Source organism: Juglans microcarpa x Juglans regia, chromosome 2S, assembly GCF_004785595.1.
Source record: "Juglans microcarpa x Juglans regia isolate MS1-56 chromosome 2S, Jm3101_v1.0, whole genome shotgun sequence".
NCBI classification, from domain to species: domain Eukaryota; kingdom Viridiplantae; phylum Streptophyta; class Magnoliopsida; order Fagales; family Juglandaceae; genus Juglans; species Juglans microcarpa x Juglans regia.
This window is the reverse complement of record NC_054597.1, coordinates 28,315,775-28,387,606: the sequence shown is the minus strand read 5'-3', so window position 1 is coordinate 28,387,606 and position 71,832 is coordinate 28,315,775. Positions and strand designations below refer to the sequence as shown.

Here is a 71,832-nt window from a genome sequence, read left to right as displayed (position 1 = left end):
CTGCCACCTTCCAAGAAGAACCGACATTTTCTATCGTTGTTGCTTCCTCCAATCTTTTTGCCAATTCCTCCCTCAAAGACCTACTGCCTCCTATCTCCAACCTCTTCGCGGATTCCTCCCAAGAAGTACGACTTGTCTTTGAAGATGTTCCTTTCTCCAACGCTTTTGCTTCTTTATCTCTTTTTGAAGCTAACCAAGGAAGAGCTTTTCCAGTTCTTCCCGCAGAGTTCTTTTCACCGCTTCTTCGAGCATACGAACTTGAAGAACTTGTAGCTCTAGTCGAAAGGCAATACTGTATGGCACTTTTATGCCGGAACCGACTCGCAACACTTCTGGGTTTTGATATATTGCCAATTTTCAAGCTCTTCCAATGAGAACATTTTGAGAAATTTATGGGTTCCATGAAATGGCAATTTTCAAGGGTTATGCCTCTACTGGAGTTCAAATGGGGTTTTGGACGAGACCAGTTGGGTAAAGATTGCTGCTTTGCGGAGTGGAGTAATTTGGGGCATCTGGGTTGTGAATAAATCCTTAAAGCCAAGGGAAATGCTTGACTTTTCGTCAAACTGGTATACATTGCAAACACTTCAGAAAATACGACCAAACTTGAGTGTAAAGGCCTTGCTATTAACCGAAGTAAGATAAAGAAGAAGAAATACCTGGACCAAAAAAAACTACCAGTATAAATCTAATGAACAAGCAGACTTTTAGGTTGAAAATACAGCAGTGAGTTCCTTATCCGCATTCCATTCATGTATCGCTTTCTATCGAGCGAGGGTTTTTTTCACAAGAGAAGCGAAGGAAGCTAGATCTCATTTGGATACGAGTCGGCATTTCAGGTCGGGGATAACACGGTAAACGACACGACGTTTGCATTGATAAAAACGACATGCACTTTAAAAATACAACGCACATATATACACACCGACCGCCATACCTCCTCTCAAAATTCAACAGAAGAAACCCTAAAGAAACTTCGACATCATGGGGACGCCGGAGACGTCTAGGGAGCCGTGCCCGGACCGCATCCTCGACGACGTAGGCGGCGCGTTCGCCATGGGAGCCGTGGGTGGCTCGGCCTTCCACTTCCTCAAGGGCATCTACAACTCTCCCATCGGGGCGCGAGTCGTAGGTGGCTCCCAGGCCGTGCGTCTCAACGCACCCCGCGTCGGAGGCAGCTTCGCCGTTTGGGGCGGCCTCTTCTCCGCCTTCGACTGCACCATGGTCTACGTCCGCCAGAAGGAGGACCCCTGGAACTCCATAGTGGCCGGCGCAGCCACCGGTGGCTTCCTCTCCATGCGCCAGGGTCTCGCCGCCTCAGCTCGATCGGCTGCTTTCGGTGGTGTCCTCTTGGCTCTCATCGAAGGAGCTGGGATCATGCTGAACCGGATGTTCAGTGCACAACAACAGATGCCCATGATCATCGAAGAGCCCCCACCTAATATGCCCGCTCTTCCTGGATTCATGGGCCAGTCACCGGGCCTTCCCCATGTCCAGCCCCCGTTAGAGCCGGCGTCGGGAAGTGGATCTTCTTCGGATTCGAGTTCAGGTTGGCTCGGAGGTTGGTTCGGCGGACGAAAGAAGAAAGATTCGGCGGCAACGAGTAGCGGAAGCGAGACGAAGATCTTGGAGAGTTTCGATGCACCACCGGTGCCGACTTTTGAGTACAAGTGAAAACATAATAAAAAAATAAAAAAAACAGAAAAAAATGAAGATAAAAGAGGCAAAGAAACTTCAATCGAAAGTTGTTCATTTTTTTTTGTTTTTGTTTTTATTTTTGTTTTTGTTTTTGTTGTGACGATGATTTCAGAACAAGAGAATCTGGGGGTTTGTGTTAGGTATTGTGTCGGACCCGAGTTTTGTGACACAATTGTTCTTCTTTAATGGTGAGATAGTGGCACTGTAAAATAATGCTTTTTCCAAATGGTACTTATCAAAATTAATGCTTCTTTCAATGTTGTATTTTGGATTTTGATTGGGAGCTAAATTATTTATTGATGGGTTTAATTAGATGTGTTGTTGGGAGCTGGCGGTGTTCTTGAATTTGGGCTATGAAATTTGGCTGTTGTGTCTATATTAGTGGTTCTTGAATTCTAGATTGTGCTTGGCAGAAGAGGCTGCATCTTTTGGGTATCTTTGCTAGTGTAATTTCGTATTGGTCTATTCGCACTGCTGTATGTTGGACCCTCGATGCCACATTTATGCGGAGTAACGAAGTTGTGAATGCTTTGGTTGTTATTCACTTTGATGTTGCTTGTTAATCATATCTATGTGTTAAGTTCATAATCATTTGGAAAATGCTACACCATTATCTCACTTCCATCGTACTTTCTTGATACGTATTACCCATCAACATTGAGTTTATTTTTTTTGATTTTGTATTTATTGACATTTTACATTTGTGTTAATTGGATATGTTCCTTTGTGGTTGTTTCTTTTCTTCATTGATTGCAATTCCCTTGTCATGCTTCCTCCACAATTCATCATGTTCTTTTTTACGGTTATATCATTAAATAATGTCTTCTTTTGAGAAGAATACTCCAGCTATGCACTACTTTTAACGAACTAGTTCGCAATGACTTCTACCATGGTGGAGTTGGTGGAGGGGATGGGGATGGGGATGGGGATGGTGTATGCTCATAAGGCGGGGCTCAACTCAGCTCTGTTACTGGACATGATATGGACCAGTGTAGCGTCCAAGTCGCTGGATTTGTACAGAACTAGGGTTTTGAAGAGGGACTATTACAGTGGGGATTTTGTGTGAACCACTTCGTGAAGGGCTTGGGGATTTGCTTGGAGTGTCAGAACATGGATCTAGCTTTTGCTTTGCCTGAGTTGGTTCTGGCTGAGCTGCTCTATCTGTCATCAAGGCTCATGGGGAGGGTAAGGCTACGTTTGGGTACCAAGAGTACCTCAAGTACTCTCACTACTATTATTTATTTTATTATTACTTTTCACCTACTTTTTTACTATTAATTACTTTTTACCTACTATTCATTATTCTATTATTACTTTTTCATTACTTTTTCACTACTATTCACAAATATTCTCAACACTTCTCAAGTATTCTCACTATCCAAACGTAGCCTAAATTGACCCGAGTGCTTATCTGGAGCCGTCTTAATAATGTTTCCCTTTCAACCACTAGCCGCTCTCTCATCTTAGAAATGGTACACCTTTTTTATCTTTTAGGGGCAATGTAGAATATAAATTGTTGCTCAATAACAAGTGGACATAGTGATATACTACATTTGCGCACAAGTTTTGGAGGGAGACTTATATTGTGTCCTTTGTTATTTCTACTTTTTTGTGTGATATTGTTGGATGTTTTAGCAATGATTTTTTGTGCTATCATTCATTTTGTGTAATGATAAAGTTTTGGGGAATGGGGATATGGCATTATTTGCTTTAGGATGCTCAACTGTATTAAGCTCGTGCTACACAAATTGTTAGGCAAGCGATCTCATAAGCTTTCTGTGAACCTTCCCTTTGCTTCACCAGTGACCTAGACATGATACCCAATTATGCAATTTTAGTTTACCCAAGTTCTGAAATTCCTACATATATAGCGACTTTAAATTAGTTGGTGTAGAAATTGATTCCCTAGCAATGCATGGGGAAAGCAGATGCAGGGACAACTTCTGTACAAGTTATGTTTCATGTGTTGAGAAGTGTCATCTTGTCACTTTATTGTATGTGGGTGGGTATATATCCCTTTTAGGTCAAATGTTCAGATATGATTCTTGAGCTGCACAGATTCACTGTCTTTTTAAGTTTGTTCTTCATTTATCTTCTATCCGATTCACTGTCTTTTTAAGTTTGTTCATTTTTACTTAAAAATGTTGGATGACAGATTTCTTTGTTATATCCTATAAGAAATGTTCAGGGTTTCTTGCTAGTTTGATATGCTAGTTTGCATTATCTTTAGTGGCTTAAGGAAAAATAAATGAAGCACAAATTGGGCCATTATGGGGTTGGCCTGATCTGGCTATCTATGATGGCTAGGTAGGCCACTACAGGGTTGGCCCAGATTGGGCCAGCACTGTGGTGGTTGAATGGGGTGATCTAACCATTCGTTTAGGAACTTGTAGCTAAAGTAAGTAATATTTTATAAATAATTAAACAAAGTTAGTAATATTTTATAAATAATTAAACATTTTGTTAAAAGAAAGGCAACAAGTGTTACTAGACCAAGTATACAGATTAGTCAGAACAAGCTTTTGAATAGAAATAAAAATTTTATTTGCAAGTCCATGTGAATGACATTCCACACTCCTAATATGATAGAATTTCATTTGTTGAAAATATTTAAAAATTTGAATTTTACAAATTAAATCATACCATGAGAGCATAATGGATGGTGTATCCTCCACACTAACTTGTAAGTTGAAGGATTTGAACAAAATCTTTCAGTATAAATTCCAACTCTATGATGTCACTGTTATGCGATATCAAACACTTTTGATGTCATTCATTGCTTGAGTCTTATACTTTGTAAATGAATATAAACAAAATCTCACATATTTTCCTTGGAGAAAATCTACTCAGCCTCCCTTTATCTCTTCAACACCGCACGAATACACGTGTCATTTGTTTTAATTTTTTTTAGACTTCCGTGCGGTCTCCCTCCTATCTCTCTTTCAATCTGCTTTTCTCACCCACTCTTTGGATCTGCTCACCCCCCCCCCAATCGCCCTTTCGATCTACTCTTCTCACTCCCGTTCGATCTGCTATCTCCCCATCTCCTCACTCACCCATCCCATTTTTCGTACACCCATAGAACTTTTGGATCTCCTCTCCCCTGTGGGTCGCTCCTCCTCTATGGGAATCTCCTCCTATCTGTGTGCCGCTCCCCTACTGTGCAAATATGTCCCACAAGATGGCAAACCTATGCGAATCTGGTCCTTTCCCTACCCATGATTCTTCCTTCAAAGTCGGTAAGTATGCTTCCATTTGGTATCTTATTTTAACTCTTATTTTTATTTTACTATTTTTTTAGGCAGTGGTAGCATGATTTGTCTGGGGTTATTTCTGATTTTTGTGTGTTATTTGAACATTGATTTTCTGATTTGATATGGAAATTAGTGTCTGACAACGCATTATTTTTGGATGTTTTTCTAATATTATGATCAGTAAAATTTATGTGGTTTGTGATTTATTGGGACAAATAAACAACTAGGATTTTTTCTTGAGTTCAGGGCAGTAAATGGTAAACCCGACTAGTTTCTTTTGTAAAAACTCTTTAAGTAATCTTGGATGATGGATGAATTGATGCTCATTTTAACACAAAATGTCATAACATATGTCTAACAAAGTGCTATAATTCGTGCTTGTTACTTGCCATCTAACGAAGTGCTATAATTTTTCATGTTAAAACAAATGAGTTCACTTTAAGCAGGAAAAATATTTTTTGGGCAAGTGAGCAATTGAACCCATTATTTAACTGAGTTCTAATATAAAAAAACTTATTTATATAGTTGATCCCAGTTTCAGTTGTTTTAACCTTATCAACTTCTGCCTAAGGATTATTTGGGTCCATGCTTTTGCACCAGTGGCACGATACATTAGGCTATTAGGGTGTTTTGAAAGAGCATGGCAATGGAATACGAAATTTTGATTTCCCTGCTGTGTTCAAATGACCATTAAAATTCTTTGCAAAATTCAGAAAAAGCTAGGGGAGTTGCATGGGTCCTTATCTCTTTTAACTAAATTGCCTCAGTTTGCTGTGATCTTTTGACATGTAACTAGGCCAAATCAGTTTGCAATGCTAATCACAACCTTCAATATTTGCCATAGATATTGTAGTGCTGGAATTTAACCATTACACCCCTGGTTCGTGGTGGAGACCTACAATTATCAACAGGAAAGAGGGGAATGGGGCATATGGGTTTTATGGAGGAATCAAAAAGCTTAAGAGTGAGAATGAGATTTCCACATGGAAGCAACTTTGGCTAGCTGAAGTCCTGGAATAGCATACGTTGTATGAAAAAAGGGGCTTCGTAAACATCACCATGCTATGAACATAGAAGACTATTCTTTGAGATCAAGTGAAGTAATGAATTTTGAAATTTTAAAATCAGATTTTTCTTGGGGATCAGACTATTCTTTGGGACCATGCTACCTTTCATTCCCCCTCTCATTTTTCTTTTCCACAATTTTTTTTTTCCTGGTAGGTTTCATGATTTCATGTAGTGATAGTCCATGAAAATGGTCTCCCATTTATGCCAAATTAATGTACAAAAGTTACCCCAACAATATGTTGTAATCAGTAGAAAATCTCTTCAGGTTTTGGTTGAGATTATGCTAGAAGAATGATAGCTTTGAAGTCATACGACATCCAATCCATTTCTTCATATTTTAGATTATCTATTTTTTGCCTGTCTTATTGACAATCAAATGGACATGAAATTTCAAAGTCAGAGATGCACACCTTTCAGACAAGTTTCTTCTACATAGATGAATTTAATTTAAGTATCTTTTGAAAGAGAGATAAGAGAATACCAAAATATCACAAACAAGTGATAGAACTTGAAAACTGGTGACATCCAAATATGCCTAATTTCAACGCCCACAATCAGAACATTGGTATTGGCTTCATCAAAGTTATCTTTAAAATTTGATAAAAGTACATGATTTCTATAAATCCAAAACTTCCCTAGCCATAACTCTATATTGAATTAGCCATTGAATTAATCAAAATAATAATATAATATTATTTTTTTAATAAAAATATTTTTATTTTTTTTCATATTTTACAATCACACTAATCATATGTTGATTAATAATTTAATTTGATTCTTACATTATTATTACAAGACGGTGGAAGATTAAACGAGAATAAAAAAGACCTTAGGAGATTAAAAGTGAATAAAAAATAGATTTGATGAATAAATAGTAGATCTTCAAATTTGAAGAAACCTATAAATTTACTGTAACTCAAAGTTTCACATTTATCTATTTGACTAATCCAATGTAGCCCTATTTTGATGAAATTCATCAAATTTTGCATTTGGCTAGGCTTTTGATGAAGCCAATGCCAATGCTCTCAGCTAAGCATAATTTGAAAGCCATCAAATCTGAAAAGGAATTAAAAGGAGGACATAAACTATACACTAAAAAATTATACAAAGTTCATCCCTTTCCATTCACAACAAACAATCTCTACACAATATGGAGTTTGAGACTTTTTTCTCCCATGACACTCCAAATATTCACAACCAACCAATCATCTATACTATGGTACCAACTCCTCTAGAACTGCACAACCAAAACATTGGTACAAACTCCCCAACAAAAAACTACTCCAGAACTAGTACTGCCACACATCCTCTATGTAATGACACATCAAGCTTGCATTCATGTCTTCAGTTATACATGATCAGTACTAGCACATCTTTGTAAACAACACAATATAATCATAAATTAATAACACAATATAATAGCACCCCAAGAGGTTTAATATTATAACTAGATCTTTATATCCAAGGGGATTAATATTACAACCAGATTGTTAGATTTATGTATTATTTCAATGTCATGTTATTCTAATTTTTAAGAATATTTAAACAGTTTTTTTATTTTAGATTTTTCTTGAAAGATGACTAGAATTCCAATCTAATCAAGTCCAAATTAAGTAATTATATTTCTTCCTTTGTGAATCATATGTATATGCTCCATCATCAAGAGCATATATGTACTGGACGTTGGCCCTTATCTTTATCACTCTACACAAGTCACTTCTACCTAAAAGGTAGATTTTACATCATCAAATTATGGGCTAGTGAATTGTTTAGTGTTGTTATTGCCTTTTAGATATATAGCAAAGCTTCAAACATGTGATTCAACCATAATGAATTTGATAGGGATGAGAACGCGTTCTATATAGGAGATTGCAGTCACCAGACATATTAGTACTCAAAAACTCTTGTTTCCTGTGGTTGGTGTCTTGTATGCACATCATCACATTTTCAAGCTTAAAAGGTTTCTATTAGGATTTTTTTGACAAATGTGGGCAGGGAACAAAATACTACTTTTTAATTAGAACTGAACAAAGAGTTGTAAAAAATTACTACTTAATTGCAAAGCCACTGAAGCTTCTTCTACTTTGTTTTTTTATTCTTGCAAAAAATCTTCTTTCCCTTTTCCTTTAGAAGATATGAAATAAATTAAAGAAAAAAAAAAAAAGAGAAGCTTAGAAAGAAAGAAAGTTGAAGCTTAGAAGCCAATAACCGGAAAGACAAAAACTTGTAATGGCTTGTAATTTATAATTTTATGGAGTTTTGCTTGGGAAACAGAGAATGGAAACTATTGATTAAAGAAAGACCAAGAAGACTAAGGTGGTCTGTGATAGAGAAAATGCCAAATAACCATGTGTGCGAAGTGCAATGTATTTGAATTTTTTTTGTTCTTTACTATTGTTCGCATACATTAGATCATAGATTATTCAATTGAGGCAACTTCTAGCAAACGATTGAAGAACCTTCAAATAACTAAAATTCACTAACCTCAATTCCCCAGAAAACTAATGGCTTCTGATCTCAACCAAAGTAGAGTTCTTAACTTTTCTTCATCCAATAGGTTTTTCAATTGATGAGAAAATAAAAATTACGGCCTTAGGTATATTGTTAATGCCAGATAGAACGTTCTGAGGGACTTTTTGTTGACCTTTTTCACTTTTAAAAAATCTTCTTTCCCTTTTCCTTTAGAAGATATGAAATAAATTAAAGAAAAAAAAAGGAGAAGCTTAGGAGCCAATAATTGGAAAGGCAAAAACTTGTCGAGCCATAAATTCAAACATGCACAAAAAATGTGTTTTTAAATGAAGCACAACACAACAAACTTACCGGTCGGGGGAGGAGCTCACACGGACTGGTGCAAGTAGGGGGCTTTTGACCGAATGCAGGGGAGGGGGAAAAATGAGAGGAAGAAGGTAGGGGGCTTCCGTTTGACACAGGGGATGGGGGCTTCTGTACGACGCAGGGGAGGGAGGAAATGCTGGGGTGGGATGGTGGGGTGGGGACGTGGGGGGTTGGGAGAGAAATGCAGGGGTGAGAACGAGGGGAGAGAGAAAATGCGTGGGGTGGGAAATGAAGGGAGTTCAAATAGGAATAAGAGATTAAAAAATAAAATGTTAGAAATTCGTGCGGTGTAGATAAAATGGGGAGGCTGTATACTACTCTTTCCTTGGTGGAGAAGGCAGGAGGTCCACGAATTGGTCTAATTTCATACCTGATATGGAGTAGTGAACTTCTATAATCAAAATTTTAAAACAAAGGGTAGGAGTGAATGTAGGTCTTGCTTTAAAGTTTTATCATATTTAGGACCTATTCAAACATGATGTAGGATTTGAAGTTGATTTCGTTTGGAATTGCTCTTTTTCCCCTCCTTTTCATTTAGGGTTGTTGATAAAGTTTGGTATCGTCATTGATGAGGTGCATATGGGATGTAACTGCTGCTAGAAGCTTTGACAACAAGGAAATTGGCATTGGTTTATCTATATGCAAATGCAAATATATATTTGCATAACTAGACCATTAAATTGACTACATTGGATTATGTATATGTAAATATTTCCATAGCTGTGAACTGTGCAAATACATTTTTACAAATGCACTGTTCACTCTACAAATGCTATTTTATTAATTTTTTTCTCTCTCCCCCACTCTACCTTCAACATCTTTGTAGTGGGTGCTAATACAAAATATATAAAAATAATTAATTTTAGGAAAAAAAATTAATAATAATAATATATTATTTTGGCTCAAAGATGGATAATCTAATATGAGAGTTTTTCTTGAATAGCAAAGACAATCTCCAAAACATGTGATTTTGCATTTGCTTATAGATAAACCAATGCCACTAGGAGAACTAGGAATCTACATGGCATGAGATGGGTTATAAAACTAGGAAAATCCTACTCCCATAGAGAGAAGCCAACGATTTTTTTATTGATTGTTTTTATTTATTTTTAACTTAATGGTTAAGAAAGTGTTTTTTTTTTTTATGAGTTTGTGCTTTTTTAATAAATGTTTAAGGGATTTAGAAAAATGTTAAAAAAAAGGAAAAACAAATTTACATAGTCGAATTCAATGGGTGTAGCATCACCCTAAGTTTTGCTATGGAACGGTCTGTATTAGTTGGAAAATGATGGATACATGCTTTTTGCGCACCCCTTGCACATGAAATGTGACCTGACAAAAATTAAAACACTGCATTTTGGAATGGGAAGAGAGAACAAAAAAGAAAACATCCTCGAAGGTTTGTCCATTCCCCACAGCATCCCTCCTCTTCTCTTCTTCTCCAAACTCTACAACCATGCCTTCTTCTTCTTCTCTCCCCTCTCTTCTCTTCTCAATCTCCGCAAATCACCATCTTTCAAATTGAAAATACAGCCTAGCCTAAGACAATGAAGTAATGATGCATTACTGAGACAAAGAAAATCTTGAATTAAGTTGCGAGAATCCTAAAGAAACGAGAACACGACAAAATGGAATCAGTCAAAAACCAATATATGATGGATTAGATGCTAAAACCCTAGTAAAAGACCAAGAAGTTAAAAAAAAAAAAGTGGATACAATGAATGAGACATTAAAATTGCATAACATCCTGGGAAGAACGAATTGGCAGTAGAATTTTTTAAGAGTTGTATGCCATGACGTATATGGCTATAAAGGAGAAAAGGATTGTGAGAATCACTACGAAATCTTTGCTACTGCCGCCTTGAGGCTGAGCTAGAGGTGTCTACAGCTAAGGCTGTGGAGCTCTCTGCTGCTGCGAATCCATGGCCGCTTTTGCACTCCAAGTCACCAAGAGGAACCCCTCAGTTTCTTTTTGGTTGTCCTTGGAGTGGAAAATGAAAAAGGAGACATGGAATTTGGGAGAGACGTTTTTGTAATGTTGGAACTGTTGATTCCCTTTTCTCTTCGTCGACAAGTTTTCATCAATTTTTTTTAATTTTTTTATAAAACAAGGGCTGATGTGGCAAAATGCCATGTCAACAGTGTGCACAATTTGCACACAAAGTTGACTGAGTGTAGCGGAACTCAGTAAGTTAGCCCTGCGATGCACATGTGAGTTGACATCTTTTTTTCTTCCTCTGTCTTAGAGTATTCGGTATGCCAATATTTTTTTTTTCTTTTTGGATTTTTTAAATAAAAAATAAAATGATTTTAAAATAAAACTAACCCAGTATATTGTACAAAAATTAGGAAAATATCTCTTGTTTTCTTTCTTGCAGTCTAAAAGGAAAGGAAAACTCATGCCACTCCTTGAAGATCTTCTGCCATTGTGATTATTGTCCACCCTGAAAAGTAACATAGCAAATGCTCAAGTTCCAATATAACAAAATTTAAAAATATCTAATAAATCACTTGGAATAGAAAGCTTTTGGACACAAAGTAAAGTATAGAACGAGAAAGAAAATGAGTTCCGATAGGTAGCATCACATTTTCGGCAAAATTTTATGAATTGTCTGTAAGAGGGAGAAAACGGAAAGCATATGGCATTTAAAGGTATTTTTGTTTGAAAAGTACGCGAGCCCGTAAGATCTCCCTGAAAATAAAAACGGGAAAACCATCCCTAACCGGATTGGACCAATGTGTTCAGTCCGATGCAAAACCGATTCGATCGGATACCAGTTTCATTTTTTCAAAATCGATTCCAAATCGGTCTAGTTTTGCTTTTGGGTTATGTTTTGTTTTTTTTGTGTTTTTTTAACACCAGACTGGTTCAAATATACATATAAATAATTATTAATATGATTTTTTTTATATTATATATATTATATGCTAAATTTTTAATTAATATAATATGAAATTTTAAAATCTTAAAATTCATATATAATAATCTAATAACATAAAATTAATATAACATTTGCTATAACATGAAATAAAATTTAATCTTATAAATCTTATTATAACATTTGATATAATATATAAATTTTAATTTTATAACATAAAATTAATATAACATAAAATCTTAATCTTAATCTTAAACATGAACATTAATATTAAGTTATTAATATAAACCTATTTTTGATATATATATATATATATATATTATATTAAGGATAAATACATTTTATGGCATAATAAATTGTAGTATATATTCTTTTTGATAAATACATTTCTACACATTTGATCATATACACTCATATAAAAGTTGTATAGTGTAACTTATATAGACTATAATAGTATAGTTAAAGTTAATACTATACTAGTATGTGTTAATTAATATAATTATTATAAAATAATGTACGTATACTACAATATAAATAGACTAATAGTTTTAGTATATGTAACCATCATATTATCACTAACGTATATAATCAAATATATAAATATGTTAGACACCAACCTATAGTATTTGCTAAGCATAATAAGTTTATCTCACTAATTAGTAATTATACTATATTATTACTAGCACATAGTATTAGTAGATAACTATATACATATTTTTATATCAAAATATCACAATATATATAGTATTAGTCTACTATTAGTAATGTACTATATATAAATAACTATATATATAAATCACTATAGTATTAGTAGTTAAACTAATACTATATCACTATAGGATACTATTATATATATATATATATAATAATAATACTAAGTAAGTATACTAATACCAATAGTGATAGTTTAGTTATATTATACTATAGTTATAATATTATAATATCATACTATATATATCATATACTAATACTAATAAGTTAATACTAATGACTAATAAGTTAATCTCACTAACAAGTTAGATACTAGTATAATTCACTACAAGAAAAACAGATTTTTATGACCAATTTATTATAATTAAAAGACTTTTTGCAACCAATTTTAATTGCAAATAGTCATTTCGCTGGAATTAACTGGTTGCAAATAAGCAATTTTCTTGTAGTGATTAGATAATAATGAATTATTATTATATATTAATAATAAATAATAAAGTCTAATAATTGAAATTAGTGTTGAAAAAATTATAAAAATAATAAATCAAAACAGGAAAAATTTGCTTTAGGCCATGCTTGTTGGGAATTGTTTCTTTCTTGCGATGGTTTCGGCCATGTTTGAGGATAAACAAACACATTGCAGATTAGGTGCTTAATACTCAACTAGATCAAGCAATTGTAGTTTGTGTTTTTTTTTTTGAACAAGATTGGTGGAAAGAAAATATTGAGAAAATAATATAGTCTCCTCTAGCCGTTTTCTCTCTCGTAGTCTTCTCGGAGACGATTAGGGCGATAATGGCCTAGTTGGTGAGGGTCGGATTTACTCACTTTGGTGAGGGATCGGGTGCGAGTCATTGTTTACTTGGGTAAACATAGAGTGTTTCTCAGAGAGGGAGCTTCAGAAAATAGGGAGTTTCCTCGTTTGAGTGTGTGCGAGATAGGGAGGGAAACAGAGCTAGGTTTAGGACTAGGAAGGGTTTTTCCATGGAAGATCTAGAGGACTCTTGGAGGCAGATGAAGCTTTCAGAGGAAGAATTGGGGACTATCGAACTAAATGTTGAGGAATCGGAGGCTGTTTCAAAGAAGGGGCAGTTGTGCTTGATTTGGAAAATATGTACAGAGAGGATTATCAGGAGGAACGTCATCTCGGCAACCATGGCTAAAGTATGGAAGCTGGGTAGACCTGCTATGTTCCAGGAAGTGGGGGCTAACTTGTTCGTGATTATTTTCAACACACATGAAGACAAACAGAGGGTTGAAGAGGGGAAACCGTGGTTGTTCGATAACTGTTTGTTCATCTTGAAGAAATTCTCAGGGGATATCCAGCCAGGTAAAATGCTCTTCACTCATTAGGTTATGTGGGTTCAATTACATGATTTGCCTTTTGCAATGATGAATAAGGATATGGGGTTGAGGATAGGGAACTCGATTGGGTAGGTGGAGGAAGTTGAGGTAGATGAAGGGGGGATAGGTTGGGGAAGATATTTCAGATTGAAAGTAGAGGTCAATCTAACGAAGGCACTTGCAAGAGGTAGGACAATCATGTCTAATGGATCGAAGATTTGGATCCCGATTAGATATGTGAAACTGCCTTGGATTTGTTTTACATGTGGAAGGGTTTTGCATGATGATCAGTTATGCAAAATTTAGAAAGAAAAAGGGGATGAGAATGTTAACCAATATGGAGCATGGATTAGGGCAGAGTCTGGGGGTAGGATACATTTTTCTAGTAACTATGAAGGGGTGGGGGAGAACAAAAAAGGGTGGGAGGAGCTTGGGAGATGGACCAAAGAGGTGACTGCCACAAGGGAGAAAGGAGGAGGTCAATGGGAAGGGCAATTTGGGAAAGATAGAGGAGGTTTTTCAAAAGTAAGGGATGAGGGAGTTAAAATAGGTGTTAAGGTGGTGGAGGAGATTTATGAGAAAAATTCTGATGTGGGCAGGGAAGAACTCGTGGGTGGGAAAGAAAAAGAAAAGGGCCCCACCTCGTGTGAAGTAGGGGCCAATACTACAAGTAGCTCTTTTGTGTGGGCTGATCAGAAAAAGGTGCAAGGTGGTTTAGATGGGAGCTTTGGTACAATGGTGCAGAAGGGAGGGAATTGGAAAAGAATGGCTCGTGCTAGTGGGAAGTCTTCCAAAGTAAATGTGAGGGTGGGGGAGAAGAGGATGAGCAGGGATTTTGATGAATGTGACTCAGGGAAAAAACAAAAAAAAAAGGAGTTTGGACAAGGGAGAGGAGGGGGCTTTGGAACAAGATGTGTCATTGGCGGAGGTTGCTAGACAACCCCGCCAACAACAATGAAAACCTTAAGCTGGAACTGTCGGGGGCTTGGGAACCCCCGGACAGTTCAAGACCTTATCAATTTGGTAAGGAACAAGAAGCCCATTTTAGTTTTCTTAATGGAAACTAAACTGAAAAATGTTAAAGTAGAATATGTGAGGAAGAAGTTAGGCTTTGAGGGTTGCTTGCAGTGAGTGCAAATGGAAAAAGTGGGGGTCTTATGATGCTTTGGAAAGACGAGATGCATTTTGAGCTTATTAACTACTCAAATCACCACATTAGTGGTTGGGTAATAGATAAGCAAGAAAATTGCAAGTGGGTAATAACTGGTTTTTATGGTCATCCTGAGGTTAGTAGAAGACATGAGAGCTGGAATTTATTAGAATCCCTAAAACCACTTGATCATTTATGGTGTGTATTAGGTGATTTTAATGAAATCTTAGTACAAAAGGAGAAATATGGGGGAAAGGCAAGGAGTGAATGCCAAATGGAGGGTTTTAGGAACGTGCTGAATTGTTGCAACCTCTTCGATATGGGATGGTCAGATTGCAGATTCACTTGGAGTAACAATCACCGTGATGAGTCTTTTACGAAGGAGAGATTAGATCGTGTGGTAGCAAATGAAAGGTGGGCTCAATTTTACAGAAGTGTTAAGGTTGAGACTTTAGCTTCATGTACATAAGATCATAAGCCCATTTTGCTTCATGCCAGTAAGGGGCAGAGAACTCTTTTTCAGAAGAAGAGGAATTTCAAGTTTGAATTAAGCTGGTCCCTTGAGGCAAATTGTGAAAAGGTTGTGGAAGAGGGGTGGAAAAAAAAGGTGCCTTCTGAAGACCTTGTGGAAGGGTTACATAGAAGATTACATGTATGTAGTAGAGCTCTAAGTGACTGGAGCTATAACATTTTCCAGAAAAGAGAGAAGGAAATAAAAGAGAAAAATGAGTTGTTAAGGCAAATGCAGTTAAATGAAGGTGCAGAAAAAGTTGGGGATATAAAAAAATTAAAAGAAGAGATAGGGAGAATGCTTAATCAGGAGGATCTAAGATGGAGGCAAAGAGCAAAAACTCATTGGTATCAAATGAGAGATAGGAACACTAAATTCTTTCATGCATGTGCAAATGAAAGAAAGAGGAGGAGCAGAATTTTCCAGATTAAAGATGGTAATGAGGTGTTGCAAACAAAAGTGGAAGGAATTGAGAAAACTTTTAAAGAGTATTTTGAAGGGGTTTATTCTACTACAACACCATCGGATGGGAATGTAGAGGCTGTTCTGAATTGTGTGGAAGGGAGAGTTACTGAACAAATGAGAGAGGAGCTGGGGAAGGCTTTTACTAATGAAGATATTGAAGAGGCTCTAGCACAAATCTCTCCTTACAAAGCTCTTGGACCCGATGGGTACGATGCTGGTTTCTATCAAAAGCATTGGAAAACAGTGAATGATGAGGTATGTAAATCAGCTCTTAATGTTCTTAACAATGGTGGTAGTCCAAAATCTGTAAATCACACACTTATTGCTTTAATACCTAAGGTGAAAAATCTTGAGAATGTTCAGGAGTTTAGACCTATTAGCTTATGTTCTGTTTTTTACAAAATGATATCAAAGGCCATAGTAAATAGACTAAAGAAGATGCTACCATTAATAATATCACAGTCCCAAAGTGCTTTCATTCCTGGAAGATTAATTTCTGATAATGTTATGGTAGCATATGAGGTGCTCCATACTATGAAAACAAAACAGAAAGGTAAGAATGGGAGCATGGCTTTGAAGTTTGATATGTCAAAGGCGTACGATAGGGTGGAGTGGAACTGCCTTGAAGCTGTCTTAGGGAAGTTGGGGTTCGATGTGAGGTGGGTGGACTTGATCATGAGATGTGTTAGGATTGTGAGCTATTCAGTTTTGGTGAATGGAAGTGCAGGAGACATTATTAAACTAAATCATGGACTTAGACAAGGGGATCCTCTCTCCCCTTGTTTATTCATTTTATGTGTTGAAGGTTTAAGCTCATTGCTTAATAAAGTTGAATTGGTTAAGCAGATAAGGGGTGTTAAAGTGGCAAGAGGGGGTCCTAGAATCAATCATCTGCTCTTTGCAGATGACTGCGTGATTTTCTATAGAAGCCTTATTTTCGAATGGCACAATGTTAAGTCTTTATTGGATAAGTATGAAAATGCTTCTGCGCAGAAACTTAATAGACATAAAACACAAGTCGTGGATGCAAGGAATTGATTGGGAGTGATGCAGGTACTGTGGCATATGGTAGTTTTGAAAAATATTTGGGATTGCCTTCCCTAGTGGGTAAGTCCAAATATAATACTTTTAGAAGTTTAAAAGAAAGGATTTGGAAAAAGATAAGCAGTTGGCAGAATACCTTCTTGTCCAAAGCAGGAAAAGAGATTATGATCAAAGTTGTCTTACAAGTTGTGCCCACATATACTATGAATGTTTTTAAACTTCCTAGAAGATTGTGCAAAGAAATTTCAGCTTTGTTGGGAAACTTTTGGTGGGGGAAAAATAAAGACAGAAAAGGGATCCATTGGAAAAGCTGGGACTGTTTGGCAGGGGCAAAAAACAGTGGAGGATTGGGTTTTAGAAACTTGGAGGACTTCAATGTGGCCTTATTAGGTAAACATGTTTGGAGGTTTTTAAATGACCCCACATCATTAGTGGCACAGGTATACAACAGTAAATACCATAGAAATAGTTGTATTTTGGATGCAAAGGTTGGCAATGCGCCATCTTTTATATGGAGAAGTGTGTGGGCAGCAAAAGAGGTTACTAAAGAAGGGCTAATATGGCAGGTGGGTAATGGAAGAAGTATTAAGATCTGGAAACACAGGTGGTTACCTAAACCTTCATCTTATTGTGTTAAATCTTTGGTCTCCTCACTAGGGATTGAGGCAAGGGTTTCAGATTTAATTATCCCAGAATTGAAGGTGTGGAATGAGAAGCTTATTAGAGACCATTTTGGTGTTGAGGAGGCTGAACTGATTTGTAGTATGCCTATTAGCAAAAGAGAAGGGGAAGATAAGAGGATATGGATTCATTGTACTGATGGGAAGTTTAATGTTAAAAGTGCATATCACATGGCAAGAGACATAAGGAGAAGGGAAGAAGGAGAGGTTTTGGGAGGGGGAAAAGAAGCTGATAGGTGGAGAAAACTATGGAGTTTAAACATTCTAGGGGCCACAAAAAATTTTGTATGGAGGGCATGTACCAACTCTCTTCCCTCGAAAGCTTTGCTTCTCAAGAAAAGTGTTGGGGTAACTGATAAGTGCCCAATTTGTAAAACTGAAAATGAGACAATTTTACATGCTTTATGGCAGTGCACAGCCGTGAATGATGTGTGGGCCTGTAAGGGGAGTGGTGTGCTGAAATGGAGTGCTATGGCAGAGGATTTTAGGGATCTATGGGATAGACTTTGTTTGAAACTAAACTCTAGTTTATTAGAGGAAGTGATAGTTATTCTCAGGGGTATTTGGCATAGACGAAATAAATTTGTTTTTGAAAATATTTTTTCTGGTCCTGCACAGGTTATTGAAGGGGCCATTCAATCCTTAGATGGTTTTAGAGAAGCTTTGAGGAATAATGAAACTAACTCGAAAGGTGGGAGCCCTGTGTCTACCATCAAACAGTGGTAGAAACCTGAAGATGGGTGGTTGAAAGCAAATTTTGATGCGGCAATAGATGAGCAAAAGGGTGTTGTGGGACTGGGAATTATCATCAGAAACAGTAAAGGGGAGGTCATGGCTGCATTTAGTGAACCACAGAAAATGAAAGCCAAAGCAGTGATAGTTGAAGCCATTGCCTTGATAAGAACTATAGAAGTATGTAGAGAGATGGGATTCAACAAAGTGGTCTTTGAAGGTGATGCACTTATAGTAATCAATGCTGTGAAAGAAGATGTAGCTTGCTGGGCTTGGTATGGGCAGGTTGTGGAAGATGTGAAGAGTAGCTTGAAAGAGTTGCTGCACTGGGAGATACAATTCGTTCGAAGAGAAGGCAATATGATTGCTCATAGTTTGGCAAAGTTTGCCTTAAACATAGAAACCTTTACATGTTGGATTGAAGAGTATCCTGTTTTTATCTCAAGTTTGATTACTTCTGATATGGCTTCTAATGACTGATTTGAATGAATGAAAATGAGGTTTATTCAAAAAAAAAAAAAAAAAAAAAAAAAGATCAAGCAATTGTATGGTCCTCCTGCACTTTTTCATACATAATACTACATTTTCCTCATTGGTTTGGAAGGGTTTTGTCACGTTTGGTTTACTTGATTTTGAGAAAGGAAAAGTAGAGAATATTTGAGAAATTTCTTAGATATAATATTAATAAGTTTTGTGAAAGGAGAAAGAATTTTGAATAATTTATTTTTAAATCAATTTTGTATTTAGATTTGTAAAAATAGATAATAAAACTGAAAAGTTGTTTGAATATATATTTTGTTTGAATAATTTTTATTTTGGTTTTTATATTTGGTTAATAATGGATTATATAGTTAGAGAAAATTAATATCATTTTGAATAATGTTTAAGAAAAAAACTAAAAAAATAAGAAAAACTAAACATGGTGAATCAGCGATCTTATCCTGAGTCTTTACTGATGGGCTCCTGCCGAGGACAAACGTCATATTTTTATAATGCCATGTTAGCATCACGAAAGAGGCAAATACATTATTGATGTACTTCTTCTTATTGGTGGAAACTGTAATTTTACACTTATTGGTAACTTTACAAAATAATGTACAAAAAAGAAGAAGTCATTTTATACTTATCTTGGGAATTGTCAGGACCCACTCTCTGGCCCTAGCGGTTCCATACATTATTGTATTTTTTTTTTTTTTTAATCTTTGTGTAATAATCATATCTTGATTTTTCTGATTCCAACCCATTTTAGGGGGTTTCTGGAAAGCATTGACCCTTGACTAAAGAGATCAGATGAGCAGCACATGTAGTCAGTCATGCTCGCTTGCTTGCATGAGTGGTAGTGGAAGAAAGTGCGTATACAACCAACAAACTCAACATCATCCAAAGCAAGTCAAAGTCTACCACCATCTTCCACGAGTGGGGTTTGGTTGCTTTATTGAAAAATCAAAACTTCCTAGTGACTAGAAGAACAAAAATACCACAAAATCGATTTTTTTGGTGAAAACAAAATACTTGAACAAAATATTTTAAAAATTGAACAAAATACTTGACATTTACCCAATCAATTGTGTTTGGCACATTGAGCTCCCTTCTCTTCCAACTGACTCCATCAAAGCATACCTCATGCCCATATCTTCGACCTCCATCATCTCAAATGATGTTTGGTACTTCTGCGCAACATTCAACATCATGTATGCAGAGTTCCATCGAGTCAGAATATCCAATTGCAATATACTTAAAGATGGGATCTCAAGTTCGGCTATTGCCTTAAACTGGTGGAGTCTTTGGCAGAAAGCCCTTACATATCTCACAAGATTCCAGACTGTAATAATGGAATCATCAACCTCTATGAACCCCACAGAAACTATGAGGTTGATGACATGGGCACAACATTGAACATGGATAAATTGGTTCCCATAAATGATATCCTCATTTACCGTCGTATTCCCCCTGAACTAATCAATGATAGTTTCATTCACATTGGCATTGTCAACTGTGATACAAAACACTTTTCTAATCCCCCATTCCTTTATACAATCATCAATCTCCTTGCCAATGGATGACCCATTGTGATCAACAATTTCTTTGAAGCCATTAAACCACTTCTGCAATGTCCACTCACTATCAATAAAGTGGTTTGTGATACACATGTAGCCTCCATTTTTTTGAGGTCCATGTATAAGTTGTAAATGACACTCTTTGGCCTGTGACGACAAATATTTCCTTCATCGCTGCCTTCTCCTTGTCATGCATCTTCAAACAATCGCGTATCACAATATACCATGAAGACATGGGAAATCGTGGTTCTAAAGTGTGACAACCCACCCATTTTTCTCTCGATTGGTCATGAGTCTTGTCTATGCATTTTAAATATTGAAGTTATGTTTTTAAATATAGTGGGTGATTTTTAAAGCGAGCCTAGTATTTTAAAGCCCTGGAAATATTTTAAATGTCTAAAAAATATTTTAAATGAGATATTTTCAGTATTATTGAACTAACCTCGATTTTAAGGTAGGCCTCTTATATTTTGAAAGCTCCAAAAATATTATAAGTGTAGAAAAATCATATTAATTTAATTAATGATGAAAGAATAGTATTTTATAATATAAAGTTAATATTAATTTATGATATTGTATTCATATTTTATCTGGATATTTTAGTTAGTTTATTTCAGTGTTTAATCTTCATCATTGTATCTAGATTAAGAATCTTAGATGAAAGACCTAGATTAAATACTTAGGAGGAAACCTAGATCCCTCATTTTCCCTTTTCCCTCTCTCTTCCCTTCCTCTCACGCCGCACGTCTTCCCCTCCCTCACCTGATCTTTTCCTCTTAGCCCAGCAGCACTGTCGGCTGTCGTTGTCGCGCCGCACCACCACCACCTCACCGGCCTCCTCCTTCTCTGTTGGACCTAGCCTCCCTTACGCCTCCCTCTCTCTCCTCCTCATTGAATCAAGCCCCGAAACAACCTCTCTCTCTCTCTCTCTCTCTCTCTCTCTCTCTCTCTCTCGATTTTCTTTGTCGCCGGAACACCCTTCTCCTCCCCTTGCCCTTACGACCTGTTCTCCACGATGCACCTCCCCGATCTGTCCCCATTTCACACAGACTCTCTCTATCTCACGAGTTCTTGCTGTCGCACGGCCTTCCAATATATTGCACAAAAATTAGGAAAACATCTCCTGTTTTCTCTCTTCAGTCTAGAAGGAAGGGAAAACTCATGCCACTCAGTGAAGATCTTTCGCTATTGCAATTTTCGTCCACTCTGAAAAGCAGCACAACAAATGCTCAAGTTCCAATATCTAATAAAAAAAATTGAAATATCTAATAAATCACCTGGAATAGAAGGCTTTTGGACACAAAGTTAAAGTACACAACGAGAAAGAAAATGAGTTCCGATAGATAGGGTCACATTTCCGGTAAAATTTTATGAATTGTATGTAAGAGGGAGAAAACGGAAAGCATATGGTTCCGGGTGTGTTTTTTTTTTTAAATAAATAATTTTTTATTTATAAGCATATTTTTTATAAATAAATATTATTATTTATTTATTATTTATATATAATTTTTAGAAATAAATAATTTTTATAAACATATTTATCTATAAAAAATTATTTTTGTATATATAATATGCTAAATAATTTCTAATTACTATAACAGGAAACTTTAAAATCTTTAAATTCTAGTATAATAATCTAATAACATAAAATTAATATAACATTTGATATAACATGAAATAAATATTAATCTTATAAATCTTATTATAACATTTTATATAATATATAAGTTCTAATTTCATAACATAAAATTAATATAACATAAAATCTTAATATTAAATTTAAACATGAACATTAATATTAAGTTATTAATATAAACATATTTTTGATATGTATATATATATATATATCATATTTAGGATAAATAAATTTTATGGCATGATAAATTATAATATATATTTTTTTCGATAAATACATTTCTAAACATTTGATCATATACACTAATATAAAAGTTGAATAGTGTAACTTATATAGACTATAGTAGTATAGTTAAATTCATTATTATACTTGCACTCATATTTTTATAATGCCATGAAATCAGTAGTATGTGTTAATTAATAAAATTATTATAAAATAACGTACACTCATATTTTTATAATGCCATGTTAGTATCAGGAAAATGGCAAATACATTATTGATATACTTTATCTTATCGGTGGAAACTGTAATTTTACGAATTTTAAGCACATACCAATCATGTTAAACACTCTTATGGGTTACAAAGTCAAAAATGACACAAAACAGGGGGAGATGGATAGTTCTTAGGAAACTAGCCTCTTGGTTCTAAACATATGAGTAAATCTACTAATCTTGTTTTACAAAAGATTTTTATCTTTAAAAATCCCCTGTTTTGGTTCTTATTTACTTGGCAAGGATGGAAAATTCCAGCCCCACGGTTGCTCATTTGTTGTTTGAATTTTCAGATGTGACATTCTTTGAATTTTCCTTGGTTTGATGTTTGAACGTCCCACCATTGGATGTGTATTTTTCTCATCTCTCTCGAGTTTTCATCTATTTCTTAGCTCATTGTTGAGATCAGAGTTCAGACTAGAGCAAAAGCCAGAGCCAAAAGAACTCAACCTCCTATAATGACGAAAGTAGCTAAAATATTCATCCATTTCTCTTTCTACGTCACATTTTTCTTCTTTCTCAGCCATGCAAACTCCCAGACTCAAGAACAAGGAATCCTACTAAACATGAAACAACTATGGGGGAACCCAGAATCTCTCAGACACTAGATTCCAACAAACTCCACCTCCCATTGTTCCTGGCCTGAGATCACTTGCTCCAATGACTCTATCATTGGATTATGCTTCAGAGATTACAACATCAATGGAACAGTCCCACCCTTTATTTGCAACCTCAAGAACCTCACAACATTTGATGTTTATAACAACAGTTTCCACTCAACGGAGTTCCCGAGAGCTCTTTACAACTGTTCGAAGTTGAAAATTCTTGACCTCTCGCAGAACTACTTTTATGGTGCAATCCCCGATGACATTCACCGCATGTCTCTGCTTCGAGAGCTCAACCTCGAAGGCAACAACTTCGACGGTAACATCTTAGCATCTATTGGGTAGTTGACAGAACTGAGGAAACTCATTCTTGTCCAGTGTCCGTTTATCGGTACTTTCCCGCCAGGAATTGGAAACTTGTCCAATCTCGAGGAACTAGAATTGGCCTATAATTCTAAGATGGTGCCAACGATGCATTCGGAGTTCGAAAGTTGAAGAAGTTGAAGTTTTTATGGATGGCTAGGACGAATTTGATCGGGGAAATCCCAAACACAATTGGAGAAATGGCAGCTCTAGAGCATTTGGATTTGTCACAAAATAACTTGACCGGTAAGATCCCTGATAGTTTGTTTATGCCAAAAAATCTAACGATTGTTTACCTTCACAAAAACAAATTGTCCGGAGAGATTCCTCGGGTGGTCGAGGCTTTGAACCTTGATGTCATTGATCTCTCGGAAAATATGTTGATAGGGACAGTTCCCGATGATTTTGGAAAGCTTAGAAATTTGACGGATCTGGCTTTGTTTCTCAATCAGTTATCTGGAAAAATCCCAGATAGCATTGGTCGTCTTTCGATGCTGATACATCTCAAGTTATTTAACGACAATTTTTTAGGGAGTTTGCCTCCAGAACTAGGGAGGTATTCTATGTTGGAAAGGCTTTGGCTTTCAACCAACAGGCTTACAGGCTAGTTGCTAGAACACTTATGTTACAATGGGAAGTTGGTGGAAGTGGTAGCTTATGAAAACCAGCTCATTGGAGAATTGCCCAAGTCACTTGGAACTTGCAGTAGTTTGGAATTAGTCAAGATATACAGAAATAAGTTTTCTGGAAATATTCCAAGTGGTATTTGGACATCATCGAATCTAAAAATGTTGATGCTAAGTGATAATTCTTTTACAGGCGAGCTTCCTGAGAGATTGGCATGGAATCTTTCACGATTAGAGATGAATAACAACAGGTTTTCGGGTAAAATTCCACAAGGACTGTCTTACTGGAGGAATTTATTGGTTCTCATGGCTAGTAATAACCATTTCAACGGCATGATTCCTCGAGGTCTTTCTCGTTTGACAATTCTTTTGCTTGATCGAAACCAACTTTCGGGCTCCCTTTCATCAGATATTAATTCATGGAAATCGCTGACTACTCTAAACCTCAGCCAAAATGCAATCTCTAGACAAATTCCAGAGGAACTTGGTTCCTTACCAGTCCTTACTGAATTAGACTTGTCAGAAAACCAGTTGTCTGGCCTAATTCCATCAAAACTTGGCCTCTTGAAGCTCACTTCACTCAATCTGTCTTCAAATCATCTGATTGGAAGCATCCCAAGTGAATTCAAGAATGATGCATATTCCTACAGCTTCTTGAACAATCCTGGTCTATGTGCTAATAGACCATCTCGATCCCTTAACCTCAAGAACTGCAGTTCCCGCCGCCAAAAGTTGAGCAAAAATTTTGTTTGGATCATATGTTTGGTGTTAGCAATTCTTCTAGGTTTATTTATTTCATTCTTTGTGATCATAAATTATAAAAAGATAAAGCATGCATTGCATTTGACATGGAAGCTCATCTCATTCTAGAAGCTGAATTTCATAGAATCAAACATTTTGTCAGGATTGACAAAAAATAACGTGATTGGTTCTGGTGGATCAGGTCAAGTATATCGTGTTGTTGTTCATCATTTAGGTGATATTGTTGTTGTGAAGAAGATTTGGAATAACAGAAAGCTAGAACAAAAGCTTGAAAAAGAATTTCTGGTAGAAGTCAAAATACTTAGTTCAATTCGACATACTAACATAGCGAAGTTTCCCTGCTGTATCTCCAATGATAATACAAAAATTCTTGTCTACACGTATTTGGATAACCATAGCCTGGATCGCTAGCTGCATAGGAAAAGTAGAGCAACAACCTTTTTAAGTTCAGTCAGTCATGTTGTCTTGGATTGGCCTAAGAGGTTGCATATAGCAGTTGGAGCTGCCCAGGAGCTCTCCTATATGCACCATGACTACTCACTACCCATTGTTCATGGAGATGTGATGTCAAGCAACATCCTTTTATATCTCAATTTTAACGCAAAAATAGCTAATTTTGGTCTAGTTAAGATGTTGGTCAAGGAGGAAGAACTGGCTACAATGTCAGCCGTGGCTGGCTCTTTTGGCTACATAGCTCCAGGTGTGTGACAATATAGATTTCCAAGTTTTCTTTTATTGATTATGGTTTTCCTTTTTTTCCATCACCAGAAGTTTGGCTTAGTTTGTGTTGTTGAATTGAAATGTAAAGTATGCTCGCACAACAAGAATTAATGAGAAGATTGATGTTTACAGCTTCAAGGTTATCCTTTTGGAACTAACAACCGGAAGGAAAGCCAATGATCGCGATGAACATACATCCCTAGCCGAATGGGCATTATGACACATTCAAGATGGAAAACCAATAGTTGATGCCTTGGATGAGGAGGTCAAGGAACCTTGTCACTTGAATGAAATATGTCATGTTTTTAAATTTGGACTCTATTGTATTGGCACACAGCCTTTTACCAGACTATCCATGAAAAAGGTTCTCAAAGTTTTGCTCCAATGCAGCTAGCCAGTCAGAAATGGAGAGAAGAAGGCGGCAACTGAAATGTTTTTCCCATCCTAAGGAATTCAAAGCCAAATGAGGATGTTGAGCACTGTTTAAGGATAATAAAAGACTAGGTCCTCTATGGTTTAGGGCTGAGCACCGACCAAGTCGGAGTCTATATGCCGATTCTTCGACTCTGAGATGTTCATCCTCCGCTCCGACTCTGAATTGTCAGAGTGGAGTCGGATTTTGGGCTTCTCTCTCTTTTTTTTTTTTTTTTTTTTTTTTTTTAATTTTTTTTTATTGTTTTCAACTTCATTTTTGGCACACTTTTTTAAAAAGAATTTTTTGTGTGAGCTTTTCAATTTAATTTTTTTCAAAAATTACAATCTAAAGTAAATAATTCACTTTTGCTTCAATTTTATTAAAAACATAAAAAAATAAAAACAAGTAACATATTAACATGCTTCAAAAAATAAAAATAAAAAATAAAAAAGGACTAATAACTACAATAAACATCCACTCTCATCATCCATCATCCACATCCAACTAATCACTACAATAAACATCCACACCCATCATCCATCAACCACATCTAAAATCATCCAGAAGACCACACCCATCATCCACATCAATCATAATAATATTTTCTTTCAACGACTACAACTGCCATTTTCTAAGTTCCAATTCTGAGAAAAAAAGAAACCCAATATTTTCTAAGTGCCAACAGAATTAAATGTTTCCAACAACAAATATAATTGCCTAACAAGGCAAGAAATGAACCAAAATACTTTAAATGTTCCAAGTGCCACACTGCCATTCCAACTTTCAAGTTGTGTCTGAAAAAAAATATGAAAAGATTTTAATTAGAAAAATATTTTTGGACCTATATAATATATCAATACAGGAAAATCAAAAGATGATGTATACTAGCTAGCCAAAAGTTTCATGCAATTTTATTTCTCAAAAAATTAAACCAATCTAACTCGTTTGAGGTCTCATGTGTCCTTTGGACCTTTGGCCCTTTGGTCTAAAGCCAATAATAATAGTGCAACACAGTTGTCAACAACATATCTAACATGAGCAATATATAACTAAACAACAGGTTAAGAACATCACAACCTCAATCATAGTGCTATTGCCATGTAAGTAACTCAAACCTCAATCATCTTCATGAAGTAAGCTCGCCATGATGGCTAATTTTACATTAAGATGTTAAAGTATAGAAGGTTAGTATCACAAAATGTCAAAATCAACACATATAACAACTAAAAAAATCTCTAAATACTTTACCCGAGTCTAACTTTTAGCTCTCTGCATCATCAATGGTATCTGAATAATTTTGACTCAAGCATATAGGAGTGGATTTCAACCAGTTTTGCGTGCACACAAGAGCCTTTACAGTTCTAGGAGCCGAAGAACTCCTAAACAGATCTAGGACATGGCCTCCTGTGCTAAATGTAAACACAAATGCTACAGTAGTGATCAGAATGACCAAGATATTTCTTGTCATTAGAGCAAGAATCAGATAATTGGTGGAGTTGACCTTCCACCAAAGATGTTGATCAAGGAGGGAGAACTGGCTACAATGTCAATCGTGGCTGGTTCTTTTGGCTCCATAGCTTCAGGTGTGAGACAATATAAATTTTCAAGTTTCCTTTTATTGATGATGTTTCCTCTTTTTCCATCACCAGAAGTTTGGCTTAGTTTGTGTTGTTTAATTGAAATGTAGAGTATGCTCGCATGACAAGAGTTAATGTAAAGATCGATGTTTACGACTTTAGGGTTATCCTTCTGGAACTTACAACTGAAAGGAAAGCCAATGATGGTGATGAACACACATCCCTAGCCGAATGGGGATTGTGACACATTCAAGATGGAAAACCTATAAGTGATGCCTTGGATGGGGAGGTTAAGAAGCCCTCTCACTTGAATGAAATGTGTCATGTTTTTAGACTTGAACTCTATTGTACTAGCACACAGCCTTCTACTAGACCATCCATGAAAAAGGTTCTTAAGGTTTTGCTCCAATGCAGCCAGCCAGTTAGAAATGGAGAGAAGAATGCAGCAACTGAGATGTTTCTTCCTTCTTAAGGAATTCAAAGCCAAATGAAGATGTTGAGCAATGTTCAGGAGATGTGAAGTTGAAGCTGCCCAGGGGCTCTCCTATATGTACCATGTTGCTCACTACCCATTGTTCATCGAGATGTGAATTCAAGCAACATCCTTTTAGATCTCTATTTCAATGCACGAATAGCTGATTTTGGTCTAGCAAAGATATTGGTCAAGGAGGGAGAACTGGCTACAATGTTAGCAGTGGCTGGGTCTTTTAGCTACATAGCTACAGGTGTGTAATTATATAAATTTTCAAGTTTCCTTTTATTGATGATGTTTTCCTCTTTTTCCATCACCAGAAGTTTGGCTTAGCTTTATATTGTTGAATTGGAATGCAAAGTATGCTTGGACGGGCATAATTAATGAGAAGATCATTGTATGCAATTTTTGGATTATCCTTTTGGAACTGACAACCAAGAAGGAAAGTCAATGATGGTGATGAATACACATCCCTAGACAAATGGGCATTGTGACACATTCAAGATGGAAAACCTATAGGTGATGCCTCGGATGAAGAGGTCAAGAAGCCTTGTCACTTAAATGAAATGTGTCATGTTTTCAAACTTGACTCTAATGTACTGGCAGTCAGAAATGGAGAGAATATTGTGGCAAAAGAGATGCATTTTGTAATACCCAGAGCCCAAGCCTACGACCCAAGCTCAGGAAGAGCCCCGCCCAAAAGGCCCACATGATGTCGTTTTCAGGAAAAACTCCTTTTCCTTTCAGTTTCTTCTTCCTCGAACCCATGCTCCATCCGGACGATTTGTTTTCCCCCCGAATTCTTCTCCTCACGTTAGTTGCTCCCCCATTTCTTTTTCCATGAATCCCACTTTTCACCCACGCCCCTTCAATTTAATTTTCTTTTCTTCACCCTCAAATTATCTTCTAACCAACCGCTCTCTCTCTCTCACCTCTATTTCTTCCTCTTGGTCTCTCTCTTAATTTTATTTTCACCTCCTTGTCTACTCTCCTCAATCGACAACCATGAGAACCACCCTGCTTTTGCACGATAGAAGCTACCGGGCCAAATGACTTAAGCCTCTGCCTTACACCACCGTAGACCCACTCTACCCCAATACCGCTTAACACCAACCCGCAAGCCTCCACCCACAACACTACCCCTGCATGCACCAACAACCCTCTAGTCCACACTAGCAATCATCCCACACACAACAGATCGTGGAAACCACCTTGCGACAACACCACCTTTGTTGGAATAGACCAACTAAAAGCCTCTGTTTTGTGCAACTCAGAACATATCCATCTCAGCCATGATCGTAGCACACTTAGAGAACTGATGTGAAGCCAACTACCGCTTAGTCGTAGGCCACCCATCGTTCAACACCCAATCAACAAACCATGTTGGAAACCAACAACAAGCACTTCACGACCACCGCCCCTTTAGTTTGCACGTTTCTTCCCCACATCACCACAACCAGAACTCCTACACATAGAAAACCATGCAACCGCATGCAGCTGCCATGCCATAGCTTCGCCATCAGTACCAAAGCAAAGGAACGCCACCTCATGCCACTCACACCCACAATCTTCCAGTGCATGCACTACCACCAAGCAAGCCTCTCCCACATTCCCTCAGTTCCAGCCACCACTTCGCATTGGGAGCTCCACATTGCCACCACCTTGCACTGTGAAACCCAAGCCACCATCGCACGCCAAGAGGCCTTTGTTTTCCCTTGCCAAAAACAGAGCAGCTCCCCCATCAAGGTGCTTAAGCCACCACTCTTTCTCGTTCTCTCTCTCTGAACTCCACCACGTGCCAGGGAGGAGGCCACTGTGATTTCATCTCTGCTAGCCGTTGGATTTCCATTGCTTAGTGCCTGGTTTCCTCTAGGTGAGCATCTGCTGCATAATCTTTTTCTCTCATGTGTTGGCTTTTAGATGAGGACACTTAACAGTAGTGCTAGTGTGTGAAATTACCTCAAGACCATATCTGATGGGTTTGGATGTTCACGTGCTTTGGGCTTGATTTTGTGAGTTTCTAGTGAGCTCAATTTTATGAGGAAGTTGATTTCTTAGGCGGTCTTGGGTTTAATTATTTATAGAAATTAGTATGCTATTTTGTTTTGGGTTATGGGCTCAGAGGTTTACAGGCCATGGGTGGATATCATGAATTTAATATGTATAGTTTGGTATCAAGATCACGTGCTTGCATAATAATATTCTAAGACCAATTTACGAGTAATATGATCTTAGGATTTAATCGTGTAATTGTTTGGAGAAAATTATGTGAAAATCAAAGTAATTGGAGGAAATGGTATTTCAGTGTTTGAGGATTTTAGATGTTAAAGGAAAATAGATTCTTTCATTCTCTAGCTTTAATTATGAAATATACGTACAATTGGAAATTCACAAAAGTTATGCAACTATTTTATAGGTAACGATTGATATTCATTTAGCACAATTGTGAGAGAATTCAGAAAAGTTAAAAAGTATAGGTACGCGGGGATCTTATGCTATACTTTACATAAAAAAAAATGAACTGGTGTTGATTTTATGAAAAATATGCATGATATGTTTTGAAAATAAATGTGAAAATAACCTCAATTATGTGTTCCGCATTACTCATGAAATCTATATAAAAGAGAAAGTGTTTTATGACATGATTGGTGTAAACATGAGAAATATTTTGACATGCTATTTCTGAAATCTGCAAAAGAGTGAATATGAAATTTGTGAATTTTGTACATGTTATATGAAGATGCTCTAAATCTGTTTTGTTTATGTGAAAATGAAAAGAAAATGTTTAGGTTTCTATTTGATATGGTATGACATCTGAAAAATTTTTGGCATGACTTTCTGATCCTGTTTCTGGTTCTGATAAGATGGCTCTAATTTGTTATATGGTTTATACCAACATCTCTGATATGAGTGCATCCACTTTGGAAACAAAGTAGTTTTCTGCATGTGCTTTTCTGTATGCATACTTGGGGCTCTGAGAATGAGTAAGGAAAAGACTCACATTTTGATACTACCTGGTTTAGCTACTAGGGATAAGACAACCCTACCACGGGGGTTAAACATGGTATATGATATGTTATGGTGATATGATATGATATGATGATATGATAAGATGAAAATATTCAGTTATGTTAAGCCAGAGGGTCTTTGAATATGAACTGTTCGAAATGTCGCTCTGATTTTTTGATAACACATTTTTGCGATCTCCATATTGAAACTGAAATGTTTTATTTTTGCATTCTAAGCTCTTTGAAAAGGCTCATGTTTACGTACTAGTATATATTTTCTGCTTACTAAGTTATTGATAACTCACCCCTTATCTCCACAATATTTTTCAGATAATTTGAATATTTCAGTTGAGGATCAAGACTAGGAGTATGAGTGAGATGATTTAAGCTTGGTGGATTAAGCCTAGAAGGTTGCTATTATTATCGGAAGGTTGATGTTTATTTTTGAAGTTTTGTAGTATGTTTAGATTATTTATATTGGATTAGTTGATTAGAAACAATGAGATCTATGTGTAATTGAGAAATTGAAGTTTATATATGCACTGTGAGATGTGAGATGTGAGTTTTAGTAATAACTTCACCATTCAATTCTTTTTAGTAACCATAGAGGATCTGATAAGGTATGAACCAATGACTAGGGGAATGAAAGGAATTGAGCCATAAAGCTGTTGGACTCACTCCCTAAAAAGGAATTGGTCTTTTGCCGACTTCGAATCCTTAGACTAAAGCTAAGGAATTCCACTAGGGCTGAATTCCATAATATTCTTTTTAGTAATAACTTCACCATTGTGTTTGCACTTTCATACTAAATTATCCCCTATTTCACTGTACTTTGTCGTTTCATTCCCGAATTTTTGAAAACTTTTTTGTTCTTCAACCCTTTTTTACTGTTTGCTTTACTCTATTTTTAATGAGTAATTTTTTAAATCCTTTGAAGCCCTTACACAACACAAAGGGTAAACATTATTACGTTTAATTAAAATGACAAATACAAAAATTGATATCCTAAATAATTCCCTCGTCACCCCAATATGTCACCATAAAAGCGTGGCCAAAACCATATATTCTTCACGCAAGGGATTATCACTTTTCTTAAACTGGCTTGCAAGGTCGACCACATGCTTAAGGATCCTATTGGCAGACTTACGAACTTAAAAGTAGTATTTCTTAGGTGCCAGGCAAACCACTTAACTGTAACAATTGAAGGAACTTAAAAGTAGTATTTCTTAGTAAACAAATGGAATGCTTGTGTGAGGGCAGTAATCCCCTAGAAATATGCTAGAAATTCGGAGGGTACTGTGAGGGGAGTAATCCCTTAGACCTGGGGTGGGCTGAACGAATTGGCCCAGGTCGCTTGGGTAGCATGGGCCAGATTGACCTAGAAGGCCCATAGTGGAAAGGGGTAGAAGATGCGCCTTGTGTGGGGACCGGTCAAAGGTATGGATCGCCCCTGATCACCCATGATCAAGGTCTTAGGGTCAAATCAAGGTGTCAGAAAGACACTGACACCCAGGAGTTGAAAGCAGCATAGGCAGAAGAGCCAACAACTGAAGAGTAGGGTGTCAAGGACCACCCCTTGTGCTCGGGTACTGATAGGTATGTTGTCCTGCCATTTAATGAAAGGCTGACACGGAACGCGACATGAGGGGATGTGGGCAACACCCCCACGACCCTGCTAACAGGTATGGATGACACCTCCTTGAATCCCATTTGCCAGAAGATCACATTGGCCAAGTATATAAATACCCCCTCACACCCCCTGGGGGTCTCTCTCTCTCTCTGATTTTGAATACTTTTCTCTTTCATTTACTTCGCCACCCTATATCAACAACTGACTTAGGCATCGGAGGTACCATGACACCTTGAGTTTGGAGTTTCCCAGGCCGTGAAACACGACTTCAACAGTGGCGTCGTCTGTGGGATCTTTTTCTTTCTTATAATAACGTGTCCTTCGCATGCAGGCAACGATGTGCTCTCAAGCCTCACGCCGTGAAGAAGAACAACTCGAAACAATGGAAGCAAGAGTCAACGGACAAGGTGAAATGATATGGAAGCTAATGGAGGAGGTGACGGCTCTCTGCTAGGAGAATGCCTCCCTACGGAGAACCAACGGGGAGTTGGAGAGAGGCGAGCATAGCCATCACTCCGTGTCCCATTGAGTCCCTGAAGTAGGGGTAGCTGAAGAAAAGTGGTGCAGAATGCACCTCCAGCTCCATGAACTCGGAGACAAATATGCCTGAAATGGCCAAACGGATGGGTTCGACAACCACAGTGGACCAGCTGTCATATATCGCTGAGGTTATGGCAGTTCCCCTTCCCCCAAGATTCAAAGTTCCTCAGATAGATGCATATGATGGGTCCAACGACCTGCTAGAACATCTGGAAACATTCAAAGCCCATATGACCCTACACGGATTCCTAGGATAAGTCGCGTGCAGGGCTTTTCCTCTCACTTTGAAGGGGACGACAAGAACATGGTTCGAGTCCCTACTGCCCAGTACCATTGACAGCTTCGCTGAGCTGGCCTGTCTCTTCCTGTCGCAGTTTGTGGCAAACAAGAAAATGAGGCGTCCCACAACCTATCTCTTGGTGGTGAAGCAACGAGATGATGAAAGTTTGAAGTCATACTTCTCTTGGTTCAATAGGGAGCACATGACAATAGATGACTAGGATGGAAAGATCACCATGGCGGCTCTGCTAGGGGGGCTCTAGCCTCGTATCCCTTTTATGACCAAAATCGTGCGAAAAAACCATTAAGGGAGTTCATGGACCGAGCCGACTGTTTCATCAATGCCGAAGACACACTTCGAGGGTTGGTGGCCGCTTGGAAGACCAAGTTTGATTAGGTAAACAAAAGAGCCATTGAGCATTGCAATAATGTGGGCCGGGAAGGTAACAAGAAGAAGGCATACGAGAAGCGCAAGGAAGAATAGTCTGCTTGCAGAAGGGTCGGACCATGCACACACTCCAGCATGGCCGTGGAGGTCGAAAGAAACCCAAGCCTGCAAAAAGAACAACAAGAAGATCTGGCCCACCCCTAATACTGCACCTACCACCACACTGACAACCACCGAATAGAAGATTGGTTTACTAGAAACCAGAAGATGGAGGAATTAAAAGCATTGCTAGACCAACGAGGTGACAAGCAGCATTCCCGACTACCCGATGGTCGCATGTGACAATGGAGAAGTGAAAGTCTAGCAAGGCAAAGGGCGAGAGGATGCCCTAGAGTAAGTCCACGCTGAAGAGGCCCGGCCAGAGGGAATGTGGTTGAAATCCACACAATCGTAGGAGGATACGCCAGGGAAGGGACCACCTTCTCGGTGTGGAGGGCCCACGCTAGAAGAGCCCGGTATGAAGAAGTGTTCACTACCAGCAAGGCGGTGTCGAGCTCCAAGAGCCACTCGAGGGGACGATCATAACCTTCTGTGAGAAGGATGAGGAGAGCATCCTCCACCCTCATGACGACGCCTTGGTAGTGACCTTACAGATTGGCAGCTACGCAATGAGAAGGGTTCTGATCAATAACGGCAGTTCTGCTGATATTCTATTTTGGGAAACCTTCATCCAAATGGGCATTACCCCTGATTAGCTATGCCCTAACCCAATGCCCCTTAAAGGCTTCACCGGAGACATAGTCCAACCAATTGGAGTCATCACCTTATCCATCCTGGCAGGGAAGAGAGCAGCTACCATGGTGGATTTCCTCATGGTGAAAGCATCCTTCTCCTACAATGCAATCCTAGGGTGACCAACACTAAACAACTTGAGGGCGGTGACCTCCACATTCCATTTGAAGATGAAATTTCCAACTCTCACGGGAGTGGGCGAGATCTGTTGTGGGCAATTTGTGAACAACCTGTGGGCATGAGAATGCTACGTGCGGGAGTTGAAGTAGGAGGCCAAAGAGTTCCGAGCTCTTGAAGGAGTTCTAAAGGCTACCAACTTGCCTCCACCCCGACCATGACGGAGCTGGATGAGCAAGTTAGTGATGAGCAGGCACTGCGGCAGGCAGAGCCCTATGAGCCCTATGAGCCCTTAGAGTTGGTGTTGGTGGACCCACAGAGACCCAAGCAAACTGTCCATGTGGGGACAAAATAGTAGGGCTGGGCTTCGACTCCAATGGAGTCGGAGTGCTCGTTTCTGACCTCCGACTCCGATAAGAGTCGGAGCCAAATTGGAGCTCCGACTCCGACTCCGAATTGGAGTCGGAGTCCGACTCCGATCGGAGGTCGGAGCTCCGACCTCCTATAGGAGCTCTGACATAAGATCGGAGCTCGACGTGCGCTCGACATGTCGCTCGAGCGAACCTCTTTGGAAGAGGTTCGCTCGACTTCTGCTTGAGCAAACCTCTCTGGAAGAGGTTCGCTCGACTTCCGCTCGACATGTCGATCGAGCCAATGTTCAATACAACGTGTGCTCGACTTGCGCTCGACACCTTGCTCGAGCGCAAGTGTACAGCAAAAAAAATTTCGGAGTCGGAATCGGAGTTTCTTGGAGCTCCGACTCCGACTCCGACTCCGACTCTGACTCCGAATAGATATTCGGAGCTACTCCGAATTCCGACTCTGAATTCCGATGACTTCGACGAAGTCGGAGTCGGAGTTGGAGAGGAAGTCAGACGGAGTCGGAATTTTCAGAATTTTGCACACCCCTACAAAATAGCCCTCAATCTAAGAAGATTCACAAAACTGCTTCTCGCCTAGCACCAAGACATGTTCGCCTGGAGCAATGAAGAAATAACTGGAACCGACAAAACAATCATTGAGCATCTCTTGAGTGTGAATCCTAAGGCTAAGAAGGTCAAGCAAAAGTGTCACAGACTCCTAGCTGTGGGGTTCATTAGGGAGGCTCACTACCTCGAATGGTTATCTAATGTGGTCTTGGTGTAGAAGGCGAGTGGGAAGTGGAGACTGTGTGTTGAGTTCATTCTCCTAAACAAGACCTGTCTGAAGGACAGCTTCCCCCTACCATGTATAGACATGATAGTGGACTGGGCGGTTGGGCACCCCCTGCACAATTTCATGGATGCATAATCGAGGTACAATCAGATCAGTATGAACCCAACTGACGAGGAAAAGACAACCTTCATCTCCGACTGGGGACTCTACTACTACAAAGCTATGTCGTGTAGTCTGAAGAATGTTGGCGCAACTTACCAATGACTGGTTAATCAAATGTTCAAGGAGCTGCTTGGACGGAACATGGAGGTATATGTAAATGATCTCTTGGTCAAAAGCAGGAAACTCGAGCAGCATATCGCTGACTGTTGGGAAACTTTCGCAATGCTAAGGAGATACCAAATGAAACTCAGCCCGCAAAAGTATGCCTTCGACTTCGAGTCGAAGAAGTTCTTGGGCTTCATGGTCTCGAAGCAAGGAATCTAGGCCAATCCAAAAAAGGTGGAGGCGATAGTGAGTATGCCCACACCGCGAACAATTCACGAGGTCCAGAGGCTGGCAGAGAGAGTAACGACCCTGAATTGGTTCTTCGCATGGTCAATCGACTGCTGCCTTCCTTTCTTAGAGGTACCATGAAAGGTGCAGGGTTGGAACGCTGAGTGAGATTGGGCATTAACGGAGCTGAATGAATACTTGGTCCACCCACCACTTCTTAGTTGGACCAAGTCAGGAGAAAGCTTGACTTTATACCTGGCGGTAACCTCGAATGTTGTGTCTGCTGTCCTAACCCACAACTAGGAATGGGAACAACGACCTGTCTACTGCATGAGCCAAGTGTTTCAAGCAGCCGAGTTCAGATACCCTCGAACAGAGATGCTGGCATTCGCATTGGTCATTGCCGCAAGGAGACTAAGGCCATACTTCCAAGCTCACCCGATGAAGGTGCTCATTGATGTTCCCCTCAGAAAAATGTCACAGAAACCTGATGTGTCTAGCCGAATGATTAACTGGGCGATTGAATTGAGTGAGTTCGACATTGAGTACCTCCCTTGCATGACAATCAAGGGGAAAGTGCTAGCAAATTTCTTAGACTTTCCAGAAGAGGTGCCTATTGCACACCAAGGCCAGCCTTAGCAGGTCTACGTCGACAGTTCATCCTACCGAGCTAGGGGGAAATGGGTGTAGGGGTGCACATCATCATAGAGCTCAGGGAGGAGGATGACTACGCAATCAAACTTTGCTTCAAAAGTACCAAAAATGAGGTTGAGTATGAGGCACTGCTGGTAGGAATGTCGGTAGCCAGGTCATTAGGAGCCATCGATATTGAGGTAAGAGTCCACTCGCAAGTGGTAGTCATTCAAGTAACGTGGAAGTTCGCCACAAAAAGGGAAAAAACTGAAGAAGTACCTCTAGAAGGTGGGGGAGGTGCGCGACCTTTTCAAGTATTTCCACATCTAGCAGATCCCAATGGGGAAGAACCACAAAACAGACCATTTGGCAAGGGCCACCTTAGGCCAGGAAGAGGCCCCACTTCCGGATATTGTAGCCTGAACGGTTGACACATCTGTTATCGGGATCAACATATCCGTCGTCCAGCCATCACCGTTGGAGTAGACCATTGATATCATAAAGTACCTTGATGAAGGCCTAGTCAAGAGCGACCAGGTAGATGCATAAAAGATTAGAAATAAAGCTGCACGTTTCACATTGTTAGAAGGAGTCTTGTATAGAAGAGGTTTCTCCGAGCCCCTCCTAAGGTGCATCTCGCCTGAGGAAACCCAGTATGTCTTAGCTGAGATACACTGTCCGCCAGAGTCACTCTCTTGGAAGGGCGTTGGCCTCCAGAGTCACGTGTGCAAGGTACTATTGGCCCCACTCCCTCTGAGATTCAAAGGACTTCGTGAAAAAATGCCCCAAGTGCCAAGAACATGCGCCCATCCCCTACTGTCCGTCGGAAGAGCTGACATCCATCATGCCCCCTTGGCCCTTCGCACAATGGGGGCTGGACCTTATCGGCCCATTTTCCATGGGTAAGGGAAGAGTGAAGTTTATAGTAGTAACAGTCTACTACTTCACAAAGTGGGTGGAAGTAGAAGCAGTGGTGACAATCATGGCCCAGGCCATCAGAAGATTCATTTGGAGATCCATAGTCTGTTAGTTCAGCATTCCTCAGAGCTTCATATCGGACAATGGCAGGCAATTCATTTGCTTGCATCACCAGGAGTGGTGTGCATAGCTCAACTTTAAAGCCAAGTACTCATCTTCGGGGCACCCGCAAGCTGATGGAAAAGTAGAGGCTACCAACAAGACATTGCTAAATATCCTGATGAAGAAGCTGGGGGATCAGAAGGGGTGAGGGGCCGAAGAGCTTCCCGATGTATTATGGGCCTACTGAACATCCGTCAAGATCCCCACAGGAGAAACACCTTCACACTTGTCTATGGGATCGAAGTTGTAATTTCAGTAGAGGTGGAATGCCCATGTATCGAGTTCAACACTTTAACCCAGACCGTAATAACGAGGGACTAAAAGAAAACCTGGACCTCCTAGAAGAAAGGCGAGAAGAAGCAACAAGGAGGATGGCGAATAACAAGTGGAAAGTTGAACGATGCTTTAAAAAATGAGTCCAACCTTTGGCCTTCAAGGTAGGAGACTTGGTCCTAGAGCAGATAGGAGTCGCCACCCAAGAAGAAGGAAAGCTTGGTCCCTAATGGGAAGGGCCTTTTGCGGTGGCAACCGGCATAAGATTGGGCTCTTATCGTCTGAAGGACCAGGAAGGTCGCGAATTGCCCTAACCATTGAATGCCGAGCACTTAAGAGAGTACTTTGTCTAAAGGCCACAGTCTTGCCCAACAATGTATCCAACGACTTATGAATGAGAAAACACATATTATTTCACCTCCATTTGCCTTTATCTAAAAGCCCTAATTATACAAGCCGAGTCTCTGAACTCTCCAAGCCCTACCCTGCCCACAGCCAATCCACAAGTCTCTTGACTTGCCGACCTTCGTGCTACAAGTTGAGTCTCTGGACTCACCACGATGCATTGTCTAGAGCCAGGGCCTCCTGAGCCCTGCCCCATCGACAGCCAGTTGGACACAAGTCTCTTGACTTGCCGACCTTCGTGCTACAAGCTGAGCCTTCGGACTCGCCACGATGCATTGGCTAGATCCAAGGTCTCCCGAGCCCTGCCCATTGATAGTCAAGTCCCTTGACTTGCCGACTTTCGTGCTACAAGAAGAGTATCTCAACTCACCACAATGCATGAGCTAGGGTTAGGGCCTTTCAAACCTTGTCCATCGATAGCCAGTCGGACACAAGTCCTTTGACTTGCCAACCTTCGTGCTACAAGCCGAGTCTCTGGACTTTCCACGATGCATTGGCTTGGGTCAGGGCCTCCCGAGCCTTGCTTCACCCACAACCAGTCACACACAAGTCCCTTGACTTGCTGACCTTTGTACTACAAGTCGAGTCTCTGGACGCACCATGATGTATTGGCTACAGCTAGGGCCTCTAGAGCCCTGCCCCATCGACTTCCAATTGGACACAAGTCCCTTGACTCGTTGATCTTCTTGCCACAAGTCGAGCCTCTTGACTCGCCACAATGCATGGGCTAGGGTTAGGGCCTCTCGAACATTGACCATCGATAGCCAGCCAGATACAAGTCCCTTAACTTGCCAACCGTAGTGCTACAAGCCGAGTCTCTGGACTCTCCATGATTCATTGGCTAGTGTCAGGGCCTCCCGAGCCTTGCCCAGCTCACAACCAGTGGCACACAAGTCCCTTGACTTGCTGATGTGCTTGGGGGGAGCCCGGCTTGGGCCTCCGGTGGTGAGTAGGGATCAGAGGCTTTGGGGGAGATGGGGAATCCATCTCCCTGACTGAAGGCATGGCAGGAGCAGCTTCCTATTTGGCAAGAGTATCTTCGAAGGAGCGCAGGGACTCGACCGTCAGGAAGGCTCTAAGGGGAGCAGGATGCATGAAGGCATTGAGAAACATAGCATTCAGGACGAGGTCGTCCTCCTTATCCTCACCGTCACCAAAAGCGGCTATCGGCAGTGGGACCACAGGCAGCGTGAATGAAGGGCGAACGACATTGATGGCCAAGACATGGCGGGAAGAGTTGGATGAGCCTTGATGGAAGGTGCCGGCCGGAGCTTGGGAAAAGGTGTTGCCTAAAGTACTTCGAGCAGACCCTGTTGGTGCCGGGCAAAATGAGTTGTGAGAGGTACTGCGAGGGGTGCTCGACAGAGCTGGTAGGGAAGCAGTGTTGAACTCGTTGAATGGAGATCCCGATGGAGGTCGACGTGATGAACTGGTTGAGGCCCCATGAGAGGAGCCCTAGACCCAGGGGTGACCCCGGCATCGGTTTGAAGTTGTTTGCCCCGATTGTAAACCACACCAAGGGAAGGCTGGCACTTCCTCCCAAGAGAAGAGAGGGGAAACTCTCGACCGAGCACTAAGGATCGGTTGAGAAGGAGCAGGTGCTGCCTGATGTTAACCTATGTCAATAGCGTGTCTATCTCAGACGCAACGTGGTGGACGGCCACCCAAGACAAAATAGTTGCGACTTTGAACTCCTCTCTTTAGGATAGTTTGATCGAGAGGGTTTGACTCTACAGTACATTTGCCCAAACAGCCTAAACGGGAAATTTCTGATAAACTTCCTCTCTCTAGGGATACTCCCAGGCCAAGCTAGAGATGAAGAAGAAGTGCCGTTGCCATTCCTTGATGGAAGAAAAATGCCTCTCCTGAGAGACGAAGCGCTTCTCTGCGGCTCAAGCTTGAAAACTGCACAAGCTCCCATTGAGGCGCAAAATCCTGTAGACTAATAAGAACTCCCAAGCAGTCAAGTCAGGATACTCATTTGAAACCTTGCTTAACACTTGCTGAAAAGATTATGCAACTCGCCACCATAATTCGTAAGGCATTGGGTGGAGTTACGCGGGAGCCAACTTCAAGAAGTAGAGGATGTCCCAGATGGGGTGGCAAAACGGCAGCCGCAACCTGTTAGAGAACATCAATGGGAAGAGGACCACTACGCCGAGAACACAGTGGCCAAGAATCCTCATAACCAGAATGGCGTACAACCTTCACCACGCACGGAGGTTGTCGCCTATTACGATCGACTCCCAGTTCCTCCAAGTGAAAGAGAGGATGCGACCTTCGATTTTGCTAGGTGTAGCCATGGCAAGACACACGAAGAGAATATGGGAGTATGGAAGAGAAAGAAGAGAAAGAGTCTTTAAGGAAAGCTTGAAGAAGAAAAAACAAGAGGATTTTGGGAATGTAGAGGCAAAAATAGGAGGAACGAAGGGGGAACAAGGTTTAAACAGGGGAGTGGGTGATAATTGGTGTTCGGTTGGCAATGAAGCGAACACGAGTCAGGAATCGAAGGGACGTGACTGTTTTGTGTATAAGGTGACGTGATGACACAACAACCATCAGTTGGGCGCGTGGTCGAGACGGCCCCATCTCGGGCATTCCACGCGGGTGGGAAACTCGCCAATGGGACAACCTTGAGTAGAAGAACGGAAGTAATCGCACCCAATCCACATAGAGCAGCCAAAAAGATCATTTCGAGTGACCCAAACCATCGTGTTCCCAGAAAAGTCGAATATGTGGGAGACACGCATGTGGATGCCGTACTCCCACCCCGACTCCACATGTGGACAGGGAGCTGCAGTTACGCCACCAAGGCTTTAATACGACAAAATGTGGGGAGTCACAACTCATTTTTTTCTTTTCAATTCCTACCCTACAAATATGCTAGGAATTTGTGGGGTACTGTGAGGGGAATAATCCCTTAGACCTAGGGTGGGCCGAATGAACTTGCCCAGGTCGCTTGGGTAGCATGGGCCAAGCCGACCCAGAAGGCCTATAGTGGGAAGGGGTAAAAGACGTGCCTTGTGTGAGGACTGGTCAAAGGTATGGATCGCCCCTGACCACCCATGATCAAGGCATCGGGGTCAAATCAAGGTGTCAAGAAGGACAATGACACCCAGGCTCTGAAAGCAGCACAGATGGAAACACTAACAACTCAAGAGCAGGGTGTCAGGGACAACTCCATGTGCTCTGGTACTGATGGCAGGCTCGCCTGACCATGGCCGCGATGCATTAAATGGAAGACAATGCCAAGCATGGCGCGGCCTGGACTAAGGTGTCAGTGGTCGCCACAATCAGGCATGGGATCCTGCCACCTGACGAAAGGCTAACAAAGAATGCGATAGGGGGATGCAGGCAACACCCCCACAACCCGGTTGATAGGTACAGATGACACCTCCTCGAATCCCATTTGCTAGAAGATCACATTGGCCAGGTATATAAATACCCCCTCACACCCTCCGGGGGCTCTCTCTCTGTGATTTTGAATACTTTTCTCTTTCACTTGCTTGGCCACCCTATCCCAACAACTAACTTAGGCATCGGAGGTACCACGACGCCCTGTGCCCCCCCATTTTCTATCTCAACAGGATCTAGACTGAGCTCAATAGCGTGGAGTTGCCCAGGCTATGAAAGACGACATCAACAACTTGTATACTATCTTAATTCTTAACTCCAATTAGAAGTAACTTTTTTGGGCATTTGACTTATTTATTGTCTCCTTCTTACATGTAATGCTACATACAAGCCTGAACATGCTAGCCCTTTAAAAATAATGGAGCCCACCCGATAGCAAAATTTTCTGTTATCCATCCTAAACTTCTTTTGGATGTTATTATGATAAAATTTTTTTCTCATCAACCATTATTTACTGCCCCACACCTCCCACCCCACATCCTATGAAAAATATCCCCACACCCTATAAAAAAAACTACTATATATGTGGGGTGTGAAAGTGAATAGTGGCTGATGCATAGAATTCCTCTATTATGATTGACTTTCTGTTTTCTTTTTTTATGCTCCATGGTAACAGTACTTATTACAAGAACAAATTTTTTTTTCGAAGATTTAGGTTGGGTTTGGATAGTGAGGTATTCTGTGAATAGTAGTGAAAAAATAATGAAAAGAACAAGTGTTTTTTCCAAAGATTTAGGTTGTGTTAGGATAGTGGGGTATTCTGTGAATAGTAGTGAAATAATAATGAAAAATAATGATAGAATATTGAATAGTAGTGAAAAATAAGTAAAAAATAACAATAAAATAATAAATAATATTGAGATATTTTCAAAATAACATCCAACTTAGGCCTTAATTGTTACCAGACAAATCAGGTACCCCTAAGAACACTCGGTGCCAATCAAAATAACATAAATGTTAAAAAACAAATGGCAAAGCCTAGATACCCAAAAATATAAAAAGAAAAAGCTCCATGAAAAAAGACCACCAAGTCAAATTGGTGGCAAGCAATTGCCCATTTGCAAAACCCCTACGGTCAAATTGCCAATGGTTTCACTATCATTAACATACCCACAAAGTTAAGAGGGTGGGAAGGGACAGGATGACGGAGGAAATTGCCCATAATTTCTTTATGTTTCCTACATTTTTTTTTTGGGGGGGGGGGATCTTATTTCTAGTTTCTCTACTCTTTGGTCCCTGTGGCCCCTCTTCGTCTCTGATGGGAACAAATATGACATACAGAACCAAAAACAATTTTGGCAATGGGCATAAATTCAAGTCAATATTCATTGGTGCACAGTATAAATGAAAAAGAAGACTATTCAGAAACTTCAAGCTGCATAACTAAAAGTGACGTTACTATCAGAAAGAGAGACAAGTTTAAACAAGTTGGTGTATATAAGATTTTCTTGCCTTAGTATAAAAGGAATTCTCAGTTTGGGTGGAACTGTATCACCAAAAAATGCAGCTTCTTCAGCCATCCTACGCAGAACCCTGCATACAATGTCCCCCAAATACATACCAAAAGCTATTTTCTCAAACATCTGCACACAACAATCAGGAAGGTGTAACAAATATTCAGTGAGCCAGTCAAATAAGCAGAGATTTATTTAAGGCATGATTAAGATTTCGCAAGAGTTGACTTGTTCTCTAGGGTTTAATCTCTCATCGTTTAGTGCTTGATCATATTCTATTAGTGGAAGGTGGGATGATCGAAAGTTACCCCACTCCATATTGATAACCTACAATATGGAAAAATGCAGTAAACACTGAGAACTACTCCTGAACAATTTTTTAAGTGAAACAAAAAATGTGATGGAAAAATGCAGGTAACAGTTTCACAAAATTGATAGCCAAAGTACACTAACCATCTCTCCTAATTTAGGAAGAAGACAATTCTCTAAGATTTGAGAGAAAATCTAATAATAAAGAATTGTTAGAATACTAATCTCTGGCCATTGTTGATCAAGTATGTGCAAGAACCGATTGTTTCTGAATTATGAACCCTCACAATTTCTATATGGAGAGTATTAAGTAGGAGTTTTCAACCTATTTTTTTACATTAATGAATGTGACTGATGGATAATCACATGCCTTTATATATCGATAGGCCAAGACCCTTATCCACAATTTTCTAAGTGTTGCTTCATTCCATCAAGGAATGTAATTGTTGGTTTTTAATAAGTAGTATCTTTATTTTTAATTACCCATAGTTTTTTATATAAACATAAAACTATTAAAATAAATATATATAATATATTTGAAAGGGTGTGGCACGTAAGCCACTTTTAAGTCTCCCACAAGGAGACGTGTTCTTTCACTCTCCCGCTTGGCTTACTTGATAGTCATTACAAATCATCTAGGTAACCAAAACCGAATATGGCCACAAATAAAACTACTTAAACCATTAACCTTTAGAAGAAAGATATGATACATGAATCATGGCGGTTATGTTATTATATTAACATTTCCTTCAATGTGTTACACTATATTAGTCTCTCTATATAAATTTCCATATGTGATATATCTCTTTATGAATAACTTCCTATAAGTCATTCTGGGTCTATACATCATACGTTAGGAGCAAATACTTTATGTGCACAAATAAAAATATTATCTTGACAACAACAAGTATTGTATACAATGAACAAATGAAACATAAAATGAGCTCATTAACCCAATGCTCTCTATATGTTTCAAAAACATTTTTATTGAGAGCCCTTTTGTCATGTGATCTACAATCATAAAGGATGTACTTGTATGCTCTATTGAGACTTCTTGTTCCATGACTCTCACTCTCTGATAGAAAGTACTATATACAATGAACAAATCAAAAGGATGTACTGTATACAAGTTCATTGAATACAAGTACTGTATACAATGAACAAATCAAACATAAAATGAGCTCATTAACCCCATGCTCTCTACATGTTTCAAAAACATTTTTATTTATAGTCCTTTTGTCATGGGATCTGCAATAATAAAGGATGTACTTGTATGCTCTATTGAGACTTCTTGTTCCTTAAATCTCTCTCTGACAGCGCTTTATGTCAATATGTTTACTTTTGCTACCAAATTATCACAGTAAATTCTTAAAGACTTAGATATTGAATCCCACAACTTGAAGCCCTGTGATAAAACTCCTCAACCATTTCACCTGTGAAGTTGCTTCAAAGCATGCTATAAACTCTACCTTCCAATGTTCTATTTCATGATTGCTTTGGTATATTCCTAACATTTCCACAACATATGCAATATTAGGTCTTATACAAACATGTGCATGCATTAAACTACCAAGAGCAGATGCATATGGAACGTTTTCTACTTCTTTATTTTCCAAAGCATTTTTTGGACATTGATTTAAACTGAATTTATCACACTTTAATATGGGTGTTGCATTGGGTGTACATTCATTCATTCTAAAATTTTCCAACAACTTTTCAATGTAGGCTTTATGAGAAAGTCCTAAAGTTCTTTTAGACCTATCTTGATGAATCTCTATGCCCAAAACAGAAGAGGATTCACCTAAATCCTTCATTTGAAAGCTTTGAAATATAAATTTTTTTTGTGTCATGTAGTAGAGCCAAATTATTAGTTCCAAGCAAAATATCATCATCATATAGGATTAGAAAAATAAACTTACTTCGACTAAATTTATGGTATATGCAGTTATCCACGATGTTCTCTATAAAACCAAATGAAGTAATAACATCGTAAAATTTTAAATACCATTGACGGGATGCTTGTTTTAATCCATAAATTAATTTCTTTAACTTGCAAACTAAATGATCACCTTTATCAGAATGAAACCCTTCAGGTTACTTCATATATACCTCTTCTTCAAGTGTCCCATTCAAAAAAGCTATTTTCACATCCATTTGACATAGCTCTAAATCAAAGTGAGCTACTAATGCCATGATCACTCTAAAAGAATCATTTTTAGAAACTAGAGAGAAAGTATCGGAGTAGTCAATACCTTCTCTTTGTGTAAATCCTTTAGCTACAAGTCTGGCTTTATATCTATCGATATTACCATTTGATTCTCTCTTGGTTTTATAAACCCATTTACAGCCAATGGCCTTAACTCCTTTAGGTAACTCGACAATCTCCCAAACTTGATTTTTAGCTATGGATTCCATTTCTTCTATCATAACATCATGCCAAAATTTTAAATTTTCTCCACTCATGGTATGTGAAAATGAGATGGGATCATCTTTACGTCCCACATCAAAGTCAGACTCTAGTAGGTACACATGGTAATCATCAGAAATAGCAGGCTTCCTTATTCTCGAGAATCTTCTTAATTCTACAGTTTCATTCATATTATGTGGATGTTGAACTATAGAGTCAAAGTTGGTATGTTCCTCATGAGGTGGTAGTGGTTCTTGAATTGATTGAGCTTCAAGGGTATTGGATTGATTTCCTTGAATGACAATCATTTCATTTTCATTCACGGATGTAATATCTGAATTCTGTGTTTCCTCCCACTCTATCTTTCGAGGAACATTACTCCCAGTTATTCCAAAACCCTCAATAAATTTTGCATTTCTGGCTTCTACAATTCTGGGTGTATGCGAGGGACAATAAAAGCTGGAGCCCTTCGAATTTTCTTCATAGCCAATCAAATAACCATTGACTTTCCTCAGATCCAATTTCTTTAGTTGTGGATTATAGACCCTAACTTCAACTTGACAACCCCATATGCACATATGCCTTAAACTAGGTTTCTATCATTTCCATAATTCAAATGGTGTTTTGAAAACAACCTTAGATGGAACCCTATTTAAGATATACGCTACAAGTTTTAAGGCCTCACTCCACAAAGATAAAGGAAGATTACAATTATTGAGCATAATTCTTACCATATCCATAAGGGTACGGTTTCACATTTTAGTAACACCATTTTGGTGAGGTGAATCTGGCAGTGTATACTGAGCAATAATGCCTTCTTCCTTGAGAAAATTTGCAAATGGACCCGGTCATTGCCCTAACTCTATATATCTACCATAATATTCTCCACCCCTGTTAGATCTTATGATCTTTATTTTCTTTTCTAATTGTCTCTCTACTTCCTTTTTATATATTTTGAAAGCATCTAGTGCTTAAGATTTATCAAAAAGGAGGTAAAGATACATAAATCATGAATAGCCATCAATAAATGAGATAAAATATCTCTTACCATTCAAACAAGGGGTACTAAATGGTTCACAGATGTCAGTGTGTATGATTCCAAGAATTTCCTCACTCATCTTGGCACCTTTATTGGTTTTGTTGGTTTGCTTACCCTTTATGGAATCCACACAAGTATCAAAATCTGATAAGTCTAAAGTCTTTAAGACTCCATCATTAACTAATCTTTTAATTCTCTCTATGGAGATATGTCTCAATCTTCTATGCCACAATATAGAAGAGGACTCACCAATAATATTACGTTTAGTGCCAACTTCATCATGCAGAGTAAATAGACTATTTTAAAAAAAAAACTAAATTTAATTTATACAAACCATTAATCAAGGTCCTAGAGCCTACAAATGTGGAGTTTTTAAATACAGAAACATTTGAATTTACAAAATTAAATTCAAATCCCAAAGGTACTAATCTAGATATAGAGACCAAGTTTCTAGAAAATGAAGGTACATGAAATGTGTTTTCAAGATCCAAAATATAACCATTATTTAAAATAAGTCTAAAAGTTCCTACAGCCTCGACATGTGAACGAATCCCAATTCCTGAGTAGATGCCTTGTTTACTTCCCATTGGTTTCCTTAGGCCGAGAAACCCCTGCATGATATTGACCACATGAATTGAAGTACCCGAATTAGTCCACCATGTATTATAATGAGAGTCTACAAAATTGGACTCATAGCATTCAAGAGAATTGATATTACCTTTCTTCTCAAGCCATGATTTATACTTTATGCATCTTTCTTTTTGTGCCATTTTTTCTTGCAGAAGAAGCATGTATCATTGTCTCTATAGCGTTTAAATGCCATTTTTCCATCCTTCTTCCACTTATTAACGCCGACACTTTTTCCTTTCTTCCATTGTCCCTTCATTTGAGTAACAAAATGAGCACTTTCAATATTTTCATGTTTCAATCTTTTTTCTTCTTATATACACATGGTTAAGAGTTCATTAATGGATCATTTTTCCTTATGTGTGTTGTAGGAAATCTTAAATTGTCCATATTCTGTAGGAAGAGAGTTGAGTATGAAGTGTACAAGGAATGAATCTAAGATCTCAATCTCTAAAGACCTTAGTTTGGCCGCAATATCTCTCACTTCCATTATGTGCTCACGCACTCTTCTCGGTTTGCCATGCTTCATAATTGATAATTTGTTTGTTAGGGTGCTAGCCAATGACTTATCAGAACTAACAAATTACTCTTCAATAGCCTTTATGAAGTCCTTGACTTTATTACACTCTGGGATTGAACCTCTAATGCTCTTATTCACATGTGACTTGATGAGCATTAGACTTAATCGGTTAGACCGCTCCCACCTTTCATAGGTATTTTTATCTACCAATGAACTTGATTCAGTGGGTATAGGTGGTTCATCCACACGAAGTGCCAAGTCCAAGTCCAAGTCCATACACCCTAATGTTAAAAGAACATTTTCTTTCCAGTCCAAAAAATTATCCCCATTCAGAATTGGAATATTAGAAAATTCACTATTTAAAAAAGAAGTCATAGTAGCTGCAATAACAGAATCAAGAACATATATCAATGCTTTGAATCAAACAATAACTATAGTTTGAATCGACCAATGTCTAATTCAAAAAAGAAATCTAAATCTCCCTATGGGTAAAGATTGCAATATGCATAAGATTTGCTTGTATTTTTCTTTATAATAAGACTAGTGTTTTACAAATATTTAAGAAAAAGAGATCCCTCACCTGATATCCTTTTGGGTATAGGAGATCTCCTTTACCTGATCTCCTTTTCACTTTCTTATTCAGTTTAAATCATATTTTTTTTAATAATTACCTCCCGGCCAAGTAATTACTATAATGATTTAATTGCAATATAAAATGCCATTACAACAACATAAAATCAAATATATTAAAATATTATTGTATCTTAAGATGCTGTGGCTATTCTTAATACACAATAATATTTATATGCTAATAGGGCATTTCTTTCTTAATAAATTCACCATAACATACTGATTCACTATGACGTATTCAATTATGATGATATTACATCAACTAATAATCAAATATCAAGATGATTCAAAATATATTACTAGTTTTTGTACACAAATCAATTATGAGTCTTTGATTTGTGTAAAGTAAGCAAAGAAATTAATAACCATAATTTTGCTGACCAAATGGTTAGACAAACACACACACATATGTGTGTGTGTGTATATATATATGCACACAATTAAATAGGACGTTTTATACATTTTCCTTTTTCACCAAATGTTTTATTATTTTAGGAAAATGCTATGCGCTCTGCTCCCCCTTCCCGTTTCCCATTCCCGCTTGATGTGGAATGCCACGTTGTAAGTGTTTAAAAATTAAAAATTAAAGCCGCCTGTTGAACATTTCATCTTCAAACGTCCTCCTTCGTCTTCAATAAACGAACCCCTCCCGCACCATTTCATCTTCAAATTGTTGCACCCACCATTTCGTCTTCAACCTTCTGAGAAACCCATCCAGCACCCACCATTTCATCTTTAACCTTCCAAGAAAGCCATCATGAGAAACCCAGAAACCCATCCCACCGAGAGAAAAACCCATCCCACCAAGAGAAACCATCTAGAAACCAGTTCGTCTTCAAGCCAGAGAAACCTGTTCCACCAAAGAGAGACCAGTTCCTCCATCCATCCCACGGCCAAATAGATCCATTTCAAGAGACCCATCCCATGGAAAAAGAATTGCCGAGTTTTAGTAAAGGTCCTATACTCTGAGGTTTCAATCAGTAAAGGGAGGTGCCATCCTCAAAAAAAAAAAAAAAATGCTCTTGTTTTAACATGTAAAAAGACATTGATCCCACAAAGAAATCTGTTCTTTCTCTCTCTGTGATAAAACTAAGGGAATTTTTTGTTGATCCCACACTGGAACTGGAACTTTTTTTTTTCTTGCCGTAAAACTAGAAATTCTAGATCCAAAAATATCCGAAAATAGATTTATCCAATAACTAAAAGGAGCTATGAAGAAGAAACAACAAAGTTTTAGAAAGAAGAACTAAATAAGACTGGAAGAGGAAAAAAATGAGAGAAATGATTCCTGTATATTTGTGAGGCACCAAGTTATTAAAATTCCTTGTGATCATGTGGTTAACATTCTTTAATTCAACCTTTCTTACCTGATGATCGACTACACCCATCCGCACCTCCCTTTATTGATTGAAGCCTTAGAGTACCGGACCTCTACAAAGATAGAGTACCCAGGAATACTGAAAATACAGGACCCACGCTAAGACCAAAACAAATGAAAGAGATCACTACGTTGGGCTCTAGAACGACCATCCTTTGTATTCTCTGCCTTTGGAAGGCAGGCTTTCGTCGGGGGTTGATTTTCACCTTCTGAAGAGGAAATGAGCAGCAGAGGACTGGAGAGGGAGGGGGGATGTTGGGCAGGAGACACGACTTGCCTCCTTTTTTTTTTTTTAATAAAAAAATTATAAAACAAATGGCATGCCACGTATAGCAGGAAGAGAAAGCGGTGGTTTTGTACGGTAACTGTAGCTTGATCCATTATTTTATACAAACGAAAATCACCTTTTCACTAACTGAGACTCAACCATCTAGTGGTGAAGCTTCCATACGTGTCATTTGGTTTGAGGGATTCAATTGAATCAAATCCCTACCCCACAGGACCGCAAGATACAAGCCAGAAAAAACCATATCTTTTCAAATAAAAGCCACTGTAAATGCCTTGAGAGGCATGATTTGAAAAGGCACTGTTTCATTTCAAGCCAATTAATTAAAACGATTTATCAGGAAAAAGGGCACCACTTCATGCCTAATGGATAGGATTATCCGTTGCAAGTGCCGTGAGTCCGCATGCAAACAGATGAAAAATTCATCACTAACCTTCATCCAGAAACGAAAAAAAAAAATTCTCGTTTTCTTGCGAAAAAGATTGTGAGAAAAATCATACCAAATAACAGATAAGATGTTAAACGAAAATATCGTTTCATCAACAAATTCACAAGGAATTTTTGATTTACAAAGTCAAAAACATTTCAGATCTCTCTGAAATACAAATACAAATTGAAATAAATAATGATGAATAAAACATGTCTGGGTAAAAAAATGAAAATGATAAACTCTAACAAATAACAACAACCCACAGATCGATATCAACATAGATCATGCCCAGACATGTGTTTCAACAAACAATCCACATAACAATCGAAATCTATTCTAAACAACGTGTCACAAGAGTTGGCTCTGATACCACTATTGTAAGATTTGGGAGAAAATCTAATAATAAAGAATCGTTAGAATACTAATCTCTGGCCATCATTGATCAAGTATTTACAAGAACCGATTGTCTGAATTATGAACCCTCACAATTTCTATATGGAGAGTATTAGATATGGATTTTTAGCCTATCTTTTTACGTTAAAGAACGTGACTAATGGAGAATGATAGGCCTTTATATATAGATAGGCCAAGACCCTTATCTACTGTTTTCTAAGTGTTGATTCCTTCTATCAAGTAATGTAACTGTTGGTTTTTAATGAGTGGTATCTTTATTTTTAATTACCCTTAGTTTTTAATATAAATATAAAACTATTAAAATAATTATATAATATATTTGAAAGGGTGTGACACGTAAGCGACCTTTTAAGGAGTGGTTTGGATTTAAAGATGAATTGAGATAGATTCATGAGATGGTTTGTGAATTGTAGAATAAAAGTTGAATTATTTATTATATTTTGTGTAGAAATTTGATAAAGTTGTTTTGAGATTTGAAAAAATTTAATTGTTTATTATATTTTGTGTGAGAATTTGAGAAGATTGTAATGATGAGATGAAATGAGTTGAGGTGGGTTTTGAATGTAAACGAGGTCTAAGTCTCCCGCAAGGAGACGTGTTCTTTAACATGCCACTTGGGAATGGCACGTGCCCTTTCTACATATGCTGCATTTGTACAGGTGCCTAAAATGACACCGGCAATGACATCTTGGTTGCGGCATCTACCTCCTGCTAATGTTCCGATTGTATCATTGAACTACATTAAGCAAGCAAGTTAGTGTTGCCCATGATAGAAACAAAGATCATACTAAACAGGCTGAAAGATTGAGGAATCCAGAAAGACAAATATTATCATACAAAACTGTAGTTGCAGCCAAGTCTAATTGCAATTATCGACTTCTCTCCTCCCAAGATTTTCCATTTGCACATTACATCTTGTTTCTAGATCCTGATATAAGAGTGCATCATTTTAAAATCTAGATCAAGCACTTGGGCCCGCCTATCTACTTTAGGTGAATGGCCATTCCCATAATATGAGCAGGGAAAATTGTTGCCACTGAATAAAGTGAATTTTTTATTTCTTTTTTAAATAAAAGGCAACCCGAAACATTTACTAGTTAAATTTAGAGCGAAAGAGCTTTTAACACAGGCATGATCAGTATAAAATAAATATTTGCAGGTTTTTCATGCTTACTTTACTTGGACAATGGACCACAGACCTAGTCATCAATTATAACAACAAACAAAGATAGCCATGTCAATATGAAAGACCGAGAAGAAGCAGCCAAAGCAACTAGGATTACCGCATCTTCATGTTGAGTCCTTTCGTCCACTTTATCAAGGTTATTAGAATAGATGGTTTTGATGTTCCTTAGATGATATAGGAGCTGAGCATTATCTCAAGCACATTATGTGCATTCTGTGTAAATACTGTAGACAATAGGTTTGTTATTGTCTACGGTTGCCCATAACGAACTTTATTCCTTATTTTATTCTTTTACAGTACTGTATATATATTGATACAATATCCCATAAGATATAACAAGGAGAATTCCAATTCTGTTGTGCCTACTCTATTTCATTTCTAATCATTCTAACACATCAAAACCTTTTATTCTAATACGCCCCCTCGAGTTCAAGGGTGTGTCAACAACATTGAGACTTGATTTGAAATGAAGAAACTTATTAGCTACAAGGGGTTTGGTAAGCACATCCGCAAATTGATCTTGAGAACTGATGAAGGAAACCTTTAACGTATTGGCAGCAACTCTATCCCTCACAAAGTGATAGTCAATATCCATATGTTAGTTCTAGAACGATAAACTGGATTTGCTGAAAGGTAGGTGGCCCCAAGATTATCACACCATAAAATTGGGGCCTAAGATAAAGGGATACCAAGTTCTTGCAAAACAGTTTGGAGCCATATTAGTTTGGCTGCAGATGAGGCTATAGATTTGTATTCCGCCTCTGTTGAAGATCTAGCCACGATGGACTTTTTTTTGGAGCTCCAAGATATCAAATGTTGACCCAAGAAAATACAATAAGCTCCAGTAGAGAGACGATCATCCAGACAGCCACCCTAATTGGCATCGGAGTAGGCTTGGAGTGTGAGACTTGATTTTGAAGCAAAAAACAATCCATGATTAGTTGTAGATTTCAAGTACCTTAGAATTCTTTTCATTGCACTCCAGTGAGAAAGTTTTGGTGCATGTAAGAATTGGCAAACCTTGTTCATTGCAAAGGCAATGTCTGGTCTCGTGATTGACAGATATTGTAATCCACCCACAATACTCCTATATAATGTGATGTCTTCAAAATCAGGGGTATTATGTTTAGACAGTTTTAAGGAGGCAGACATTGGGGAAGACATGGGTTTTGCTTGGACCATATTGAGAAGATTTTTGAGGTATTTAAGTTGGGACAATAGAATACCATCTTGAGTGTAGTCAACTTAAATACCAAGGAGAAAGGCAAGTCGGCCAAGATCCTTTACAGGGAAAGCAGTACCCAAATCATGTATTAAACCAGTGCTAGCAGAGGATTTTGAAGATGTGATGACAATGTCATCCACATAGACCAGTAAATAAATTTGAATATTGAAATGGTTTAGCATGAATAATGATGGGTTAGCTTTAGAAGCAACAAAACCATAATCAAGTAACCAGGTACTTAGCTAGGCAAACTAAAGCTCGTGGAGCTTGTTTGAGACCGTAAATTCCCTTCTAAAGTTTGCAGACATGGTGTGGCCGAGTGGAATCAATAAGATCTTGAGGCTGCTGCATATAAATATCATCTATTAGTAATCTATGCAAAAAGGCATTTTGTATATCAATTTGATGCATGAGCCACCCTCTGGAAACAACAATTGATAACACAAGCTGAATTGTTGATGGCTTTACAACTAGACTGAAAGGGTCTTAGAAATAAATTCCAGGTTGCTGATGATACCCCTTTGCAACCAAATGGGCGTTTCTTCATTCGAAGGAACCATTCGCATGAGTCTTGGTGTGAAAGACCCATTGACACCCCAAAACATTTTGGTGAGGTGTAGGCGGAACCAATGTCCAGGTTGTATTTCGAAGTAGAGTTGTATATTCCTCCTTCATGGCCTGCTGCCACTCATAAAATTTCAAGGCATGGGAGAAACTTGAAGGTTCATCTAGAACCTGTGCAGAGATGGTGAGACAATGCAAGTGGGGTAGGCAATAGTTCCATCAGTAAATCGGCAAGGGTGAGATGAGTTTGTTTGTGTTCGTGTAATGATTGGAGAGCGTGGTGGAATTAAAATGGTGGAAGAGTTCAGCGAATTTTTTGGGGAGGAAGATGTACGAGCAGATGGTAGAGTGGAAGGAGAAGAATTGGGGCGAGAGTTTGGTAAAGTTGAAGGGGATGGGTGCACAGTACAATTGTTAGATGGAAGGGATGATTAATGGTTTGGGCCGGGACCAAGGATAGATGGGTTGGGATTGATAGAAGTTGAGTTTAGTATTGGGCCAAGGAGAGATGAAGAGAATAGGGGTAAGTGGGCTGGAGAGGAATCAGAATTGAGGGAGAATTTCGTCGGCCATGTAAGGGAGAAAGGGAAGGAATTTTCATTGAAGAGAACATCACGGGAAACATATAATTTGTGAGTTTTGAGATCCATGCATTTGTATCCTTTATGGGCTGGACTGTACCTGAGAAAAACACAAGAGGTGGACCGAAAATTTTGCTTATGGGAATTGTAGGGCCTTAAGTTGGGCCAATACTCACAACCGAAAGTTTTGAGAAATTTGTAGTCCAGTTCACAGTTGTAAACCTTAGAGTAAGGTGACTTATTTTTAAGAGTAGGAGTGTGAAGTAAATTGATGAGATAAACCACAGTTTCAAAAGCTTCAACCCAATAATTAAAGGGAAGAGAAGATTGGGCTAAGAGTGCAAGCCCGATATCAACTATATGTCAGTGTTTAAGTTCGACTAACCAATTTTGTTGATGGGTGTGAGGGCATGAAAAATGATGTGTAATGCCAAGTTGTTTGCATATGGAGGTGAGAGGTTCAAATTCACCACATCCATCTGTTTGTAAGGTAATTAACTTGGAATTAAACAAACGTTCGACAAATGGCAAAAAATGTGGAGAAAATGTGATGCGCATCAGATTTTAATTTCATGGGAAAGAACCAAGGGTAATTCTAAGGGCCTAGTATAATGCTCCGATGTAGAAGAAAATGACAATTGATGTCAATTTGGAAGGGACAAACTGAAAAATATAAAACATAATCTGTGGGGAAATAAGGCAAGCATTTGGAGTGCAACACGTGAGAGACCAAGCCTAGAGATGGATGCCCAAGCCTCTTATGCCAGAGAGCAATTGAAGTTCGTTCTCCAACATGGATAGATGGGGAAGGCAGTGAAGACTCCGGTGAGAAGGATTTTCTGTGTCGCTTTGTCCTTTACAAGAAAATAGGTGGCATGAAATTCAAAATAACAATTGTTATCAGTGCAAAATTTGAGAATAGAGACAAGATTTTTTGTTATAGAAGGAACATAAAGCAAGTTTGGAAAAGAAAGGGAGAAGAATTGAAGGTAAGAGATGAATCATCGAAATGGTCTTTTGGAATGCTGGCACCATCACCCACTCTAATGGCCTCACTACCTGCATAAGGCTTAGAAGACATGTTCAAGTTAGAAAAATCATGAGTAAGATGATGAGTAGCAGCGGAATCGGGGTACCAAACTGATTCAAAGGAGGGGGTTTGAGCAATATAGTTTGCTGAGAAGACTTTGGGAGCTTCATACTGATAAGAGTGATTGAATCGTTGCTTGCACTGAAGAGCAACATGGCTAGTCTTTTGGCACACTTGATAGACTGGGCACTGAGAGTTATACTGCTAAGATTGTGATTGTGATGAAGAGTATTGAGGAGAACGAGTGTGATCACCACGATTATTGGAATAGCCAAGACCTCAACCACGTCCCTGCCGTCCCCCTCGAAAAGAACCTCATCCACGTTGGTCATGGGAAGCAGAGATAAAATGTGTTGATGGGTCCACAGAAGTAATAGGGGAGCGATTGTTGTGCGCAAGACGAGTTTAATGAATGAGAAGTAGTTGGTAAAGCTCATGAGATGAAATGTGGTCAAACCGATTTGTAATGGAGGTTACGAAGGACTCATAAGAAGGACCAAGACCATTGAGAATGTAGGTGATGAGTTCCTTATCGGACAAAGAAGTCCCAGTTGCAGCAAGAGAATTTGCTAGTTATCGCACCTTGCCAAAATAATCAGAAATGGTTTGTTCACCCCTGGAGAGATTTGTGAGCTGAAAACTCACTTGCAACTCTTTGGCTTGAGATTGGTAGGAGAACAAAGAGGAAAGAGAGGTCCATAGTTGATGAGATGTAGTGGAAGAAAGAACATGGTTGAGTATAGATTTAGAGAGGGAGGAGAAAAAGATGTTGAGCACAAGTTGGTCCGTCTTGTGCCAGGTGAGAAATTTAGGGTTGATTTTGGGAGGTGCATTTGAGGAGTGGGGAAGAAACTCAGGGGGTGGAGGGGAAAAGCCATCGACGAAGGAGAAGAGATCCTGACCTCTAAGATATTCCGAGGTTTGGACCTTCCAGAGAAGGTAGTTTTCAGTAGATAGTTTTGTAGTCACAATATGAGAAAAGGATGAAGTAATATGGGGATGGGAGGGAGACAAAGGTGGAGGAGAAGGCTGTGGAGGATTTGAGAGTTCTTCAGCCATGGATTGAGGACGATTAGTCTGTTACTCTCTGATACCATGTTAGAATGATTAGAAATGAAACAGAGTAGGCATAATAGAATTGGATTTTTCCTTGTTATATCTTATGTGATATTGTATCAATATATATACATTGTAAAAGAATCAAATCAGGAATAAAGTTTGTTATCAACCGTAGACATTAACAAACCTATTGTCTACGGTATTTACACAGAATGCACATCATGTGCTTGAGATAATGCTCAGCTCGTATATCATCTAAGGAACATCAAAACCATCTATTCTAATAAGAGTCCTTGATGAAATTGATAATTGCTTCACTGGAATGAGAAGGTAAAAACCCAACCCACCTTTGTCTACTAGGTGCTGGATGAAACCCTTCACTTTCTGTACCAACAAATTTTGCAAGAGCTACGGCTATAAAATCGAACAATTCCGGGAGTAACATCATCTAGAATATATTAGAGTTTGGACCATTTAACACAACTTAACCTCTGATAGACTTATTCATTGGGTTGTGATATCACCCCTGAAACTCCAATGAACTAAGCCGACCTAATGATTGGCCCCAAATTCTGAGGATCTGTAACCTCATCCAAAGCTACCCAAAGAGATAACCTTTATCTTCCTCAACAGAAACAGGATCCAATTCCTTTATTTTTACCATCTCCAATGGAGAAGCATCTAGCATGAGACCCTAGTGATGGGGCCGGTTATTAGCCACCTTATTGAGATTATGCTTTGATGCTTCCTTTATGCTTAGCCCATTTTTTCAGCCATCTGCAAGACTTTCTCAAACCCCCTTTTGTCCTTCTTCTCCTGATTATTATTACTCAAATACAATCCCTTCTTGGAGGTACAAACTCTTTGCTTCTTTATCTCTATTTGAAACTAACCAACGAAGAGCTTTTCTAGTTCTTCTGCAGAGTTCTTTTCACCGCCTCTTCGAGCAAACGAACTTGAAGAACTTGTAGCTCTAGTCGAAAGGCATTACTGTATGGAAGTTTTATACTGGAACCGACTTGACACGCTTCTGGTTTTGATATATTGCCAATTTTCAAGCTCTTCCAATGTAGACAAATGTTACTTATAAAAGTTAATGCGTCTTCCAATGCTGTATTTTGGATTTTGATTGGGAGCTAAATTATTTAGTCTAATTAGATTTGTGGTTGGGAGCTAGTGGTGATCTTGAATTGGGGCTATGAAATTTATTGCAATGTTTAAAACAGTGGGTGGTTCTTGATTTCCAGGTGGTACTTGGCAGAAAAGGTTGCATCTTTTGGGTATGTTTGCTAGTGTTATTTCATATTGGTCTATTCACACTGCTATGTTTTGGACCCTCGATGCACTTTTATGTGGAGTAACCAAGTTGTGAATGCTTCGGTTGTTTTTCACTTTCATGTTGCTTGTTAATCATATCGATGTGTTAAGTTTATAACCATTTGGAGTTCCGAATGCTACACCATCAGCTCACTTCGTCTTATGTTCTTGATACGTATTGCCCATCAACATTGAGTTTGTTGTTTTTGATTTTGTATGTGTTGACATTTTACATTTGTATGTCAATTGGATATGTTCCTTTGTGGTTGTTTCTTTTCTTCATTGATTGCAATTCCCTTGACTTGCTTCCTCCACAATTCATTACATTCTTTTTCACGGTTATATCATTAAAATGATGTCTTATTTTTAGAAGAATACCCCAGCTATGCATTACTTTTAACGAACTAGATCGCAATGACTTCTGCCATGGTGGTGTTGGTGGAGGGGACACGGATGGTGTACACTCACAAGGCAGGGCTCAACCTGGCTCTGCTACTGGATGTGATATGGACCACTGCAGGAGCGTTCAAGTCGCTGGATTTGTACGCAACTATGATTTGAAAAGGGACTATTAGAGTGGGGATTTTGTGTGACCCACTTCATGAAGGACTTGGGGATTTGCTTGGACTGTCAGAACATGGATCTGGCTTTGCATGAGTTGGTTCTGGCTGAGCTACTCTATCTGTCATCAACGCTCATAGGGAGGGTAAATTAACCCAAGTGCTTATCTGGAGCGGCTTGATAATGTTTCCCTTTCTACCACTGGTAGCTCTTTCCTCTTAGAAATGGTACACCTTTTTTTATCTTTTGGGGGCAATGTAGAATATAAATTGTTGCTCATTATGAAATAAACATAGTATTATACTGCATTTGCGCACAAGTTTTGGAAGGAGGCTTACATTTTGTCCTTCGTTATTTCTACTTTATTGTGTGATATTGTTGGATGTTTTAGCAATGGTTTTTTGTGCTATCATTCATTTTGGGTAATGATGAAGTTTTGGGGAAGGGGGTATGGCATTATTTGCTTTAGGATGCTCAATTGTATTAAGCTCGTACTACACAATTTGTTAGGCAAGCGATCTCATAAGCTTTCTGCGAACCTTCCCTTTGCTTCACCAGTGAAATGTAAGCCTTCTTTTGAGGGGGGAAGCTTTGCTCTGTGTTTGTGGCTATAATTCTGCTTTCTTTTGTGCCAAACTGGGATGCGATTTTAGTTTATGGAAGTTCTCAAATTCCTACCAACTTTAAATTAGTTGGTGTACAAATTGATTCCCTAGCAATGCATGGGGAAAGCAGATGCAGAGACAAATTCTGTACAACTTATGTTTCCTGTGTTGAGAGGTTTCATCGTCACTTTATTGTATGGGAGTGGGTGTATATCCCTCTTAGGTCAAATGTTCATATATGATTCTTGAGCAACACAGATTCACCGACTTTTTAAGTTTCTTCAGTTATCTTCTATCCGATTCACTGTCTGTTTAAGTTTGTTCATTTTTACTTAAATGTTGGATGACAAATTTCTTTGTTATATCCCATAAGAAATGTTCAGGGTTTTTTGCTAATTTGATATGCCAGAAGGATATAACATATGAAAGTAGATTGTTTGCATTATATTTAGGGAACAACTATTCATCTCTTAAACATTTTTTCTAAAATAGGGATTCAAATATAGGGGCGACTTTAGTCAAAACTGTAAACTGGACCTCAATTTATAGGAAAAAATGGATTATAAGGTACCAGATATGAATGCTTTAAGGAAAAACAAATGAAGCACAAATTGGGCCATCATGAGGTTGGCCTAATCTGGTTATCCATGATGGCCAAGTATGCCACTACAGGGTTGGCCGAGATTGGTCCAGCACTGTGGTGGTTGAATGGGGTGATCTAACCATTTGTTCAGGAACTTGTAGCTAAAGCAAGTAATATTTTATAAATAATTGAAGATTTCATTAAAAGAAAGGCAACAAGTGTAACTAAACCAAGTATACACAAGAGAAGAAACAAAATTAGTTAGAACATGCTTTTGAACAAAAATAAAAATTTTATTTGAAAGTCCATGTGAATGACATTTTCCACACTCCAAATATGATAGAATTTCATTTGTTGAAAAGATTTAGAAATTTGAATCCTATGAATTAAATCATATCATGAGCGCATAGTGGATGGTGTATCCTCCAAACTAACTTGTAAGTTGAAGGATTTGAACAAAATCTTTCAGTCTAATATTCCAACTCTATCATATCACTGTTATGCGATATCAAACACTTTTGATGTCATTCATAGCTTGAGTCTTATACTTTGTAAATGTATATAAACAAAATCTCTCATAGTTTCCTGGGTGGAGAAGGCAGAAGGTCCAGGAATTGGTATAATTTCATACCTAATATGGAGTAGTGAACTTCTATAATCAAAATTTTAAAACAAATGGTAGGAGTGAATGTAGGTCTTGCTTTAAAGTCTTATCATATTTAGAACCTATTCAGACATGATGTAGGATTCGAAGTTGATTTCGTCTAGAATTACTCTTTTTACCCTCCTTTTCATATAGGGTTGTTGATAAAGTTTGGTATCATCATTGATGAGGTGCATATGGGATGTAACTGTTACTAGAAGCTTTGACAGCAAAGAAGAGCATTGACATTGGTTTATCTATATGCAAAAGCAAATACATATTTGCATAACTAGACCATTAAATTGACTATACTGGATTATGCATATGTAAATATTTCCGTAGTTTTTTTTTTTTTTTAAAAAAGGAGGGCGTCACCTCTATTTATTAAAAACCCATACTTAAGGCGGAGGAAAACCATATCTACATCAAAGAATCGAAGCTAAAAAATGCATTCATACAAAAAGACTATCGTCTAATAGAAGGAATGTCTAATCTATCCGTACGTAAAACTCCCCTAAGCCTTCCCGGACCAATATCTTCTCGCAAAAAATCCATATTACCTTCCTTCGTCCCCTATTTAGTCAAAAAATCCACTACCATATTAGCCTATCTAAAGAGATACTTAAAACGAAGATTAAGAGCACTAACAAGGCTTTGAGCTTCCTCCCAAAAGTCCCAAAGATACCAGTAATTACAAACTCCTAACACAAACCATCCCACAATAACACTTGAAACCGACTCCACTACAAAATTTTTCAACCCGAGTTGGTTGCATATTCGAAGTTCATCAAGCACCGCACGACATTCAGCAATAGTATTGGTAGCTTGATAATAGCAATGGGCAAAGCCCGCCAATACATTACCTCGATCATCTTGAACAATCCTCCCTCCACCGGATAACCCGGGATTGCCACAAGATCCCCTGTCTACATTGAGCTTCACCAAACTAGCCCCCGGTAATTCCCAAGAAATCAACCTCGACAATTGACCCCCCAACTCCACTAATGGGCAATTCAGATCGCTCAGGATTGAAACATCAGGAGAGTCCAATCTCCTGAATTTCTTCATCAAACCAATAGCCTCCACAATAAATCCCTTCACTGTACATACCATCTTCTTCCAATCAAATCCGAACCCTTCCACTCAAGCACCACAACGTGCTTTCCAAAGTGTCCAAGAAATAAAAATAGGAATAACACCACGTAAACAACACACCTGGGAATAATTCGAAGCTCTACACCACCAGATGCTCATAACAACTGCCCAAACCCGAGTACCAAGCAAATGGATGCCAAAAATCACTGTAAAAAAATCCCAAACCTTCCTCAGCCCTTCCCCATCGCAAAGTATATGGTCCACTGACTCAACTTGGGGAGACATACAATAATGACATTTCGAGACCATAGGAATTCCTAATTTTTTTTATCACCTCGTCTACTGCGATAGCCATACGACGAGCACACCAACATAAAAATGACATTTTCTTTGGCACATACTTTTGCCAAAGCCACTTCTTCCATGGGCACGACATACCTTGCTTTCTTACATTGTTCCACGCCGATTTAGTTGTACAAATCCCATATGTAGTGTGCTTCCAAACCAGAATGTCTTGATCCTCTCAAATACGAACTTGCGCCATTAAAATGTTGTTCACCATTTCCTCATCAACAAGCTGTCTTAACCGATGCACATCGCACTTCGCACCTTCAACCAGATGCTGGATCTGTACATCCCTATCACCCACCACTAATTGCCGATCAACAATTAGGCCATCGCCTAGCCAGTTATCACCCCAAAAGCATAACGATCCCTCACGAACCAACCATCTAGAATTATTTAAAACCAATGGGATAGCCTGAACCACCCCTCTCTAAAATGGAGAGCCTCTAACTCCTTCACACACGGAAGAAATACTGACAAGAACCACGTATTTTGAACATAAAATTTTTGCCCAAAGAGAGCCACCTTTCAGCAACTTCTAAGCAAATTTCATGAATAATGAAATTTGCACCTTCGCCAGATCATGAATGCTGAGGCACCCCTCCTCTACTGGTAAACATATATTCTTCCAAGAAACCCATAGACGCTTCCTAGTTCCATCACTAGAATCCCAAAGAAAATGTGAAAAAATAGATTTCAGCTTCCCAAAAATACCTATAGGTAGGTTCATCACCAACAATAAATGAATGGGCATACTGTTAAGCACATGCTTGATAAGAATTATTTTCCCACCAAACGATAATAATTTATTCTTCTAGCCCACTAGTTTTTTTGCATCTTAGCCAACAACGGCTCAAACAAATTTAACGTCAAACGCCCAACATGTAACGGCACCCAAATAAGTGCAAGGCCACGTTCCCCCTCTATGAATTCTGAAATATTCTTCAACGCCACTCTCTAAGCACCTAAAATATTACCAGAGAAATAAATTGAAGACTTTTGAGGATTTACTAGCTGGCTTGACATCTCTTCATATATATATTTTTATCACCGTTATCAAGTTCCAAATAGATGCTTTACCACCATTCACAAAAATCAGCAAATCGTCAGCATACAATAAATGAGTGATCCGCACCCCTCCACAAGTATTAAAATACTTCACTTGGACCTGAGCGAATCCTTTATGAAGCATCCTAGAGAGAAGTTCCTTTGATAAAATAAAAAGATAAGGTGAAAGTGGATCACCTTGTCTTAACCCACAAGAAGGCTTGAAATATCCTTTGCTACTACCATTCAACATGACTGAGAAAATAGGAGAGGATATCGCGTTAAAAATCAAGGAGCACCACTGATCAGAAAATCCTAGGCTCCGCAATACCTCCAACAAAAATTTCCAGTTTACACGGTCATATGCTTTCACCATATCAATCTTCAACATTACATTACCTCCCATTGTTTTTCGATTCATACCATGAACAAGTTCCTAGGCCAGCGCCATGTTCTCAAAAATACTTCTTCCACGAATAAATGCAGCTTGTTTCGGAGAGATAATACTGCCAAGGACTGGTGCCAACCTGAGCACCATGATCTTAGCCACAATTTTATATACAATTGACCATAGACTAATCGGCCTAAATTGCCCAAAATTTGCCAGAGCATCCACCTTAGGAATCAATACAATATTTGTAGCCCCAAAAAATGTAGTCAACGGAATCCCCTCAAAAACCTCCTTTGCCATGTCAAGAATATCCTACTTTACCACCTCCCATGCTAACCTGAAAAAACTTGCCCAGTAACCATCCGGACTTGGGCTCCCATCCTGAGGAATAGACCATAAAGCAGTCTTCACTTCCTATAATGTCAGTGCCGCACATAACTTTTCATTCTCCTGAACCAATTCACTCGGCGTCAATAAGGACATCTTCATCAAAATTTGCTGCCGACGTCGACAACAAATCCTGATAGAAACAGACTGCTTCAACATGCATTGCTTCTACCGAATCTAACACCTGCCCATTTCCCAAATCCATATGTTCCACCATCAAGCTATTATTTTTCACACGCATAGAGGCAAGAAAAAAACCAGAGTTTGAGTCCCCCTCTTTGAGCCATTTAATGCGGCATTTTTGACATCCCAATATTTCTTCTCTGTTCAGCCACTGAAGATGTTGTTGTTTACAATTCAAAAGATCGAATTCACACTCCTGTGTGTATTCAACAACTAGCAAATCCTCAAGCTCCACCATTCGACTCCCCACATTTTCCAACTCCAATTCAACCCGTCCAAATGTCTTCAAATTCCATTTCCGCAACATGGTTTTTAGCAACTTCAACCTCTTTGCTATTTTCACCATCGGCGATCCTTCCACGATCTAATTCCAAGCCTCCCAAACCAAAGCAAGAAACCCATCATGTGTTCCCCATATACGTTGAAATTCAAAATATTTAATACCCCCTCTTCTCTCCCTCTTTAAATGTAAAAGCATAGGACAATGATCGGAAGAAGCCCGTGGAGGTACTCCATCTGAGCCTCCTCAAAAAAATTCAAGAACGACGAAGAGACCAAAATGCAGTCCAGCTTAGCGCAAATACACCTACCTCCATACCTCCCATTACACCAAGATAATTTATTGCCATCAAGAGGGAGATCAATCAACCCATAATCATGAATAAAATTATTAAACTCCAATTTGGGGTCAAAAGGCCTCCCACTTTTCATCATCTCTACGAACAATATTGAAATCCCCCAAATGGACAAAAACCCGTATCTAGTGCACGTAAGAATTCCCGTAACTCCAGACTTTTCCTTCAGAAACAACTTGCATAAACAAAAACAACCATAACTCTAACACTCCCACATACAAACCAATCCACCAAAGCTTGGTCTAACATCGAGATCAAATCAAACTCCAATTCCTCACCCCAAAACAACTATATTTTACCACTTGCATCGGCGTTATTTATAAACTTTGGCTGATGCAACCACCTAGCCCATCGCCTACATTTATATGAATCAATAAACGGTTCTAATAATGCCACCATGGAGGGACGACTTTTATTCATCAAATGTCGAAGTCTACTCTTTGATGAAAGAATTCTCATAATATTCCTAATAAGAATCTTCATAAAAAATTAAAAAGGTTTCCTGGAACAGGTCATCCTCCTTCCCAGGACAACCATCGATCCTTTCTTTTTCACCCCACCCAACCACTTCAACAACACATGCAACTCTGAGTCAGAATCAAAACATTTATTGGCTAGTTCTTCCAACTCACCCTCTGATTCCCCTATGACAGTGAGCAACCTTGTTGAAGAACCTCGATTCCCGTATCAGCCAAGCGGCTAAGTTCATACTCCAACGCTTCATCCACAAGTTTGAGTGAGCTTCTCGGTAAGCACCTCTTCTCCGACAATTGACCCTCCTCTGCCTCCTCATCAGAATCCCCTCAGCTAAATCAAACCAATAGCTCACATCTTTGTTTGGTGAAACCGACGCCGGCCTCTCACCTTCAAAATTTTTACTTTGGGTCATGCAAGTGGGCACAATGTCCCCAAAGAACTTGGACTCAAATTGAGCTTTGTCTACCATTAGCCCCTTCGAATCCACAAATAGAACGCCTAACGTCTTCAACTCCACTTCACTTCTCCTCTTAGTGATAATTTCCAACAATTTGCTTGGCAAGGAGCTGAGAATTTTACCTCATCCCCAGGCAAAATCGAAGTCTGTATCACCAGTTTATTTATGGGTTTACATGCCTTCTTCAAGTGACCCTCCTCTTCCAGACTAACATCCATCTTCCCATGTATCATTGGTTTCTTCTACCACCCACAGTTCTTCTCTTGGTGTCCTTGTTTGCGATACACAACACAAAACTTTGGAACTAACTCTAAATGACCTATTGCATATGACTATTCAGAAGTCCCGGTGTCCTTAGCCAAAAAGAGTTTGAAGCATCCAATTCCACACAAATCCTTGCTGCCTCAGGATGAGAGACACATGCCGTTGCATTATCTCTTTTCAAAAATCTCCCAAAACCTCCACCAATACTCTTCAAAATCGACACATGAAAGAAATTCAGTGGTAGACTCGGAAGAGTCAACCAAATGGGAACCAACGGGGAATCCTCCTCCTAAAAAAAATTTGGCATCCAACAAAAAATCCTATAAGGAACTCCCGAGATATTAGCCTTTCCTCTTGCCATGACTCCTACGATGTCCTCTTCATTCACAATACATACAAGGATATTTCATGGATTATGAAGTTTTCCAACCACCGGCATCAACGAAACCTCCATATGTTCTTGATGTATCCACGCATATGATCCAAAGATGGCCTGCGCTGCAAGAATCTCAAAACCACCGAGAACCGAAATGGTTCAGTCGATTGTTTGATTTCTGTTCTAGAAAAAAAGAAAGAAATCTCCCCATCACTAAACCTAGGTTCCTTCAATGGAATATCTACCTCAAGAAGAACCTGAGGTCGCACCCTCACCAAATCCACAAACAATTTTCCATTAGAGATCCCCATAGGACCAACTGATATCCCCATGATGCTTGCCAGCCTCATTAGATCCCCCCAGATGGACGACCACCCTGCCCCACCACACTCGTTGAAGGCCCAGCGGTCGTGGCCATAACGCCGCAACAAGAGTCGCACCCTAATCGCCCCCAAGTTGAGAAAAAAATTATACGTGTCATGTTAGCTTTTTAATATTTCCATAGCTATGAACAGGGCGAATATATTTTTTGCAAATGCACAGTTCACTCTACAAATGCTATTTTATTATTTTTTTCTCTCTCCTCCCACTCTACCTTCAACATCTTTGTAGTGGGTGCTAATTGCAACATATATAAAAAAAATAATAATTTTAGGAAAAAAATTAATAATAATAAAATAAACCAATGCATAATCCAATATGAGAGTTTTTCTTGAATGTCAAAGACAATCTCCAAAATATGTGATTTTGCATTTGCATATAAATAAACCAATGCCGATGCTTGGACTAATATGATTGGTTAGGCTCACCTAAAACATTGTCCAAGAATCTACGTGGAATGAGATGGGTTATAAAACTAGGAAAACTCTACTCCCACAGAGAGAAGCCAACAATTTTTTTACTGATTGCTTTTGTTTATTTTTAACTTAATGGTTAAGAAAGTAATTTTACTGACTTTGTGATTTTTTTTTTCTTTTTCAATAAATGTTTAAGGGATTTAGAAAGATGTTTAGAAAAAAGAAAGAAAAATTTACACAGTCGAATTCAGTAGGTGTAGCATCACCCTAAGTAAGTTTTGTTATGGAACGGTCTAGGTAAATTGGAAAATGATGTATATAGGCATTTTGCGCACCCCTTGCGCACAAAATGTGACCTGGAAAACATTAAAACACTGCACTTTGGTATGGGAGGAGAGAACAAAAAATAGAAGGTTCGTCCATTCCTTGTAGCATCCTTCCCCTTCTCTTCTTCTCCAATCTCTACAACCACGCCTTCTTCTTCTCTCCCCTCTCTTCTCTTCTCAATCTCATCAAATCACCATCTTTCAATTGAAAATACGGCCTAGACTTAGACAATGAAGTAATGATGCATTACTTAGACAAAGAAAATCTTGAATCAAGTTGCAAGAATCGTAAAGAAACAAGAACACAAGAAAATGAAATCAGACAAAAAACCAATGGGGTGATGGATTAGATGCTAAAACCCTACTAAAAGACCAATAAGTTTAAAAAAAGAAAAGAAAAAGGACAGTGGATACAATGAATGAGACATTAAAATTGCATAACATCCAGGGAAGAAGGAAATGGCAGTAGAACTTTTAAGAGTTGTATATCATGACGTAGATGGCTATAAAGGAGAAAAGGATTGTGAGAATCATTAAGAAATCTCTGCTACTACCGCCTTGAGGCTGAGGTAAAGGTGTGTGCAGTTGAGGCTATGGACTTCTAGCTCTCTACTGCTGCGAATCCATGGCCGCTTTTGCACTCCAAGTCACAAAGAGGAACCCCTCAGTTTCTATCTAGTTATGCTTGGCGTGGAAAATGAAAAAGGAGACATGAAATTTTGGGGAGACGTTTCTGCAAAGTTGGAACCGTCGATTCCCTTTTCTCTTCGTCGAGGCGTTTTCATCAATTTTTTTAATTTTTTTTTATAAAACAAGGACTGATGTGGCAAAAAGCCATGTCAATAGTGTGTGCAATTTGCACGCAAAGTTGACTGAGCGTAGCGGAACTCAGGTTAGTTAGCCTCGTTATGCACATGTGAGTTGACATCTTTTTTTCTTCCTCAATATATTGTACAAAAATTAGGAAAATATCTCTTGTTTTCTCTCTTGCAGTCTAGAAGGAAAGGAAAACTGATGCCACTGCATGAAGATCTTCTGCCATTGCGATTATCGTCCACCCCGACTAAGCAACACAACAAATGCTCAAGTTCCAATATAACAAAATTTAAAAATATCTAATAAATCACATAGAATAGAAGGCTTTTCGATACAAAGTAAAGGATAGAACGAGAAAGAAAATGAGTTTTGATAGGTAGCGTCACATTTTTGGCAAAATTTTATGAATTGTCTGTACGAGGGAGAAAACGGAAAGCATATGGCATTTAAATGTTTTTTGTTTGAAAAGTACATGAGTCCGTAAGATCTCCCTGAAAATAAAAACCAGAAAACCGTCCCGAACAGAACTGGACCAGTGTGTTCGATTCGGTGCAAAACCAATTTGGTTCGGTACTAGTATCGTTTTTCCAAAATCGATTCCAAATCGATCTGGTTCTGATTTTTTTTTATTTACACTGAACTGGTTCAAATATACATATGATTTTTTTTTTTTTTGTATTATATACATTATATGCCAAGTTTTTAATTAATATAACATGAAATTTTAAAATCTTAAAATTCATTAATAATAATCTAATAACATAAAATTAATATAACATAAAATCTTAATCTTAATCTAAAACATGAACATTAATATTAAGTTATTAATATAAACTAGTTTTGATATTTATATATATAAATATATATATGTTATATTAAGAATAAATACATTTTATGGCATAATAAAATATAATATATATTATTTTTGATAAATACATTTCTACACATTTGATCATATACACTCATATAAAAGCTGTATAGTGTAACTTATATAGACTGTAGTAGTATAGTTAAATTTAATACTATACTAGTATGTATTAATTAATATAATTATTATAAAATAATGTAAGTATACTACAATATAAATTGACTAATAGTTTTAGTATATGTAACCATCATATTATCACTAACATATATAATCAAATATATAAATATGTTAGACACTAACTTATAGTATTTGCTAAGCATAATAAGTTTATCTCAATAATTAGTAATTATGCTTTATTATTACTAGCATATAGTATTAGTAGATAACTATATACAAATTTTTATATCAAAATATCACAATATATATAGCATTAGTCTACTATTTGTAATGTACTATATGTAAATAACTATATAAATCACTATAGTATTTGTAGTTAAATTAATACTATATCGCTATAGGATACTATTATATATATAATAATACTAATACTAATTAAGTATACTAATACCAACAGTGATAGTTTAGTTACAATTTACTGTAGTTATAATACTATAATATCATTGTATATATATCATTTACTAATACTAATTAATAAGTTAATCTCACAAATAAGTTAGATACTAGTATAATTAGATAATAATGAATTATTATTATTATTATTATTATTATTATTATTATTATTATTAATAAATAATAACTTCTAATAATTGAAAATAGTGTTGAAAAGATTATACAAATCATAAATCGAAACAGGAAAAATTTGATTGAACCGGACTATAACAGGAAGTGTCGGTTTTGGTGATAAATTAGTCTGGTATCGATTATTCAATTCTCATAATTGGTATATATCAATTTGATTATAAAATATATCTAAAATCGGATTGAACCAACTGGTTATACTCTATTCTCTTTTGATTACTGCAGGGCCTTAAGCTCTCTTTACAAAGCTCAAAATTTCTAGTGTTTCTAGAAACACCATTGATATGAGTTCAGATTTTTTGACTTCCAAAAAGAACCCTAACATGAGTTAGGCTTTTTTTCTTCACCCATGACGTGGTGGGGGAGACGTCACGTCACCCCGGAGTTAATTTACCAAGGCTGTTCCCAAGTGTTTTTCTAACATCCTATCTAAATTCCTATCTAAAGGTTATCTTAAGTCGAGTCAGGTCTTTGTTTTTTACTCCAAAAATCAACTCAAGTCGAATCGAGTCGAGTCAAGAAAATATTTCCAAGTTTTATATGAATGTTTGCCATTCTTTCTTGCGCGGCTTTAGGCCATACTTCTTTCTTGCTTGCTTTAGCCATGGTTGTTGGGAACTGTTTCTTTCTTGCGATGGTTTTGGCCATGTTTGAGAATAAACAAACACACTGCAGATATATTAGGTGGTTAATACTCAACTAGATCGAGCAGTTGTATGTTCCTCCTGCAATTTTTCATACATAATACTACATTTTCCTCATTGGTTTGGAAGGGTTTTGTCACGTTCGGTTTACTTGATTTGAGAAAAGAAAAATAGAGAATATTTGTAAAATTTCTTATATATAATATTAATAAGGTTTGTGAAAGGAGAAATAATTTTGAATAATTTCTTTTTAAATCAATTTTGTATTTAGATTTGTAAAAATATATAATAAAACTGAAAAGTTGTTTGAATAAATATTTTGTTTGAATAATTCTTATTTTGGTTTTTATATTTGGATAATAATCGGATAAAAATTTTAGATTATTTTTTTAGTGTTAAAGAAAATTAATTTTAGTTTGAATAATCTTTTAGGAAAAAATTATAATAATTAATATTTTTATTTTATATAATTCTTTTCAAAAATTATAATAATTAAATCAGATAAATTGATAAGTATTATAAAAATAAATCAGCTGTAGTCGATCAATGCTTGACTGCTTGCATGAGTGGTGGTGGAAGAAAGTGTGTATACAACCAACAAACTCAACATCTTCCAAAGCAAGTCAAAGTCTATCACCATCTTCCACGAGTGGGGTTTGGTTGCCATATTTAAGTAGAAATGATATTTTTACTACTCTTTTATATTTTTTTTACAATTTTTTAATAAAATAATACTTTTTAAATATTTA

At 38.2% G+C, this 71,832-nt stretch overlaps 4 protein-coding genes and 1 pseudogene across 4 annotated transcripts in view; 4 read left to right on the top strand and 1 right to left on the bottom strand.

Moving 5' to 3' along the window:
• The window catches only part of LOC121251902, a 2,262-nt gene extending 1,537 nt beyond the window's left edge, over nt 1-725 (bottom strand). Inside the window, exon 1 of the mRNA XM_041151313.1 lies at nt 1-725. This exon is cut by the window's left edge and continues 1,537 nt beyond it. Within this exon, the coding sequence (XP_041007247.1) occupies nt 1-577 (577 nt within the window). The 5' untranslated portion in view covers nt 578-725.
• A 114-nt stretch (nt 726-839) lies between these two features.
• LOC121251903 (mitochondrial import inner membrane translocase subunit TIM17-2-like) lies at nt 840-1,955 on the top strand. Its single transcript, XM_041151314.1, has one exon. It carries the CDS (start codon nt 985-987, stop codon nt 1,672-1,674), a length of 690 nt encoding a protein of 229 aa, XP_041007248.1. The 5' UTR covers nt 840-984; the 3' UTR covers nt 1,675-1,955.
• A 15,210-nt stretch (nt 1,956-17,165) lies between these two features.
• On the top strand, nt 17,166-18,368 carry LOC121253538. Its single transcript, XM_041153539.1, has one exon. It carries the CDS (start codon nt 17,166-17,168, stop codon nt 18,366-18,368), a length of 1,203 nt encoding a protein of 400 aa, XP_041009473.1.
• A 105-nt stretch (nt 18,369-18,473) lies between these two features.
• LOC121253537 (probable inactive receptor kinase At5g53320) lies at nt 18,474-23,509 on the top strand. Its single transcript, XM_041153537.1, has 2 exons — nt 18,474-18,757; nt 23,248-23,509. Exons 1-2 carry the CDS (start codon nt 18,474-18,476, stop codon nt 23,507-23,509), a joined length of 546 nt encoding a protein of 181 aa, XP_041009471.1.
• A 147-nt stretch (nt 23,510-23,656) lies between these two features.
• Nucleotides 23,657-27,871, top strand: LOC121253536 (annotated as a pseudogene).
• Nucleotides 27,872-71,832: the final 43,961 nt, after the last annotated feature.

Bases quoted from the DNA above. Each gene is read 5' to 3' on its own strand.
- LOC121253537 (XM_041153537.1), top strand. From the start codon at position 18,474: ATGGCTGCATTTAGTGAACCACAGAAAATGAAAGCCAAAGCAGTGATA. The intron at 18,758-23,247 runs GTTTGCCTTAAA...ATTATGCTTCAG, and splicing joins ATTGCTCATAGTTTGGCAAA to AGATTACAACATCAATGGAA.
- LOC121251903 (XM_041151314.1), top strand. From the start codon at position 985: ATGGGGACGCCGGAGACGTCTAGGGAGCCGTGCCCGGACCGCATCCTC.
- LOC121253538 (XM_041153539.1), top strand. From the start codon at position 17,166: ATGAATGTTTTTAAACTTCCTAGAAGATTGTGCAAAGAAATTTCAGCT.